Source organism: Melopsittacus undulatus, chromosome 7 (assembly GCF_012275295.1).
Source record: "Melopsittacus undulatus isolate bMelUnd1 chromosome 7, bMelUnd1.mat.Z, whole genome shotgun sequence".
In the NCBI taxonomy this organism is placed as follows: domain Eukaryota; kingdom Metazoa; phylum Chordata; class Aves; order Psittaciformes; family Psittaculidae; genus Melopsittacus; species Melopsittacus undulatus.
The window spans coordinates 10,788,161-10,860,249 of NC_047533.1; the positions used below are offsets into that span (position 1 = coordinate 10,788,161).

General features: G+C 41.6%; 2 protein-coding genes across 2 annotated transcripts; both read right to left on the reverse strand.

The window, feature by feature from the left end:
• Positions 1 to 2,583: 2,583 nt before the first annotated feature.
• Positions 2,584 to 36,817, reverse strand: CPZ (carboxypeptidase Z). Its single transcript, XM_005148511.3, has 11 exons — positions 36,486 to 36,817; positions 24,224 to 24,247; positions 22,976 to 23,350; positions 21,415 to 21,627; positions 18,464 to 18,660; positions 17,144 to 17,305; positions 12,517 to 12,675; positions 8,884 to 9,019; positions 7,671 to 7,810; positions 4,898 to 4,997; positions 2,584 to 3,150 (listed from the first exon to the last, which is right to left on the reverse strand). The coding sequence occupies exons 1-11, from the start codon at positions 36,571 to 36,573 to the stop codon at positions 2,795 to 2,797; spliced, it is 1,950 nt and encodes a 649-aa protein (XP_005148568.1). The 5' UTR covers positions 36,574 to 36,817; the 3' UTR covers positions 2,584 to 2,794.
• Positions 36,818 to 54,685: 17,868 nt separating this feature from the next.
• GPR78 (G protein-coupled receptor 78) lies at positions 54,686 to 60,067 on the reverse strand. The gene is made up of 3 exons (XM_005148510.1): positions 59,400 to 60,067; positions 58,838 to 58,951; positions 54,686 to 54,923 (listed from the first exon to the last, which is right to left on the reverse strand). Exons 1-3 carry the CDS (start codon positions 60,065 to 60,067, stop codon positions 54,686 to 54,688), a joined length of 1,020 nt encoding a protein of 339 aa, XP_005148567.1.
• Positions 60,068 to 72,089: the final 12,022 nt, after the last annotated feature.

Here is a 72,089-nt window from a genome sequence, read left to right on the forward strand (position 1 = left end):
CTGCACACAAGCATCTTCCAGAGGTGTGCATAAGAGAGCTATCACTTATTTTCATGTATTAATTACAGAGCTGCCTACAGCTGATTAAATTTTTACCAATTACAACTGTTTTAACCTTATTATAGTTATGGGGGGGGTTGTTTTAGGGGTTTTGGGTATTTTTTTTAAACAAAACTCTATGATCTCAAACACACATTCCTTGATTGAAATAAATATTAAAGAAGATTTATGTCATCTAGTCCAGTAAAAAAAATCAAGTCAATTCTTCCTTTTCCAGATAAATGTAGAACTGAATCTTTGTTAATCTCAAATGACAATGGAAGAGTGATGCTAATTTTGATTATGTTGATATTTTACTGGTTATGACCAATCCTTCCTTCCTTCCTTCTTTTCATTTCTTTCTTGCTTGCTTGTTTTCTTTCCTTAAAGTACCAATAAAGGTGTCCTGAAATCTAATGTAAACTCAGATAGAATTTTGAGAGCTACCCAAGAAATTCTGGCAGTCTTTTCCATCTTCAAGGAACTGAAAACTGGAGATTTTATCTCACACAAAAATGGAGTAGTACTAGAAGACTGGAGCATACTTTTTCTCAAGAGCTTCATCATTGCTCCAATGCACTTTAATATGTCCCATTTCTACAGGCTGTGGCGTGTGAACCAGTGGAATTCTGATCTTAACTTTCTCTCTGCTAGACCCCTGCTTTTGTGTATTAGATGGGGAGACACAGGGAAGCTACTATTGCACTATCATACAGATTTAACATTAATGGTATAAGAACACAGAATACTAGCTTTTCACACCTTTAATGAACTTCCCAGAAAATAATCTCTCCCAGATCTTGCTTGCCATAGGCTATTCCAACTTGGGTATCCAGGAAAGAAGTGGATTTTCTGCATTTTCATTCTGTTTTGCATTTCAGCAGTCTTGGGTTTACTATGATTACTGAAAAAAGGTCTAAATAGCCCTGTGAGAACCTAGGAAATACTTATGGAAAACATCTTTCTAAGTGTGCAAGGCATTATGTTCATAAAAAGAGCAGCTAAAAAGCCAGCAATTTGGCATATTGTTCTGCTTTTGTTAGCTGTACCACTGGTTGGTGGCTTTGAAAAAAGTAATCACAGAAAGTAGTAATACCTATTACTGGAAATAGAGTCTGGAGATGTATCACTTATCTGTGGTATATTTAGGATTCAGAGTTTCTCTAACTTGGCAGGCCTGGCCAAGGAACACTTATCCATGTGTATACAGTACATTCACTCCCACATAATTACTTTGTTAATGCTATGAAATTGTTCTTTAATTTTTACATAGTCTCCAGTCCTGGAGACAATCAAGCACATGAATAACAGACCCCTAACTTCAATCAGATTACAACTGGGAATAAGGTACTTAGGCATATGCAGCATCTGGTTGTAGAATTAAGATCATTCATCTCTTGGGTCTTCTTAGGCAATTATAGTATGAGATATGGGCACATGGATTATAGGATTCGTGCAATTTGGGATTCTTTAACTAATAGGAGCAAAAAAGCATTTAGAAATCAAAAGGCAATCCAGACAGCTAATCCAGCAGCTCCTGCAGTAAATACATCAGCTCCCAGCAATCACATTCACACACTGCGTCATTTAGATCAGGAAATACCCTTAGCATATAGAGTTCATTAACAACTTCAAGCGAAAAGGAAGTCTAGGCCTGTGTGTTTCATCAAAATTATGGATAATTTTTTGAATCACCCTAAAAGCACATTACATCTGATGTCTGAGAGAGGACAGCATCTTGTAAAACCACCATTCACCTAGCTTTACCCAACTATCTTGAAGGAAGTTTGTGATTTCTTTGGTGTCTACAAGTTTCACCAACAAGTATGTAGATTCAAGAAAGTGTGTGATTTTAACAAATTTAATGTAATATGTCAGATTTTAACTGCATTTCCTCACAAATTCTGTCCTGTATTTTCCTACATCATAGGATATGAGTATTTCCAGTAGTAAAAGTATTTGTCAGTACTTTGCTTAAATAGATTAAAAATCTATTTGCTTAACAGATTAAAACCTGTTCAAATTATGTTAAGACTTAAGCACCATAAAGATTGGATACTCTGACCCCCTGGAATAGAGTTTACTTCACAAGCCTTTTTCTTGGGCCTACTCATAATACAAGTTTCAAAGGAGGAAGAAACTTCTCGAAATTACCTGCAAAAATGTTGTTATTGATACTGACCTGCCCATAAGCAGCCCATCCTATTGAACATACTACTTATTCAGATGCATATTTATTTCCAAATTCCTAATTCCTAGTATCTGAATCCACATAATGGATTAAAAAGTCACCATGAGCTGTATTAGAAGAGTTAATGAATGGAATATGCCAAAATAAAGTAAAAAGAGGAAAGAAAAGAGTTTTCTGTATATTTCTGAAAGTTGCTTTTAGTATATAGTCATTACTATGTTAGGACATATACAAAAATCCCAGGAATATTTTCCTACAGGTACTTAGAACCTAATAAATAATGAATGTGATGACTAACTATATAGGCAGAAGTACAGAGCATTACCAAGGAAAAAACTGCATAAAACCTATCCTTTGAATGGGTGTGCACCATTGTTTTTAATATATAAAAACACTTGAATATATTCAGTTGTGTGTAAAGAGAAAACAAAAGAGGTAAGCAATGCTTGAGTGAGCTCTGTATTTTCCAGTTAAACAGATTTAAATATTGCCAAGAGCAGTGAAGGTATCTGGAGTTGGGTGGAAGGGCAGCAGAGCGAGGTGAGCAGAGCACCATGATGCTCTTCAGCGCTGCTTGAGAAGCCACAGAGGCTTGTGTAGGTCTAGGGAGCTGAAGTAAGACCACCACCAGGGCTTCTCCCTGCTTGGCGATGACCCACCTCGAGCTTCAGGCTGCCCATGTTGAGCATGAGGGTCATATAGTTCAAGTGGGTCATATGGGTCGTATATATCTTCCATTGAGCGACGGAGGAGTTTGTTGGGCCAAGTATCAATAGGTCGCAATACAAAATCTACTCGCCCAGCCCGTTTCATCTTGGTAGGCAGGGTGACCCTCTTCATCACCCGGCTGTATCCTGGTGCCTGGGCACTGATTACGTATGTCCCTGGAGGCAGGAGTCGCCAGTAGTCCCCATCAGCAGCTTAAGAAAGAGGAAGGCACAACAAAACTGAGTTTAGTTTTCAGTCCTACATCCCTTATAAATACTCACATGCACTTGCATGCACAGACAGCACAAGCATTTAGGGGGCATATTCTGAAAAGATCTCAGATTTTGATTTTGAAATAAGTTCAGATGAAGGCTTTTGAATAACAAGAGACTCAACCTGTGAAAACCTGGCCTTTGGGAGCTAACAGAGTAAAATTCACACACAAAATGTCAGTAACTGCTATGGCTGTATCATAGGGAAGGGAAGCTTTCCTTTGTCTGCTTTCCCAGGGGTACAAGTAATAACTCCAAAGAGATCAAATGAATTTAGAATTATGTGAAACTTAAGAAAGTGAAAGCAGAATCCAGGCTGCAAATATATATATGACATGTAAAGGAGCTAAGAAATCCCTGCTTTTATTATATTACATTCAATTACTTTGCAGACATTATAGCACATAAGACTATGAAGTTGGAGCTGCAGCTGGTATAAATTGCCATTAGTGTAAAATGGGTGTAAATTTCCTCCAGCTGAAGGTTAGAGCCTACAGCAAAAAACAAGGAGACTTAAAATGGAATATTTACTCTTCATTTTATATTTCCTTTATTTTGAATGTTAAGTTTCTTAACTCAGTTAATGTTGCAATAATGCTATTTTCTCATGGAACTTCTCAGTCTTTTTTAACACTGAAATTAAAAGACATTTTGATCATATGACATTCTTAACCCCATCTAACTCAAGAACAAATACTCCTTTTTCCTTCAATGTAAACACATTTTGTATTTAATTCTTAATTCTTTAAAGGTCCACTGCCAATGGAAAGCCATTGTCTGGGAAGAAGTTTGAAAAAGACCCTAATTCATGCCAGAGTCTCCCACCAGCCTCAAGAATCTGCATCATCTCCACTATTGTATCCCCTCTAATATTAGGTTTTTTTGAAAGCTGGAAGGCATCCACTACATTATAAACCATTCTGCCTTTCCGAATTGATTCAGCAACTATCATTAGAGCAAAATGTTACCATTCATGTATTCTATTTTACATTCCTACGGCCTACCCTGTTCTCACTGAAATCAATAATAAAATGAGAGCATTGATTTCACTAAAAGCTCAGAACTTTATGACTGTGAAAATTAACAGCTGTATATGTCTCAGTACATGTTTACCAGCTGGCGATAGGTATAAAGTGAACATAATTCAACATTCTAGTTTTTTACATTTGATATAACTGTTGTCCATGATCTGCATATATTTATGTTTTTCCTTATGAAATAAAAGGTTGCAGGCCTTCAATCACTGTGGTTATTCTTATTGTTAAAGTCCATGTGGATCCTACTCCAATGAATATACGTCATGCTTACAATATTGCAAGTAACTTTTTCTATCAGGGCTGTGCATAAACTCCGCATGCTGAGTTGCAGCCCCTGAGCAGGACTAGTCACATATTTGCCCAAACATGAAACATAAATGTGGATTTCTGACTCTCACTGAAGACACATTGGCTTTGATGGACAGTAGACAGTTCCAGGTGGAAGTTTTAATACAAGTACTATGTCGTCACAGGGACACACCAGACTCAACAACCAGTTTAACATGTCTTCTCTCTTGTTACTGTAGAAACAAACTCACAAGTGAGCCTTCAATTCTCTAATAATGTGCAATTTCTATCAGATATGACAAGGCTTTTGCAGGTTAAGCTCTCACCTTGTCCCACAATAAAGCTCAAACTAAAAATATTACCTGTTGTGACATCATGCTGGATGCCCCTGACGGAAATACGAGCATTTTTTATTGGGTTGCCAAACTTATCAGACACAATTCCTTTTATTCCCCGGTGAACCTGGCAAAACAAAGTGAAGTTAGATGGGAGTCATTTATTAAAGTACAACCTCCTCCCCTTCTACAAAGAAACCCCTGCAGAAAGGAAACAACTTTCAAGAGGTTCAACTCATTATAGAGGCTGTCAGGTGCTAATGCCCCTTTAGATTGCATCTTCTATTTTGGGAGCCCAAGAGAGCGGAGGGAAAGGGGTAATTGAGCAAGTGCTTTTTTTGGGCTAAGTGTGTGGCTCTGCATTGAGAGATCCTTCTCTGCACAGATCACTGTCACCTCATGATCTGCCCACAGTCTTTAAAGACAGTTTTGGAATGTCCACTAGACACAGAACAACAAAGAAATGAAAAGTTAAGGCTCTAAAAAATAGTCTGATGCTCTATACACAATGAGAAGGCATTATGTTAGCTACTTGAGCTTGGGACTCATCACTCTGCTGCCTACACTTCACTACATGTCAGAATGTCATGATAGCAGTGTGTATAATATCCTTTTTCCCTTCTCTACAAGCACAGAAGCGAGCTGATTGAGCTGATGGGAAATGTGGTTGGTGACAAACAAAAGAGTGATGTGAATTCTGACATACAAGGAGGTACACCAGCAGCTCACTATATTTGAAATTCAGTAAATCAAAACAAAAGAGGATAAAATCACAGTATTTAAACACTAAACCACTTGTTTGTTTTTTTTTTCCCCCCCAATCTTCTGAAATGAAAATGTTATCTATTGGAAACTCTATGTGACTTTTTTAAATGAAAAGTAATTTAATTCTAATTTTCCCCTGAACTGCTATGAACAGCTTGAGTTGTTCTTCAATTTACCCTTATTTCTTTCATTCTCTTCCTCTCATCTTTCCCTCCTTGTTATCCTTCGTCATAAAAGTAGAATAGAAAAAAGAACAAAGCATCAAAACAATGGAAAAAATATATTTTCTCTTTTGTAGGACTCTAGAGATGTTTAAAAATAATCATTAAAATATCCAACTTTACAGTAATTCTTCTCCTAATGACAGCAGGTTTTTATTTAAGATGAGGCTGTGTTTACACTGGTCTTGTTGAACAGCCATACTGTGTGGCACTATTCACTAGAGGGTTTAGGAAGAACTCAGTGTAAGGACTTGAAAACTGTCCCTTAAGAACTATTATGAAGCACTGCAATTTGTTTTTCAGCATGGACTTGAGGATTTATCATATGGATAGTGGATAAATCTGGTCATAAGAGTAATCTCAGACCCAAATTTAATTTACAGTGTAGACATACTCAAAGCAGTATGACCTCATCCAAGTTCAATAACAATTTTGCAATTACAACATGACGGGATAGAAATGACAAAATTGAAATTTCTTTAGCAATGTTGATCTGTTTTGCTTTGGTAAATACACTATTTTTCATTTAGCCTCAAGTCTGTGCCACATAAGTTTGGGAGAGTGTTTTGATATCACTTCTGACGGGGAGAAGACATTAGCGTTTATGAAAATGAATTTCACTTCTGTGTGTTAAGCCAAGTAGAATTGTGCACACACCAAACAGCCTGGTATATATCAGAATAAGAAAAGTTTGAATTGGTTATGGCAGACTTAATCCTTATCAGGAGTAATTCAGTCATCCTTATCTACAAAGTTGTTTTGCTTACTGTCCTGCGTTTACTCAAAAAGCTTTTCTGACATAGACTTCTACAGTATCTCACACTATAAAAATCTTTACATCTTGAAGACCTCAATTGCAGTATATATGGATTTAACCCAGCTCCATTTGGATTCACTAAAACTCATTTTCATCAGACAGCTGTAAAACGAAATGAGTTTGGTGGTCTGTACTATAGACTTTATTGAATGATAATACTTACCACAAGTAGCAAGAGGTTGCTTAGAAAGGCCATAAAAACACTCCTAACAATTTTAGATTACTGCATACTCTATCAAAATAAGGCATGACAGAAACCTAATTTACTAATGGCTGAGAGAAAGATGAGCAATTTCTGTTTCTGTGTTCACTTACTTATTGTCAATGAGGTATTTGTTTTTTTTGCTGAGCTTAAGCTTATTATTAAAAATGACTTTTAAGTGGCATGTTTTAATGCTCACAGAGAGTTGTTCCTTTAGAATATCAGGCTTTAGATCTTTTTTAACTGCTTTCATACAGAAATCAAGCTGAGGAGTGAAAATGGATTTTATAGAAAGATATTTAGAATCTTCCCATTTTAGTCTTCTCATTTTAGCTGAATCTAAATCTCCTGCTGCCACACAGTAGGGTTTGGGCCATAAACATGGAATATGGAACAGAAAAAAAAATCCAGAAAACTCTCTGGACAGCAGATCTTGCCGGTTTATTCTTCACAAGAAAGGTTGGTTCATATTTTTCTGAATATGTGGGGTTTTTCCTAGCAATAAATTTTGGACAGTTGATTTATAATGTTGCACAAAGCATTTACAGACAATTCCTCTTTACGCTTTTTCTTCAAGGCTTTTACAGTCTTCAGTCTCCATCTTTACTGCAATATAAGCAAAATATTATTCCTGTGTCCTGCTAGACAAACTGAGCCACTGGGGCCCCTAGCATAGTGTGATGATTGATTTGGTGCAATCTTAATAACTAACTGGGAAAACAGGAAAGAAACCAATATTGACTAAGAATGACGAATAAAAACTAAGCACAAAGGTCTATAAAAGCAGAGCTGTACCATTTCCATGTAATTCAGAAGAGCATCTCTGTTTTCATGCCAGATTGTAAACAGTTCTTCCTCCAAAGGAAACTTTTCACATCCTACCTCCACGGTAACTTCAAAGCAATTTGTGTGAAGGTAATTAAAATCTGCCATACCTATAGGTTTAAAAAGAAAAATGAGAGATCATGAGAAAGCCCTGTCACCCTTAACTGGAGCTTTGCTGTTGCAGCCAGCTGAACGCAGTCCCTGTGGGTATGGATTTATATATTGTAAAGAGTGTTTGCCAATATATGAAAATTATTCAACAAATTCAGAATCCTACAATTCATTTCAACTTGAGGTTAACTAATGACAATGATGCTTCTTTCAGGCCAAAAACCATAATTTGAAATTATTATTCACCTGACCAAGAATCAGAGATAGAGAGATAAGGATTGGTTAATCATGGTAATTGGATAATCGGCTCTATCAAAGGTGATTGCCAAGGGTCACCAGCAAAGAGATGACCTTTTGTCATTATGATGTTCAAAACTGTTTCTGTACAAAAGACATTGGATATAATTTTCAGAAGAATGTAAGCCAAAGATATTTAAACCCAATTCTCACTCATGCCCTAAAGCTTTCTAAATGCCTGGTTTCAACATAATTATTTGGGAATCCAGCTGAGTTCTATTTGAAAATGCAACTGCTGAAAATTGATGAACACTGATATTTCATCCATGTCAGTATTTCAGAAATCCTGAAGAAAACGAAATACTTTTATTGGGAAAATCAAATTAGCAACCTAAGCACAAATGAATGGGATGCTTGTCTCTGTTAGTGTTTTCCCGAAAAAGAGTTATTTTAAACTGACTGAAAAAACAGCACTTGCATAGTCTGCAAGATGGATTCAAATTCATGCCACTAAGGAATGAGAGCATAGCATTAAGCATTTATTTCTACATTTTGTATTTAAAAACTAGAATGGTATTATATGCATTAAACTTCCCCCTTGTATAACTTGTTCGCTTTCCTCAAGTTATATCAGGGCTGAACATGCCCCATGATATTTGAATAGAAATGTTACCAACATACATTTTGCTACTTAAATCAATTACAAGTTACATTTTGCATGGGGCTAACCTAAAGCAAAATGAAATTAATGTGATTATTTCTTTCAAACCCTTGTGTCTCATAAAGGTCATATAGAGGTTTTACCTCACTCAATATGACGGTAAAGTGGTTTTACCTCCAGTGAAGCTGTACCACTCAGCACCATTTATAATACCTCCCCGTCTGACAAAATTTCCACCGCAACGGATTTCGGATCGGTCCGAGATGACTGGATGTGCATCTGCATAGGCTTTTGCCAGCATTTTAAATGTCTGTAACAAAAGGGATTGAAGTACATTTGTTTTTACAAACCCTAAACACTATCATTGCCGTTAGTAACTAACTATTGCTGTTGCAAGCCCAGGCAATGGGCCACCCTGTGTCCTCGAGGCTGATGGAGTGGGTGAACCTCCATTGCAAGTATATGCTGCAAGGAAGTTTTAACTTTTCTTCAAGGTCCTCCTCTGCAATTCAATACATTTAGCCAGAGACCACATTAAATACCAGTGGATTTTGTGGTATTTGGCTTTAACCTGTCATCTGGGGCAGGAGTAGAAGGCTTGTTTGGTTGTACTTGAAGTCCCAGGTTTTAAAGCAGAAATTGGCTCTCCCAATTACGTTTAAGCTCTTGCTATTTTTGCCTCTTCAAAAATACCCCCATCAGCCTCAGCCCAATCAGATCTTCACATTGGCTGCTGCTGTTTTAAATAGACAGTGTCAATTTGCTTTGCACTTGTCACTCACACAGGACAACCTGCCAGTTTGATTTCAATGACAGTTGCTTCTTTGTGGGGGCAGAAACCATTCCTAAAAAATTAAGGATAAGATGTGGTGATGGAGGATGTCATCATTGGTTTCCTAAGAGTGTTGATACTGATGAAGTGCAGAGGAGTCACCACCCAGAAAGGAACAGTGACAGGTACATGTAGTGAAGACAGAAGAAGCAGCAGTGATCTGCAGAAAACATTTCTTTGAATCAGGCTCCTGCCATTTCCCTCTAATGCTTATTCTAACCTTGTACAGAAATCCCCCCTCTCCTTTTCATTTATTTGAACCTCTTCTACAAAGCTATAATTTCAGGTTTCAATATTGAAATGACACCAATTATCAGATTCTACTAGAGCCTGTTATTCAGCATCATGTGTTTCATTGCATATTGCTTAGGACAATGTGCACAAGAAACTGAGTGGCTACAAACCTAGTTTTAGGAGTGACCCTAAAACTTTATCCTTGATGTTGTCATCAAAGATGAAGCCCAAAATGACCAGGGACACAAATTTGATCTAATATTTAGAGCATGTTCCTCACTTTTCCCGAAGACATCTGCAGGTGTTTTATTTCCAGTAACCAAGTCTTTCTTCTCTTGTTTCACACCAAGAGGCATAAGACTTTTGCCTGGCTGCTAGTGCAAGTGAGAAGAGAAAGTGAGAGGTACAAAATCAAGTAAACTTGATTAAAAAAAGGAAGTTAATATGTCCTTGGATAGCAACACATTTATTATCACATAGCAACTAATGTATGACTACTCATGGATTTCAAAAAAGTTAGACATTTAGGTGTCATACAGTGGACAAAAAGGGAAAAAACACAGAGGAATTCTTGTGACTTTGGAAGCATGATGCTTCATTTGGTACAATGTGGTCAGTGCTGTTACCTTGGTCAGCACATTCACCCCACTGACTGTCACAGGTTGGGTTCCTCAGGGGAGGGAAGGGAGTGTTTCTGTTCACCAGAGGGAGAGAACTTGAGTAGGTGTGCACCTTCCTGCTTAAGTGAGTGCAAGCACCAGTACAGATTCTTGTGTAACACAAATCGAGAAAAGCCTGCTAAAACCACCCATCTCCACAAAAGCAAATACCTGGAAAGTTCTGGATCATGTGGGCTGAACCAGATGCAAGAATGTGAATGTAAGAACATGGTCCAGCAGTGAGACTCATTGGCCTCAGCAGGCACCAGACCAGACTAAAAATGCAGGTTAAAGAAGCTTGAAATCTGCAGTGTCATCGAGAAGGTGCCAAGAGGATCCTTGTGCTGCACCATGAGGGACATAGGAAGGTGGGAGCACCCAGATGCATTTTCAAACAGATCAACCTGTTTTGAATATACTTGCAGAACTTGACTCTTAAGTTCCAAGCCATTATCTGCACTGCAGCATTTCACACTGCACTGCAACCAAGGGTGCAAAAGGGTTATGGCTAACATATGGCAGCTAAAATAAGCTGCTATATTTCAGGATGGAGGTTCCCTGGCAGCAGCAGCTGCAGAGGACATTACTTAAGTGCGGGTCACTTCACAGGTACAAGTTTTATAACTTTCTGAGTAAAATCTAAAGTGGTTCTGATAACATTGTTAAGGTTCTTGTGCTGACTCATTTGAAAATTGGTTGTTACTGAGGACATCCCCAACCCTTCCCCATTGTTTTAAACTTCCAAGTTTGCAGATAACTTCCTAGGCTTTGTAGCCACTGACTGTGCAGCAGTCACTGATATCAGGTCTTACACTGTTTTACACTGTCACAAACCAGGGATGTCATTAGGGCTTCCCCAGCTGTTCACTGCATTGGGACAGAGAGCTTTGTCTGTATAACTTCATCATTTCACCCAAAACACACGTGCTGTCCCTGGCTGGAGACGATGGAGGGACTGCTGTCTTTCCATCCCACAGGTGAACTGCTTGATAAGGCACATGTGGTTATATTCCTCCACCATCTACACGTAAATCAGGATACTCTTAGCCCAGGCAATGGGATATAAGTGCACAGGTTTATGATTTCCCCTAGTCCTCACCAGTAGCTTCTGTAGCATTCATTACCATTGAAAAGGTATTTCTTACACGGGCTTTTTATTGTGCAGTGACTGGTTTATTTTACTGCCAAGCCTTTGTCATACATATGTAGTCAGTACCTATTGTACAGCTCAGAAGATATGGACTGATAAAGAACACATTTAACAGTCATAAATATTTAAATATTTAATATGTGCTGGTGAGAACTGTCACTCTGGGAGAAGTTAGCCCAGAGATGTGCTCAAAGATAACACATGCTTCAAGTGAAAGATCAACTTCGGGCTATTTTCAACTGCTGTTTGTCATATAAAGAACCGCTTTTTCTTAAGAGGCCAGGGATACCTTTAATGTATGCTAGAAGGCTGAAAAACTAGCTGTTCTCCTAGTGGGCATGTCGGCAATGAATACTAGATTGAAGAAACCAAAGGGAAACAGGAAAGATGGCAAAAAATTTCACAGAAGATTTACAGCGAGTCCCAAATGGGGAACTTTCTAGGGACAAGAGGGGAAAACCATTCCAGTTCATCTGATCTGGAATAAATGTTACAAGGCTGCCACCGTATGGCAGCCAGACTTTTTTTCTCCTATGGATTGCAACAGAAAGTAACTGCTGGTCAGGATTGTTCTTTTTTTGTCTGGAAATCAGTGGTAAAAATATCACAGCCTGCACCATTTAAATAGTAAAAGCCTGGTTTTTCCTAACCTGTGCCTTGTGAAACCATGTTTGTCCTCACAAAACATGGGTTGATCTTTACAGATGAAGCTGATAGTATGTAAAATGATCCTACATTTCAAAGCATGTTAACTGTATAGATCATGTATTATATATGTGTGTGATTTATTACATATTTAATACATACCTGCATGCATATACACACATATGTGCAATCTAAGTAAATCAGAGTTTGTTATTTGTTAAAAATGTAGATTTGTGGATTTTTGTGGATTTGTGGAAATCACAATGGTATTGTAAAAAAAATATTACCTTCTCGTCAGGTGTAGGGGAGAACATTTTTTCTTCCATAGGATGCCTGGAATAGTCGTAAGGATAGGTCACAACCAGCTCACCCCCATGGAGGCTGGCAGAAAGCACAAACGGGATAGACCTCAACCACTTCATAACTGCTTTTGTCTCAGGGGCCACCTGAAATCCAGAAGAAAACAAACCAGCTATGAGTAGTCATGAAGTTCAAATAGGATTTGATCCTGGGTAAGATGACACCCAGTGGAGAAGGGAGTGTGTCAGAGAGGAGAGTGCTCTTTGGCTCTTCCATAGAATCAGAGAATGGTTTGGGTTGGAAGGGACCTTAAGGATCACCCAGTTCCACACCCCTTGCCAAGGGCAGGGACACCTTCTGCTAGACCAGGTTACTCAAATCCCATCCCAAAGGTTAATGGAGGGAGAGCATCAGTTTACTCCAGGGAACAGATGAGACACACTGCTCACTCTGAAAAACTTGGTGGGCTGGGGAGACGGAAACAGGGGGAAAGTGGAGGGATAAAAGAAAAGGAAATTTGACAGAAGAATAACTTGTCAGTACAGTGCCATTTTCAGCAGTTCAAAGTGATGATGACAGCATTTTAGGCTTGAAAAATCATGGTGTTGTACCATTATTTGCAAACCAGCTCCTTATCTAATTTCATTTCTGAATCAGCAGAACTGACTTTGGATGGAGTGGAATATGAGGATCCATTTGTAACTCTCAGCACTCACTGGAATTGTCTAATTTGTTACCCTCTGGTCTGGGTTCATCTGCAGATAAATGAAAACTAATGTATGCGTAATGCACAGCAATGGCTGCAGTTTACCTGCAGAGAGCTGCTGCAGATAAGACACATCTGTCTTTCCAACAGTTGATGCTCAGTAACAGTAGCCAACGGAGTGGGCACCGGACTCCCAGAGATACTGGGGCACCCATGTCCCCCACGGCGTGCAGGAGGCTCCTCCGTCCCCTTTTCCTGAGGAGCAATTTCAGGGACCTGCTCTGGAGTTAGTTAATTCTTCAGGGTAACACTGTCATCTGGTGGCCAGCCCCTGCAAGCCAGGCCTGACACTATTCCCTCGGAGGCGGTGAGGTCTTTTCCTTGCAGCTTGTGAAACTAGCAGGGGAAACACTACATACCACCCCTTGCTTTGATTCTATCAGCTGTTAGAAAATCAGCCAGATAGGATGACGGAGTGACTAATGACCAGAAACAGCGAATCAAGTGAGCAATATGCAGGAAATAGTCACAAAACAAACAAAAAACTCTCAACCAATGAACAAGAAAACCCAAACCCCTGTACAACCCGTACACATTATGATTACAATAATATCTCTTGTAATGAGGGGCCCAGAACTAAATACAGTATTCAAAGTGTGGCCTCACCAGTGCCAAGTACATAATAGTAATGCTTGCTTTCTTTGGAACATTCCCTATTCTGCTATGGGTAAATCGCAGCGGGTAGGTAGCACAAACTTGGGTGTGGAGCAGAGGAAAACACTGTGAAGTAGAGGTGCACCATGGATGTATTACAGCTCCCAGCAATGAAGAAACCACGTCTAAATACAGTTTTACCTGGAATTATTTAAGAAGATATTACCCTGCCTATTCCTGACCTAGGCAAGGGGCTACCTCCCTTCAGGTGCCATAGCTATTAAATGAATCCTTCTAGTTCCCAGGTTTCCTTAAAAGGCAATTCTCTGAGCTGAACTAGTGCCTCCAGCCACTGCAGCTGTGATTTCTGAACAGGCTGTACCTTGCACATAGGAAGAAATAGCAACCTGAGGGTTCCCACTGCTGTTAAGGTAAATCATTAAATCAGTAGTCTGTGGTTAGCATATGGACATGTCAGATTGTGCCGCTTGTCCTCAGGAGAAACAGGTCAGGCCAATTTTGTCTATCAACCTACTGGAAGCCTCTGAATCTCTGTGTCACAGCCCTTTAAACTTTCAACCTTGGTATTTTAAAGAAGCAACTGAAATGTAAGTTGAGTTGTAACAGGTAAAGTCTGACCAGCTCAGGAACACACAAAATGCCCTTTGTACACCAGATTTTTTAGCGCAACAGGGAAGATTAGACACAGAGTTTCCATGAAGGACATGACCCAAACAACATCTTTAAAAAGGCAGATAAAGGGCACTTGAAAGCAAAGGACAAATGCTCTGCACTTTTTTCAGTCTCCCACACACTCTCACACAAGGGCTTGGAGAAGAAAACAGCCCATCAGGCTCCATAACAAGAAACCCGGCAGTGTTTGAAGAATGCTACCTACAGCAGTCAAAGTATTTGCTTTTCTGGTTTTTGTACAGTGCACTAGGATGGTCTGATACTGACCTTTATCCCAAGGGAATTTGGGACTGAACCAGCCACTCTCACCTGAACTCTGAAAGTGCTTTATTAATCTTTTAAACCCATCTATTTGAAGAGCAGAAAACCTTATAAGGTGGCTTGTATGGGGCTGTGAGTAGGTGAACAGGGTGGCTGAAGACCTGGCACCAAGCCCACACTCTCTAAGCCCCATAGCCTCAGCATTCCATAGGATGCTGCTGCCCCAGAATCTCAGCAGCTCTCTGTCCTGCCTGTGCTGCCCCAGCTCGCACTGCCTGATGCCAGAATCAGCCCTGCTTTCAAACAGCAGTCTCAGGGTGCAATTCAGAGGGCAAAGGAGATATACACAGTTTTACTTGAAGCACCCCTAAATTCAGCCCCTCATCCTGACTAGATACCTGCACAAGCCATGAAACACTGCTGTGTCACAGAGGCAACATCCTACTGAAGTAGATGTTGTGGAAAATCAGGAGTTTCAACATCACTATTTTTATCCTAATAGCACTTCAGTGACATCATGGATGATGATTAAAGGTTTGCAGTGTGCACATCCTGGTTCAGCTCCACTGGATGACAGCGGATACTATCTGTGTCACTCCAACCTTTGACTATTCACAGACTTTTCCTTCAATGTGGGTTTTGATTCACTATTTTTTCACCAGAGCTGTTGTCTTTTTCAGTCAGAAAAGATCAATTCTAAAGTGTTCATCTCACAAGAACACTGGGACACAATTAGAAAACAGATAAAATGTTTCTGCATAAGCACAAGGAATGGCCAACATCCTTTTAAACCTGCATCTCATTTCTGTCGATTATACTACAATTAGTCACTGTCTCCATGGCTTTCAAAGATTTCTTTTTTCCCTTTTAGAAGCAACCAGCCTCATTTTCCTCGAGACTATGCCAGCCAACACTGGCACAGACTTCCAAATTCTAGTTGAATCAAGCCAGTTTAACACAATTTCAAATAAAGCCTGAAGTCTCTCAGTCTGAGCCCTCAGACCACTTACTACAATAATTCATAACTGTGGGGAGCAAAATGTGCTGTACAGCAAGCGTTACGGGCAAGAAAGAGATCTCCTGAGTTTAAGGGATTGGCTGGGAGCTCGCTTTCATTTTCTGATCTTTATACAATCCCCTGCAATACTTGGATAATTACTTTAATAAGGCAGATAATAAACACTATTAAGTAAATGAAAACTCAGAGGCTGGTGCTGAAACATCTAATCTAATGTTTTTGCATGCTCAAAGATGACTATTGTAGGAGCCATGGGGTCATCTGCCTCACAAAGCTGAAGTTCATTACGGGAGAGCTGATTTGGCTGTCCCATGGTACCACTGGCGGAGAAGAGAGATGTGGGGCTGTGAGACTGTATACTACCAAGTTTCTGATCCATGTGAAGTTGCAGTTAAGACTGTGGTGCCATTCAGGTCACAGGCAAATTGCTTCCTCATCAAAGCATAAGGATTTGGAGATGCTTTAGGCTATATGCATAATATAAACTTCTTGAATTAGTTATGTTGAAAAAAATGGTCTAACACAGTGAGTGTCACTGAGCTTCTCACAGCCTTGCATCTTCATGTGTACATTATTGGGAGGAAGTGAGGTGATTTTATCTAGATTTCACTACTGTAAAATGGAGTACCAAAACACTGGGGCAGCATCAGAGATGCTGTGGGATTTAGATCTGGTCTCAGGAGCTTTGCATTCCTGGACAGCACATAATGCAAGCAAGGCCCTGTAGAGCTGCCTGTATCCTGCTCCCCACTACTGGAGGCAGCAGCAACTCTCCCTTCCAGTACCACTGCAGCTTCACAGGCTGTTGCCATTGCTCCAACTGGTTACAGTCATTTTACAACCATCCTTTTTGTGGAAGGTAATGCCACACAACTTCACGTGAAACCTTTTTACATTTTCCAAGGCAGAAATCACTGTTGCATCAAACCTGTGCAGAGCTTAGTGCAAAGACAACCAAATCGATAAAGTCTTTAACATGCTTCCAGAGCTTATATCACTAATGTTGAATCATTACACACTTGTGACCCTCTTCTAACAGTCCTAATTCTTGATCTAAAATAGCAAAATCCAAATTATCCACAAATTTTCCCAATTATTTGTGACACCTGCCTCTTTGGCCCAACCTACACCATGATTTTTCATGCCAATTCTGAGCCTGTCTAGCTTAGTCCTACTTATAAAATCTGATTACCGGAGAATAATTTCAGACCAACCAATCTCAGGTTCTCAGTTCATGAGTTGCTCTCTAGTATATGTGATTCATAAAATATGTAATTCATACCTTACCCCACCAGTAGGACTGTGGAATGGGGATGTGGTCTAGGCGGGCCCCACGAATCCCAGCTCTTCTGTAAGCCTCAGACGTCAAATCAGGGAAGTTTCTGTTCAGGTCCAAGTTCTGAGCAGTCTGCCGTCCGACAACCCATCCATTGTAACCAGCTCCCTAATTTATAATGTAGAAGCCAAGCTCAGAATAACTTCTTGTTTCAAAATATCATTTTCTGGGAATTATGTAAAATGCCATTTTAATTAAGGGGAAGTTTTAAAAGAAGTAAACTGAAAATGTCTATACTGTTACAAAAACACACTTACTAGTCTTTTTTTTTATCCCCATGAACACCAATGCAGTAGCTAGAATGCAGGAAGCATTTCACTCACCAGTGATGTGACTCATGAGAGGAACACAGCAACTTCTTACTCAGCACAGAGCAGCATGCAGAGTGGGTTAGAGGAGGAGAAAAATTAAAATATAGCTGATGGTCCAAGAGAGAATCATGCAGAATGCAATAACCTCAGCCTCATACAACAGACAGAAGTCATTATATGAGCAGTGAAGAAAAAGAATGGTCCTATTTTTCATGTTAATGGTGCTAGTGATAAAAGTGAGGTGAAAAGAAGAAGAATGTCAGGTAACACGTAATAGAACTTTTGCAGGTCTCCTTCAGAAACCAGCTAATCACAGAATCACAGAATCCCAAGGGTTGGAAGGGACCTCAAAAGATCATCTAGTCCAACCCCCCTGCAAGAGCAGGGTAACCTAGAGTACATCACAGAGGAACTTGTCCAGGCAAGCCTTGAGTATCTCCAACGTAGGAGACGCCACAACCCCCCTGGGCAACCTGTTCCAGTGCTCTGTCACTCTTACAGTAAAGAAGTTCTTCCTGATGTTAACGTGGAACCTCCTATGCTCCAGTTTACACCCATCTCTGAAAATTGCTATTCATTATGGAAGTGTGACAGTACAGAAGAACATCTATTCCACAGCTTTAAACTACATTTCCTTATAAAATAATTAACAGTGATAATAGTGAGTCAGTGGGCATTCTGTTCTAGAACTGAGAGCAGACCATGCTAAATGTGTGAAAAAATAACAGTCATTCCCACGTCATTGCATGCAGGCAGCAAAAATGAAAAACATGTCTCTTAGGTCTATTCACATCATCTTTGGAAAGAAACCTACAAACAAACCAGCCTTGGATTCTGGCTGCTGATTATTAACACTCCCTCCCATATGTGTTACTCCCTTCCCACTTTGTCCTTTCCCATGGCGACTTTTAGAAACATGAAGCTCTAAACATTTGCTTATAAAAAAATCTTTTACCTCTTCTGCAGCCAGTTCATACCCATCAGGGTTCAGGGAAGGTAGGAGATGAATTCTTGTGTTATTAATCAAGGTCTGGATGCGAGGGTTCCCGAGAAGATACTCTGAACACAGATACTGTGCGAGGTATATTAGTAGCTCTTTCCCCACAACTTCATTTCCATGCATATTGCCAATGTACTTAAATTCTGGCTTGACTGTGGAATATGAAGTAATGAGATACTTTAATTTGATTATACCTGGATGACTTCCAGAAGCAGAGTAACCCAGATAGCTTACTGATGAGTCAGAAAGTTTTATTTACACTAATTCAATGCATACATTTCTGTAAATAGCACACCAGTTCCAGTCAGTTCAACAATTGAAATAGGGTGAAATAAAGTAAGTCCATACTTCCAGGATCCCAAACTGTATGAGGCATTCATTGCTCTGAGCTTTTGCTGAGCTCATCATTAATTGTGAGCAAAGAATGCTGCAAACAAAAATGCCAAGACGTGGCTGGAAAGGAACAAAATACACTGCTGGCACTCTCATTTTCCTTGGGTAAATTGAATGTCTTATATTGTCACAGATCCCAGAAATGACCTGCAGATGCATAATATATTATATTATCCCTCTATTTGGAAAAGAAATTGGATCGTGCATAAAAAGTGTCGTTTAGGTTAAATAGCCTTGAAATAGGACTATTAGAAACATATAACTTCACTATTCCCCCCAGCTATTCTTTCAATCTCCATCCTTCCTTAAAGACTAATGGAAAGTGTAAAATAGATGCACTTTTGAGACACCTTCTCCTGTCTATCCCTTTATCTTCATCTTTGATCCTGGCCAGCCTCAAGCAATAAACACTGGACAAGGGCTGGCACAGAGCTATTATGGCAGCTTGTTCAGGCTGGCAAAACCTCCAGCTCTAAAGCTATTTCCAACCTCTTTTATGCTGTCCTAAGCTGCATGAAGCAATAGATTTAGAAGGAAATGCTAGATAATGTGTTAAACTACCACCTCTTATCATGCTATATCACAGTTTTAATTTAAAAGTCTGATTCATAGGCTTTGTGTTTTGCTGGCAAACGAAGTATCAAAAGTCTGATTCATAGGCTTGTGTTTTGTTTGCAAATGGAGTATCAGCTTAAAAAGACACCTATAACTTCTTTTCTTTACACAAGAGAGGAAGGATGATCAGAGAGGAAATAGTTAATGTAGATCTTTGCTCTGTGTAAGATGTGTAAGACTGGGACCTTGATGAAGTTTAAAGGCACCTCAAAATACCTCTACACCATGCAAGGCAACATGGCCAAGAGGAAAGAAAGTTAACACCAGTCTTCTCTGCCTCCCCTGCAGCATAGCACACAGAGGACACAATCACTTGACCTGAGATGATAATCATAGAATCATAGAACAGTTAAGACAGGAAAGAACCTTACGACCAACTCTCAATAAAGTATTAAGTCAGATGTGGCTCCATTCTGCTGCACTGCTGAGGTTGCTTTGGTGCTGGAGCTAGCCCAATGAAAAGCAGCCTGAGGCTTCTGGTATGCTGCAATAGCCATAGCAGTCACCAGATTCAGTTGGGTACTCTTTTTTAGCTGGGAGCTGGTAACTGGAAAATAATATCTAATACTCCCTAAGAAAATGATTGACATTTAAGGATTTAAAACATTTAAAAATCTGCCCCTTCTTGTCTCAATAATGAATATTGATGGCTTGGCTTTGTGAGAGAAGATTTGGGAAGGGCTTTAACCACGCTTACTACAAGCAAGATGACCGAGGGCATGTGGGATATGCAAATCTGGTTGGAAAAAGGGGTGCTTAGGCAATCAGAGAGTGTCCGACCAGGACTGTCATCTCCTGTGTAATCTCCAGCTACCCATACGCTGGTCTGCCCACATGTGATGCTGGATCTGCAGCTTCCCATGCACCTTGTCACCTACCATATTGACCCTCATCTGTCCACACCAACAAGTGGGAGCAAGCCCTTCCAGCCTGCACAGTGGATTTTTTAGGTGAGGGCAGCTTGAGCAGAGCTGTCCCCACCCTTTACACTTGAGGTTTAACTGCCAGGCCTAGCGAGCTAGGACGGTGACAGCAAAGTCCACAGGTCGTAGGTTTTGTAAGAGCGTCCTTCTCTTCAATGGAAGACCATACAAGGCTGGACGAGCTACATCAGCCCAGGTCTGAAGGTAGGAGTTTTCCTTCTCCTATGAGGAAGACCTGAAAATGATTGGCGTTCAAGGATGTAAAACATTTAAAAATCTGTCCCTCTTTGTCTCAATAATGAATATACAAAACAGAGATCAGCACTGGTCCCCATTGAAAAAAAGCTGTGAGGACTCATATACCAAAGGTATTCAGCTTCTATGAGAACATAAATTCCTGCTATCATTTACCAGCTACACTGATATGCGTTGCACTGATCTGAATCTCTGCTCAAAAAGACTGTTTTCTGTGCCGCTCTTGCTCTTTTTTGATGTCAGTGTCCTTCTGTGTCTGAGGCCTTCTCACAAGTTTTACATATTTTAGGATGTGAAGGACTAGAGAAGAGCAATACTTGTAGGAAGTGTGTAGGGTTTGATGGTACAGTGATAAATAAAAGGAGACTGAGAAAGTGGTACATGATGGAGAGGGCAGGCAGGTCAGTAACAGAAACCAATTCCAGCTTCTTTGAATGCTGGACACAAATAAATAATAGCCATATCACTGCAACCAAGTGCATGGTCATACATCTAGAAACAAGGAATGTCATCCACAACCATAAACGGAGGTCATAAAGATATGAAATTGAACCAGGACTGTAATTGCTACAATAAATCATTTCAAGAATGCAAAGGAGGAGAAAAGTTTTTGAATCAATGCTTTTCACAGTTTAAGTGATATCCCATTAAAAAGACCTGTTTTCACCCAGATAATCTGGACTCCCCTTAAGCAACCTGATCAACACTGATATAACTCACGCAGTTCATGGTGTCCAGGCTTGGTTGAAAACTCAATCACAAAAAGGTCCTTCCCTTCAAAACTGCGACCTATGCTGTAGGTTGTTGCAATATGGGAGCACTTAGAAGCAGTCTTCTTCAACATGCTCACCATTTGGGAATATGAATGGTGTTTGAACTGGATAAAAGTTCCTGGCAAGTCTGAAGGCTGATCTTCCTCAACAACTACTTCTCCTGTAAAGAAGAATTGTAACACAGTGTTTAAAAGCATGATGCACAGAGGACTGTACGGATGTCTGCACTTTTCTGCAAAACACTTTTTCAGCAGCAGTAAAAGTATAAAAAACCAGCTGCAATCAAAACCTTCAATCCATGCAGCACATCCCACACTGTTTATCGTGGCATACTTTGCAAAATCATACTAATGCATATGCACAGTGACAAATAATTTGTGCAACCTCCAGTTATAATTTGGACTTCAGCATGCTTAGTACATTTTAGTGACAAAATGTACAGATTTCTCCCTTTGAATCTAGTGGATTAAATGAATTTTTTATGAGATTCAGCTGTCTTCAGTTATTTGGATCTTTATTGAAGAAAAATCTGTGACAATTATTAATGAAATTATTTTAATGAGCTTGTCAAGCAGTCACGTATTTATGAGTGCATTAAAGTGCCAGTTTTTAAATAATATATTTCACATATATAGACAGCTGTCACACAGAGCAGGGCTTATTTAAATGCACATTGGCAGTCCAAACATCTAGCTCTTAGCTGCCTGTCTTGATGTTCTTTTTATATGAGGGACAGAAACAGATGCTTCTTGAGCACAGTTTTAGTGTTTAAAATATATGGAACAAAATGAATCGCACCTTACAGCTGAGATTACAAGCGGAAAAGTTTTGTGACATAGTGTTACAGTTTAACTCAGCTATCAAATAAGTACCGCACAGAAGTTTGCTCACCACCCCCAACTCCCCAGTGGGATGGAGAGGAGACTCAGAAAAAGATGAAAGCCATGGGCTGAGATATGAACAGTTTAATATTTGAAATAAAGTAAAATATACTACTAATCATAATAATAATTGTAATAATAAGGGAGACAACAAAAAGAGAAAAGGGAATAAAACCCAGTAAACAACAGTGATGCACAATACAATTGCTCACCACCAATACTGACTGATACCCAGCCCATGCCTGAGCAATGATCAGCCCCTTTCAGCCAGCTGCCACCACTTTATATACTGAGCATGATGTGCTGTGGTATGGAATACCCCTTTGGCCAGTTTGGGTCAGGTGTGCTGTCTCTGCTCGCTCCTGGCTTCTTGTTCTCCTTGCTGGCAGAGCATGAGACTGAAAAGCCCTTGATCAGGCTAAGCATCACTGAGCAACAACTAAAAACATCGGTGTGTTATCAGCATTGTTCTCAGACTAAAGCTGAAAACACAGCACTGCACCAGATACTGGGAAGAGAATTAACTCTATCCCAGCCAAAACCAGGACACAGACACATGAAGCTGAGTGAGATGAGACCCTTCCCATCTAGATGAGTAAAATGCATCAGCAGAGCTTCCTTCCTTACCTCGCAGCTTTGCCAATGGGTCAAAACAGCCCTCTTCTTCTCCAGCAAAAAAGCGGTCACAGTCTAAAAAGTAGGGCCAAGCCATGTCTATTGCATCAAAGGCATGGAGACAATTCTTTTTCAGTTTTTCACAGACATGCCTGCAAGGCTTTATTACTTTGTCCTTTTCGCACTGTGGGGCCAGCACTGAGCAGCCCAGGAGCCTCAGGTCTGGATTGCATTCTCCCTGGAGCAAGTTTTGCAGCACACTGATGAGGATGTACTCAGAGCTGTACTCAATCACTTCTCGAGATTTCTGATCCAGAAAATTAGGATATGACATTTGAGTATAGGCAACATCAGTACAAGAACTTAAGGCAATGTCCACGCATTTGGCTATGAAAAGGAGATTAACATAAGAAAAATAATTCACTTCACTGATACTCTGCACAGTTCAAAGACAGCATAACAAATAACATTGCAATGGACTTATTTTTTTGTTCACAGATAGACTGGAGGCAGTTTGCAATACTTTCAAATGAATTTGATGTCAAAAACCATCTATGAAAAGATGATGGAAAGTATGCTTGGTGTGGAGATTGATTGTGAACAGTTTGATGCAAGTAGATTTCATTCAGAATTCAAAAGGTACCTGACAATTTGATAGGGCATTAAAGGTTGTCTGATTGATAAAGATTGTTTCTAATATAAGATTTATGTTGTTAATTCAATACCTGAACAGCAATGAAAGGACAAATACCTGCCCAGAAAACACTGAAGTACTGGACCACACGAGAGATCATTTAACAAATATCTTTGAAAACATCAAAATCAATAAAGCCTGTTTTCCAGAAAAAAGGCTGTCTCATATGCATAGAATTATAGAATGGTTTGTGTTAGAAGGGACCTTAAAGATCATCTAGTTCCAACCCCCTGCCATGGGCAAGGGACAGCATCTTAAGAAGGATAAATGTCAGTAATATCGTCAACCCACTCGGAAGTGAAAAGGGAGTAGTAGAGAGATGTCTCTCCATAAAATGACTGGCTATTATGGTAATAGGCCTACATTCGAGACTCCTCTTGCTAATGTCTCTGGCTGGTAACAAATGCCATTGTCACAGCAGCAAAATCCTGCCTTGTGTGAAAGAGATCATCTCTCTAGGAACAAGACCTACTATAGCACCAACATTAGAAAACTTATCAGAAATAATTAAGAAATACTTAAGTATTTGAGATTCTCCAAGGACGGCAGGTGAAGTCACATCATACCTTTCTGTACAGTTTGGCATTGACCTGCAAATGAAGAGGAAAAAAACCCAAAAAATATTAATGGGCATGTGTCCATTGTACTTCCTTATGTTACAAATTGTCCAATCTGGTAGCCTCAAAAGGGTTGCTGCAGCTCTATGCCTTGAGGTCCAGGCATACCAGGAACAAACATGTATTGCCAACAGGGACATATTACATAGATACACAAAGAGAAAACACAGTACAGGCAGGTACACCAGCTAGTCAGGATGAAAGACCATTGGTAGAAACGAAGTATAGGTGGATCCCTCCAGTAGTTCATCCTGGACATACTGAGACCCCAGTTGCTGTCCCCTGAGGCTATTGATCTCCCAGCTGCCTCATGCACTGACACATATGCTGGTCTCTCTAACAGTTGTCCCAGATCCAGGGGTTTCACTGGTAGCCAAGCCCCAGGACTTGACAATATATCTAAAGTGTGGTTGTATAAGAAATCAGGCCTATATTTGAAAAAGACATTGAGCTGCCCAGCCCTGACAGCTTGATAATATTTCTAGGCGTACTTAAAAAACTGTAAATTGTGTGCCTAGGAAATGTCAGCAATGAAAATGTAGGTCTTTAGTAATCTGGTTTAATATAACAGTCTATATGAGTCCTTCCATACATGCTAAGATGCCTTATGGATCTTCCCCCATAACACTGTGCATACCTTTCTTGTAAAGCAATTAAGCCTTTGGTGGGTATGAGGGGATGTATTTCTTCCCCATCCCACTTCATCCTATCTCTAGCAATGTCATTTTTTATCCTTTTAATAACATCTTAAAACTAATTATTTTCCTGCCCAACTGCTCTCATGGGAAAGCTTTTCCAAAAGCTCTCTCCTCTAATGGCTAGAAATTGCCTTTTAATTTCCTGCCTAAAAGTATTTGTGGCCAGTTTATAACCATCTGTTGTTGTGCCAGCATTGTCCTTTAGCTTAAATAGCTCTCTGCACTCCCTGGTGCATGCCTTCATTATGCTATTGCAGAGAGCAACCAGATTCCCTTCCTTAGCTTTCTATTTGCTAAGTCAAATAAATGAAGCTCTCTGATTTTGATGGAACATGGTTTGATGGCCAAGGAGGGGTCTCTTTTGCTCATCTGGCCAATAACTCTATATTGCCCTTCTCTTATACCAGCAACTAAAGAAAAATATTGCTACCAAGGTATCACAGCTCGTTTTCACCATTGCCTCACAGGAGCTAAGCCACTATGCACAAGCTTTTTAAACACCAACAGGTCTGCTTTCCTTGTGATGTACTGGGGATCTAGCTATGTTGCTCTTTCCTATAGCTCTCACTGGGGGACAGGCACATAGCTTCTTGCTTAGTGAATCAAGCATTTGCCCTCATAAGACCAAATTCATTATATATTTTTTTCTACCAAGTTTAAACTTCTATTCCTGGCATGTTTGTTTAAACGTAATCATCAGCATATGTGTTGCTAACAAGCTGATCCTTCTTTAGCCAAAATAAAATCATTATAATAAGAACAAAATTAACCCTGGAATTTTATCTTGGAAGGAGACATTTAATTGGAAATTAGTCTGGTTCTATATTATGAATTGTCACTGATCCACATTACCTCATAAAACAAATGAGGGGTCAGAACTAGCAGAAACAGCCCATCTCTGACACCAGCAAGTTCTGGTAAGCAGTAAGCTGGAAAAAATTATATCCATGCAAAGTCCTTTCCTGACTTGGTACATAATGTTAACAGCAATAAACAATACCTGGTTCATCAACAGTGCCTTCTGTTATAGATTTCAGTGTTTCCCTTAGTTAGGCACAATCCCCTCAGTGAGTTAGTTATTAAGGTTAAGGCATTTCTAAAAAGCTTCATCTCAGCTGGATACTGCAAGTAGTTTTACATATGGGGACAATCAAGGAATAGCCTTTTGTACAGTGCTAGCTGAGAAAGAGGAAGGAGTGATCTCTTGCTGGTAAGAGCTCCAGCAATTATCCTGCTGATAAAATTGGATGTCACTACCTTTCTGAATCTGGGTAGTCTTATATCTTAATGCCATCATACCCACAACAGCTTGTGAGACTTTGGATGCAAGTGTGGAGCCAAACAAGCATTCCATCAGAGGGAAAACTTGGTGTGGATGGAATTGCCTTGAGCTCAGCCACGTCCCGATGAGATGAGTGACACTCTGGTTATCAACAGGGTTGTCAGCAATGAATCACCTTCCTTACCTTGAAGGGTGGCTTAAGAAACACTTGCTATTTTTTTCTCCTCAGCAGAAAATGACTGTATTGTAGCTATTAGTTTAGACTAAAGGCTCATGTGTAGTTTTTTGTGGGATTATCTGGGGAGTATGAATGGTGTTTCCACAGCTGCTCAGGTTTCCTCAAAGGTAAGAGGCATTTCGCCTCTGCTGGCTCCATGACCAAGCTACAAATGTCCTTTTTGTTTGTCCCTCCAGCATGCACTGATCAAATCACAAAAGCGAAGCACACACCATCTCCCAGACGGCTACTACTGTGCAGGAGTGCTATAGCCATCAGTCAGTCTGACACGTGGCACAAACCTGCTTTCAATGGTGTCTCAGTATTCTGCTAATTCAGCTGGAGCAAGAAAGGTATTTTAGCAACAAGCTGGAACAAGCAGAGGAAACCAAAGGGAAAATGCAGCAGGCAGGGTCTTGGCATGGTGCTGCTGCTTCCCTTTGCTCTGTCTCTCTGAGAAGCAGCAACAACCTTACTGTGTTTAGCAGATGCCTATTTCCGCTCAGCTGGCAGGGAGAGGTGTCGGGAAGAAACGGATAGCCATTGGAAGAGATACGTAAAATTTATCCAAGTCATACGCTGCAGCTGGGTTCACAAGAGGACCGGATCATTTTGTGAGCAGGAGTAGATGTTAGCATAGCAGAAGTAAAGGCAGCTCTGGTTTCAGACTGTCTGCTACCTGGCTTCTACAGTTTATTATTTTGATCAAATTAGGGAGAGAGGCAATCTATAAAGAACATGGCTATTATTAACAAAGATGCTGACTGAAGAGGATAGATACCTTTTTTGCATGAGGAACCCAAATTCGTATAAACCTTTCCCATGGCAACTAGTGTTATTCATCTCAGTATATGATAATCAGGGGTGGTTCTTCTGCACAAGATAAAGCTTTTCACTACTTTTGGCCCAGGATGTCCCTCACAACCTCAGAGCTACTAAGACTCATTCCTTAATTAGCAGCAAAACTGGTTCCTTCTTTCTGGTTCTTAAGCCTAGATCTAAGTTTAGGCTTAAACCTAAGTCTCACTGTTTTTTTTTTTTTTATCATACTGTGCTGTTTTCTCTCTGTTTCTCTGCTACAGACTTTTACACAGCTTCTTCTGCTTTCAGAGATCAGTTCTGCCCTAAATGTAACCCTTCTCCCCACCACAGCACAAGCTGCCATATGACCTATATGTCAGCCACAGCTCTGTCTGTGAACACCCATGATTGAAAATGCTTATCAGCAGATAATATGCATAAAAGCAAGAGAGAAAAGTTCTGTGTTTTCCAGACCTTGCTTTATAGCAAGTCTTAAATGTTGTGTGCTGATGTGGTGCTTGGACTTCTCCTATGTGTCCTATTGCCAATGCTTGCATATGTTTTGGAGGGTGCGGCTCTGCGAGGGCCAAAGATAACTGTCCAGTATGTGCACTTATATAAATAAGTGTGGATGCACGTAGCTGGGCCAGAGCCTGGAGAGCAGGCAGCAGGAAACCCTCCGAGGCCAGCTCCAGAGCCACAGCTGCGTGCTCTGTTCCTGAAGCTCTGCAACCATGGCTTTGTGTCTCTGCATACAGAAAGAACCAGCAAATCCCTGTCCCTACCCATTATAGCTCATTTTGTAAGAGGTCAGGCAATGCCAGAAGAGTTCAACCACTTACTGTCCCTTTTAAATAGTATACAGAGAGTTTCTCAGGTCTCCAGATTAGCTTGGCAGGCTTCAGTTGCTGCTGCTTCTGTGTTTGAAATAGCTTACATCTCCTTTTTTGAGCAGAGGCTTCTCTGGGCTTAGAGGGAGACAAGGCTGCCTCCTCTCACAGTCCCATCCACAGACAGGTTGGTACAAAGAGACCTTTTTCTTTCTGACCCAGAACAACCTTTTCCATTTTTTTGTGTTTATTTCTGTACTCTGTCTATTCCACCAGGGCTACAGAAGTGCTTTCAGTAGTACAGCTTCTATTTAAGATTATGGATAAAATACCTTATTGAAGGGGAGAAAAGCCATTTCAAGCTTTCTGAGCCCTCCCTTTAATATATGCTTCTGGTTTTAATTTGCAAAGGCAAGCTTGAAAATCTACAGTGCAGCACATACATATTTTACTGCCAAGCTTACATTTTTTCCCCTTGATGATTCAGCACTGAAAGAAGCAAGCCGCTGTGATTAACCCTAACCCAGACAATAGAGCTGAACAGCTACTTCTAGTGCCATGGCTTGGCCACTTGCCTTTTCAAGAGCAAAGCCAACAGGAGATTTGTGTGCTTGAGGATACGGAATAAGCCCAAGGGCCAGTCTTAAACCCAAATATATAAATCATTCAGTGAGGCTACACAGTTGCATTGTTATGACTGACAGATCAAACAAGATTAGATAATATATCTTGTACAGAGCAGCACACCCCCTACCAGTTTTCTGGGTTTTTTTACAATACTGTTTTAAACTGGAAGATATTTGTATTCATTTTAGAGTATCCATAGCCAAACCTTCTACTTTTATAAACTAAGCATTTTGGTTTCTGATCATATTAGTGTTACTCTCCTTGTGGGTTCTACATGCTTCACTGAGTCAATCTTTGCAACTACAATCTGCCTTGTAACACTAAAAGGACAAAACTTAATATCAGCAGTAACATGCAAACACTGCTGGGCTGTACCATTTTGCACAACATTGCACATGGCAAACCACATCCTCCCTTTGGAGCCAGCTCCCTGCTACAGCACGAGGACAAGAGCAGATCCAGTACAGAATACTGTAATAGATCAGAATTGCCAGGAGAAAGATGCAGAAGTAAAAAAGTAATGGAACTGGTAGCAGGGGAATGAGCCAGCCAAGTAGCTTGGCTAGGGGGAGAATGGTTAAGCAGAAAAAGCAGGAGAGACAACAGCTATGTATCTACATACATGCAGGGGCAGAAGTGAAGATCCCAAGCCACAGAGAGGAATTCCAGGAAAACTGGAGGAGAAGAGGAATGATTGCAAAAAGCAGACCACGTGGTTTCTTCTTTTTCTGGGTACATCAAAGGTTTTGTGAGCAGAGGACTAAATTCCTGTTACTAATCACCCACTCCAGCAATTGTTGAAACTGTCCCAGAGGAGTGATGTGGTTGCAAAGGGGCAGAAGCAGTATGCAGGGGCCCAATGGGCAGGAAGTGAGACAAGCCCTGCTTTAGCCCTGCTCCCTCACATGAAGAAGCCTGAAAGCACCTGAAAGAGATTAATGCCTAATCTGCCTTCACTTTGCAGAGCAAGATCACAGCAGGAAGACACAAGCCAGTGTTTGCTATTAATCATCCTTCTTTCTGACCTTCCTTCTGCCTGGCATTTAGTCAAACATCCATTTTTACTGAATTACTGAAGGTGTTCCCAGAGCAATGACACTGCAGTTGGCTCTCCTGGACTGTTCCTTTCACAAGGCTGGTCTGGAGCCTGTAAGAAGAGGTTGCAGCTTTCCCATAGGTGATGGGAGTTCATGCAACCACAGGTCAAAATCCCTGCAGATGCACACCAAGACATTGCTACTCAGCAAGGGCTCAAAGCCGGCCTCAGTGGTGATGAGTAATTCTTGTTTCTAATTGTCCAGATGAAATCCAAACAGGGCTGCAATTTTAGGAGCCTAAAACAACGGATGCAAAGTGGTTTTGTCTGCCAGTCTGTCATAGAATCATAGAAACATATAACAGTTAGGGTTGGAAAGGACCTTAAGATAATCTAGTTCCAACCCCCCTGCCATGGGCAGGGACATCTCAACTAAACCATGTCATCCAAGGCTCTGTCCAACCTGGTCTTGAACACTGCCAGGGATGGAGCATTCAGAACTTCCCTGGGTAACCCATTCCAGTACCTCACCACACTTACAGTAAAGAATTTCTTCCTTATATCCAATCTAAACTTCCCCTGCTTAAGTTTTAACCTGCTACCCCTTGTCCTATCACTACAGTCCCTAATGAATAGTCCCTCTCCAGCATCCTTGTAGGCCCCATTCAGATACTGGAAGGCTGCTATGAGGTCTCCACACAGTCTGTCCCCACTGCATGTCTTGGTACCTCTAATGACAAGATCCCTGGTGTCACCACATAGACTACATCTGTGTCTCTGGCCAGTAAGTGCTGCTCCAGGGAGTCCTGTGAGCTGAAAATCTTGGACAGAAACATGATTCCCCAAGCAAAAAACACTAAATGCCTTTTTTTGGCCTCAGCTGAGATATTTTCCAAGTTGTGAGGGAAAAATCACAGATTGGGCAAACAAAACACAGTAAAGACAATAACAATGAAATGTCCCAGCAGTTTCCAAGTTGTCTGAAGACTTGCTGGGCTGCACATGCAGCTGCTGCTGAACATGCATTTGCTGTGTGCCAAGATAACCTGGAGACATATTGAGACCATCTCCAACCATCTGATCAGTGAAGGAAAGAGAAAGCTGCTCAGACCTGGGTGATGCTGGTGTTAAACCAACAGCTGGGGAGGGAAGGTGGAACAGGTCAGGAAATCTCTACAGCTGCCATTTAAGGGATCAATTTTTTATCAGGGTGACTGGAGAAGGGTGAAAACATTCATTAGGCTTGGAGTTGTGATTGCCTCCATAGCTTTACTTGACGACTATATACTCTATAGATCAGTTCCCACCGCCTAAGGACACTGTACTCTACTAACTGTTGAGCTTTGGTCAGCAGCTTACCCCAGAGTCAAAAGCTTACCTTTGAGTAATGTTGAATGCCGTGGGACAGGGGATCATATCTGAAAAATTGTGGCTTTTATCTTTCATGCTACAGCCCTTACAAAATGTTTGCCAAAACATCATTCCATCCTTTATGCACATAGCCTATATAGCCCACTAGCATAACTTCTTTTCATTAGTTCAGATGTATGAGAACTGTTGTAGTTAACATTGCATCTGGTTCTTCTGCAGCTAGTTGAGTTTTAGCCAAATGCGGTATTTTTACGTTATGAAAGATTGACAGTTAATTCAATAGCCTTGACTTAAATCCGTGCCTTGGTCTCGTGCTGTCTCCTGGATAAGGGTGTCCTGTTATAACCCTGTAAAACTGGGGTGCCAAGTAAATCAATGGAGTCACAACAGGATAAACAAAGGGATTGAAATTCCAGTTTTATTTCTGAAATAGGTTGAGCAATCTCAAGTCCTTGAACTCCATTGACCTGTGGCAGCTGCATCCAACTGAGGGAGGTGACTTTGTCCAAACAAGATTCAGTACTCATGAAAGCCCTGGATCATAAAAGCCCAGCAAACAGTCCAGGATGTGGCCCACCAGTCTTAAACACCATGTTCACAACATGACAGGCAACTTCTTCATGCTGCCTCTGTGCTTACACCTCCTCAGACAATGGCACCTTTGACATTTATCCAACATTTGGTCCAGTCTTGAGGAGGGGATGGCCCTCATATGGCCTAGGCAACCCAAAAGGGGCCACAGTAGCCATCAGCCAGCCAGCACCCCCAGACAACCACCTCTTGACTGTGTGAAGGGAAAGGTAATGTCTACAAATGTTAAAGGGGAACAACCGTCAGTGTCACTAAGTCTTGCTAAAAGTCTAGCTGTCCCTAAGAGGTTTTGCTCAAGTTTTGACTTCTATGTATTTACATCTTAAAAATGTCTGAACAAGTACTCTGAAGAAAACTTTGCCTTCAGATTAAAACCATGCATAAACTGCTTCAGCAGTAAAAGGATATACCTGTGTGCTGTATTTTCAATATAAACTTCCCCACAAAAGTGGCTGTTTCTCTGATCCCATTTCCCATGTTAAATGTAGCAGAAGATCATTGTTAAAATAATAACTGTGTAGAAATACTAGAGTCAGCGGCAGGAATCCAGAGCAGCTCACATGACTGGGTGATGACAGCTGGGTTTACAAGAGCTGGAATTTCTCATCTTGTGATGATGTAGATGCTAGTTCTGCATATTTTGCTTTGTTTTGAAGAGACCGGGAAAAACCCATCTTGGGTGCAGCAGGAGATATTCCTACAGCTACGGCTTTCCCACATGTGGTCGCACAGCACTGTGGCTATACTTGATGTCTATGCCTGCCCATGCTGGCCATAGCACGATGAGGGACCCACTGACAGTGATGGTCCTGGGGCAGAGGAGTACACCGCTCCTCAGGCACCCAGTGTAGTCACCCAGGTGAGAGCAGCAGCCGCTCTGTGTGCACACAGCCATGGCTTTCACTAGGAAACAAGCATTAGAAATGTCCTCAGCAGGTGAATTAACATGCTCAGGTCCCATGAAGCTGGGGCCAGTGTGAAGCTTGTAGAAGGAAACAATTTGCTTAGCAAAAAGCATGGCATGCTATGGAGACAGGAATGGCAGAGAAGAGGGGGGGAAATGTATAGCATCTACAAGCAAAAGGCTTCACAGTTATATATGAAGCCATTTTTCTGTCAGTGTGACTTTCCAGAAGTCTTACTCAGTGTCACAGCTTAGAGAGGAGCCAGTGCCACAAAATCTGGGCATTTTCTCTGGCATTATTTCTGTGTTATTATGGCAATCCAGAAGAAATACAGCACCTGTCCCCTGCTTGGTGGATTTTCCCTCCCTGTCTCTCTCCCTTATCACAGAATCAACTAGGTTGGAAAAGACCTTTAAGATCACCAAGTCCCCAGGGAGGTAGTGAATGCTCCATCCCTGGCAGTGTTCAAGTCCAGGTTGGATGAAGCCTTGGGTGATATGATTTAGTGTGAGGTGTCCCTGCTCATGGCGGAAGGGGGGGGGTGGGGTGGAACTAGATGATCTTAAGGTCCTTTCCAACACTAACTATTCTATGATTCTGAGTCCAGCTGTTACCCTGGAACTGCCAAGACCACCACTAAACCATGTCACTAAAGGCCTCATCTACATTCTTGAACACTTCCAGGAATGGTGATTCCACCACTGCCCTGGGCAGCCCTGACCACCCTCTCAGCTAAGTTTTTCCTCATATCCAATCTAAACCTCCCTGTAGCACAGCTTGAGGCAGTTTCCTCTTGTCTTATCACTTGTTACATCACTTGTTACGTGGGCAAAGTAACACCACCCCACTGCCTACCATCTCCTCCCGGTTAAATTTAAACTCGGAGACCCTAAGGGATGGGCAAGCTCAGTAGCAGAGTGAGCCAGGAAGATGGGGAATACCAAGGTGCTTGGGCGAGGAGTAGACTCACAGGTGATAAGCGTGCCGGCCCGTGCTACTTCCCTCCTCCACAGCCTCAGCTCCGACAGCTCCGCTCCTCACCAGCGGCATCCGACCGTTCGCGTACCCGAAACACCCTTTAACTGCTCGCACAGGGAGAACGAGAAGCTGAGGCACACCCTTGCTGCTCAGAGCTCCGGTGTCCCCCCCCCGGCTGCTGCTCGAGCCGAGGAGCCCACACGGTGGCACTGCAGACGGTGGCCGCGCTGCGGCAGGGCCCGTCGGGAGCTGCTTGCACTGTGTCACCTCCCCGCTCACCTTGCGCACACCAGCCTGAGCACAGCCCACCCCTGCACCAGTGGTCGCCAGGAAAGCGTTCTCTGCTCATGAATGTTCAGGGGAGGTTTTATTGCTGTTATATTACAGCCCCAGACTGACCCCCGACAGCATCTCAGTGCTAGAGTTGGCCCTGGCTGCCAGGGAGTCACCTGCTTTTAGCATTCTGAGGCATGCGACTTCAGCCTGCTTCTACTTTGTTGTTTGTTGTCAGTGCTGCATTTAACTTATTGCTGCTGGAATACATCAGTCTGCAGCAGAGACCAGCACCGCTCAAAACAAGAACCTGTGCTATTACCTCCTGCCACCAAAGGCTGCCCATCTTTCAGGAAAAAAGTGCTAAGTTGTACTTTTCTCTCCCAGACTGGACACTTAATGCTGAGAGGCCAGTAAAACTCATCAGGGTCCGGAAGTGCTGCCTCACAATGTGGCAATGTAGCATCTTATCACTGGGGGAGCAGTGGCTTACTGGCTCCCCAGGGATACAGGACACAGCTGGGGAGAGAGGATCTGCCCTCTCTCAGTGGCATGGTTCCCAACCACTGCTCTAAAAGCTCCCTGCAGCATGTGATGCCTGTGTCATATTGTGGACCTAGATGACAGTAATAATTTCCTTATTTTTCTAAAGAGAAGAGCACAAAGCATTCTGTAAGGATGTTGATATTGTAAACCATCTTTCATTTTAGTTTCTTATTGAAAAAAGCAAAATGAGTCACAGCAGAACGAATATCATTGAGAAGTCCAGGCAGTCTGCAGAAACCGGCTCCAACCCTGCTGGGAGTCAGGCAGTGGCACTGGTTCCTGCTGCCCTTCTCTCTGGCATAAGCAGCTCCAGGCTGGTCTCCTGCAGAGCACCACAGGTCTGGCCACTGAGGTCTGCACAGGGGATCCCAAAGCGGGAGAAAATCCCACTGCTACAACTACATAACCTACTGCCCTGGATGCTGAGAGGAGACCTCTGCAAGGCCTGTTTGTGAGCATGTGCAGCACCACAGTCCCCTTTCTTTTCATGTGGCCTGACATGACCTTATCTCCCCTTTAGAAAAGGAAGACCCTTCAGAAATCTTGCAAGTTTCTCAATGTCCAAGTTGCTGCTTAATTCCATGGTCCAACATCCCTCCAAGTGTAAACTGTGCCCCATCCTCATGCTGCACACAATGTAGTGACATTAACAGCTCACTTTCTCTACAACTAGACATTCCTCCAGGGCTTATTCAGTAGACATCCCTCTATTCAGCAGTCTGGTCCCACTGCATGCAAGGTGTTTCCATCTCCTGCCCTTCCTCAAGTTCTCCCCCAAAGACAGCACAGTTCCAGATACACACAAAACATTCTGCTACAGGAGTTACCACTCAATATCCATACATTTGTGGTTGCTAGGTTTAATACCCCATGGTAAAACTTTGATCAGCTGGAACTGGAGCAGAATCATACCTCACAGAGAAAGGGCATGCTGCAAATTACAACCTGTAATTGGCTGTAAATAGTTTACAACACTTCTCTTTGTGCAGCTCTATCCAAAAATAAAATCCCTTTATGCTGTGGTAGACCTCAATTTGATGTTCATGGGAACAGCACTCTCAAATTATATGCAGTATAAGGCACATGGACTGCACTGTGTAGCAGTTCAATGCCAGTACAGTCTATAGCTTATATTTAAGCACTGAAATAAAGCTGAATTTCCTGGTGTAACATTAAGGTCATTTTCAGGTTAATTTATCCCTTCCTGTGTGCCCATAAAATAAAGATTTTCTGAATCATTTTGAGTCTGAATGCTCTGAAAATAGTTTTCCTGGAAGAGACCTTGTCATTACACAGGAATTCACCTCTCCACTATTCCCATATAAATGAAATTTGAATTAAGCCCTTCCACTTGATAAAAAATACCATGTATTTTTAAAATATAGTTTTAGTGTTTTTTATTATTCAATTGGTTACTGAACCAAAAAGTTTTCAACTCACTTGGCAGCATGTTCCTATCTAACCTTTATTTGAATGGGTAAATCTGCCTTTCCAGCCAATCAACTCATACAAATTCCATATTGCTTATAGCAAACTAAAACACACCCTACTGCTGTCAGATTGCAGTAAATCTTCTCATACTTTGGACTCGAAATAAGTGACCTAAAGCTAAATGTAAGGAGAAGATGTTTTTCTTCAGCAGAAAAGCATACAGAAGGTCAAAAGTTCACCTTCCTGCAATCTGACTACCACATTCCTAGAAGGCAAGGCCAGAGATGGGGGAATCCTTTGTATTCCCCAAAACAGCAAGGGGGATCCTACCTACTAGGAACTCCATAAATTGACAGAAAGACTCTTCTACACATGGCCTTCCATCACAGACTTGCTTTTCTGTTGCAAGGCCATGTCACCTCTTACCTTCCCATCCACACTTCCCAAGCACAACCCCAGTTTCATCACTGGCACTCTGCAGAGTTCCAAAGAACTGATCCCCTTGTCTCCAGGGGAGAGTGACAACTCCCACCTCCCTCATCTCGGAGCTAGACCCTTTGAATCTGCTCGCCTCCAAGAGGAGGATGGAGAGAAGAAGGGGTACTTTTGGGGTGGTTAGCCTTACCTAGGGTCTCCTGGCCGGTTTCACAGCGGGGCGCCGGCTTGGTGGCCCTAAGCAGCCCACCGAGGAGGAGCAGGAGCTTCAGGACCATGCTGGAGCTGCTTGCGCAGGCAGCACAATGATGTGGCACTCACTGCCTGATGGAGCGGCTCCTCGCTGGGAGCCTCAGCTCCGGCTATCCAAGCTGCAGAGGAAATCAGTGCGCTGCAAGGGCATGCCCACGTCTCACAGTATAAGCAGTCCAGGCGTCAGATTTCAAATAGCATTTGAGCTTGGAAAGCTAAAAGCTTTGAGGCAGAGAGGGAGGAGGAAGGAGCTCCCCCTCCCCTCTGCCTCCCGACCTTCCCTCTCTTCCAGCCTGGTTTACAGTTTCATAAACAGTTTGAGCTAAGGGAGGTCCCGCAAGGATGCGCCTGCTCCTCCCCGGCGGGTCTGATGCCTCTGGTCTTCATGAAGTTTTCCTATGGGACACGGGAGCTTCTTTAAACTGTGTCTTGAGCAAGAGCAACTGTCAGGAAAGAGCAGGGGGGAAAGAGACAGGGAAAGCAAACAATCTAAAGCAGCTTTCCTCCCAGATAATGGTATTTCATAACCCACTTAACTGCAAGTTTAAGACACAACAACAAAGGGGCTTTAAGCTGCATCCTCTCCAGCACAGCCAGGATGGCAACCCACAAAATAGTCACCAGGATCCCCCTTCCAAGTGCTCCTCCTGTGCATTTTACTTAAGACCCAGTTTACAGAACCAAACTTGGAGGGATACCAGTATTTTCTTAACAAAAATCTTCACAAAAACATAGATGAGATTCCAGAACTGCAGGCTTTAAGTGGATGGCAAATCTACATTAAGTTAATCTTAAATTGATCGTTTTTTAGGTTGGGTTTTTCTTTTTTGATTTTTCAGAGAAATATGTGTTTTATGTTTTCATCTCTATGCAACAGGTATGGTGAAGTTCACCTTAGGTTGGATGTGAACTTCCCATTTCTTACCTACACATAAAAAAATATCCTGTATGACAGGGAAATCAATTTTTCTTCAAAAATCTAGACCAAAACAGACCAAAGTGTCCTATCTTTGCAAGCAGTGCCTATTCCTTTGAGGAGAGATACCTGCTTACACATGAGGGCAGAGAATCTGTCCTTGCAGTTGGAGCACATTGACTCCTGCTGATCACTCTCAGAGAGATAAGAGCTATGTTCCTGTGTGATAATGTAAATAACCCCCTCTATTGGGAAACACACTGAAGAGGCTGACAGGACAGGATGTCTGAAAGCAGCAGGGTGTCTAAAAGCATGGTCTCCAAGGACAGAGGTACTTCACCTTCTGCCTAACCCCCTGCAGCCTGCGGTCAGATGCTCTGCTACATTCGTACCTGGTGTTCAGGTACAGCTGAGGGCACATCTAAGCCCAGTTCTTGCTGCATGCCTGGGCTGTGCATTTTGTGTTAAAGGAAAAGAATGAGGCTGCCCAGTGATGTGGCTGAATTCTTTACAGCAAAAAAGGCTGCAGAGATTATACAAACAGAAGCTGACTCTGTCCTTGGAAAAGCTGATGTTTTACTGTAAGTTTCTGCAGCCTTTAAGAGTAAGGAGTGACATTTTTCCCATGCATCCCAACACTTTTGAGGTGAGCTCTGCTGCAGAACAAATCCTTCACTAGTTGTAATCCCAACGTTTTCCCCTTCTGTCTTTTGGTTGTTGATGTTTTTTTGTTTGTGCATGCAATTTATCATTTGATTTCCCACCCTTCAGCCTGTCCTATCCTCATGAATATCTCCTCCCTTTCTCCACATTTCAAACCTCCAGCCCCAGTTTAGATGCTGCATACTTTAGGGCCACACATTTTAAAATAACAGCAACCATAAGTTTTCTTTACAAGGATCCCACAAAACATTGTAAACCACTGGCACGTGCTTTCAACAGTGTTATTTAGCATCACTGTTGAATGCTAATATTGTGCTCTATACTTTGTCTCAAGAACTTAATTAGTTAAATGACTGTGATTCACATTATATCATTTCTTGTTCTCAGGATTATTGTGTCCATCTAATATTATTTGTAGCTTGTGTATGCATTGATTTCTATACACACACACACCCCAGTTCAACCATCCTTTGGGCCATTATATGTTACTCATCAGAATCAAATTGAGACTATTTTCTCTGCCTTGCATAAGGCAGTACAAAGTAGTGATTAGCTTGGATAAACTCTGGAACAAAAACAGCCTTGTGTTTCATCATCACAGCAATATGCTCAGCATAATTAGCCTTGCCAAGAGACAGGACTCCTTGGACTCAGTGCAGGCCTTCCAGGATCAGAACTACTGCCTTTACACATAGCTGCAGTGTGCTATGCTGACTCCTGTGAGTCACCCTGGGTTTCCTTATGACATTGTCTAGAGCTACAGCAGGGCTTTAAGGGACTACCACCTCAGATGACAGGAGCAGACCTCTACCCATTCTTTGTGCTTCCAAGGCTATACCCTGCCCCATCGGCATCACAGTCAGAGATTACCCATACCCAAGTTTGCACATCCAGGTTTGTTCCAAACAGGAGAATAGAAGAACTGGCCTGGCTCAGCTTTAGCTCATCCCCTGCAGCACCTGGGGTATATTGGGCTGTATGACTCCTGTGCACACAAGTCAAGTAAGCTCTGCACAGGTATGCACAATGAAGGAGCACTCAGTTCCTTAAGTTGTCTGGTTAAGGATTATTCAGTATAACAGGATAAACAAGTACCAAGGAAAGATATATCAAGGATAAGGAAAGATAAGAAAAGTTAAAGACAAGAAAAGGCAAATAAACACTCAGGAATTAATAACCAGGTGATGAACTTTAACAGGAATCAGAACATGTTGGTCTCTGATGGGCTGTTAAAGCAACGATTTGGGCACAGCCTTGAAGAGGTCAGCCTTAATATTGTTCCTGATATGAAACATGAAAAGTGATTATCATTAATATTATGGGATATTAAAAGTGACTCCTGGGACCTGAAGACAGGTGGGGAAACTTATGCAAAACTTATTACAGCCTGCTTAGGGGAAGGAGCAAAGGGAAGGACCAGAGTGGATCAGGGAGCACAAGAGTAGGAAAGTCAGAAAGGATGGGTATAGGGGGAATAGCTACATGCAGGCAGGCTGCTGGGCACTATGTTTATCTGACTAAGTCCTGTACCTGGCCCCTGCAACTTAATCTATTTTCATATTAAATCTTTTCTTATCCTTTTTTTCTCCCTATGTATTTACTGTCTCTGACCTAAGTCTGAGTGCTGAAAGGTCAAAGTACCAGCAACTGGAAAGAGCTCGATGTGTTCATGGTTCCCGAGTGAATATAATCCTAAATCCCCTGTGTGTGCAATCTGTGGTTTACTGGCTAGCTCCAGTCTGGATTAGCAGGTACATAGAAAATGACTTGCATCTGAGAAGACTCAAAGTCTGAGTCAGTGGCTGGGTAAGGAGCCAAGGATGCAGATGTGCCTTGAGAGCCTGCGCTGATAGAGGGCTCTGTGAAGAAGAGAGTATATGTGAATCCAGGAAGTGGGAGCAGTTGTGCTTTTGCTAATGAACCTCAGTCCTGAGCAACCAGAGAGGGGCAACAGGACTGGGCTCTCTGTACTTACATTTATATAATCACTGTTGGTAAAGGTAGGACTCTTCTGGAATCATGCATGTGTTCACATGTGTGTGCATGCCACTGTGGAACTCGTCCTCACTGGTGGCTGAGCTTGCAGTTGGGAACAGCAGTAGTTGCACCCACAGGTCTGGAACAGGGAGACCTCTGGGTGTCAGGGCACACCAAGGAAGGGGGAATTCCAGGTACCAATTGCCTGGAACTGGCACTCAGAAACATCACATCCTTAACAAGCTTCACTGTGTCAACTAGATAAAACCCTTAACAGCTGACATCCAAAAAGCTCCATACTTCTTTGTTTCTCAGCTTCCACAGAACTTCTATGTTTAAGCAGGATACAGCATAAGTAGGGTAGATGGGTGGCCTACAAATGACATCATGGTAATTAGCAGCAAAGGTAAACTTATCAGTTTGTCACCACCATCAATGAATGTTTCAATTCAGCATGGAGAACAGAAGGTCTAGAAGGGTTATTTCAGTTACTCTTACCTTAGATTGCCTGTTCTATTCCTCCTTTCCAACGTATTTGATTCCAGGTTTTACTGTCTTTCTGTGAAGCTTCATCCATTCACCTCTTCATGGTTGCCACCTCTGGATTCTCCTGTAGATCCTCACCTTTCTGAGGGGACAGTAGATCATCTTTTGCTCCTCCCACCCATAAAATATTTTAAGCCATCCAATCTTGCTTGGCTATCTCTCAGCCTATTTTCAGTACTCTGTATATATCATTTACCTTTCTTAGATGTTTGTTGTGTGTTAATGCTGACTGTATCAAATAGGACTACTCGTAAGTACTGCACAGGGCAGTTGCACCAAAACCTAAAAGCACTAAAAGCAGCTAGGAAAGGGATGATTTGGAATAGAGGGATTTCACCTCCTTTGTCTTTTCATTTCTGCGTTTTAGTAAATCCTGTAGTCTTTCCAGGGGGTTAGCATTAAGTTCTGGCTTAGGCTTAAATACGATATATTCACCCCAGTTCTAAAAGAATCTTAAAAATTAATAAATCCCAGAGTGATGAGCAGATGTAGCAGCATCAGCTGGGTTTAATCATCGGCACTTGAATCACTGCAATAAAATTAATTTCACTAGACCTTATTACTGACTACCTCTTTCCTGCTCAGACCTTTTTGTCAGCCTACAGTCCACAGCTCAGCAGCAATCCAGAAATCCTTAGACAAGACTAAATACCAAAACGGGTTTGTGTCTTTGGCACGCACTCAAAGCAGAATTAAATACAGTACATTTAACTTGTTCGCTTCTTATGATTCCTACTATTGTCAGGGAAATTTAGCAGAGGGATCTACCAGACTCGGGCTGCTTTTCATTACTTGGTTCTTTTTATTCTGACTCTGCTGATAGGAGGCTGAACAATAAACAGAAGCAGTGCTATCCAGATAACTTTTCTGAAGGACAAACAAACAGGGAACAGATCAAAATGCTACCTCATGGGCCGTTATTCTCTCCTGCACTTGGTGCTAGTGAAGCTGGCACAACAGTGCCAGCAGCACATCACACTGCTCCAGTACAAAGTCAGCAGGCACAGTTTCAGGATTTTGCAGTCATTTACATTAATTCAGGAGATATTTTCATTTGCACAGCAGAAACTGGTTTTTAGCTCTTTTCAGTTTCTTCACAGGGCAGGGAAGAGGAGCTGCTCTCAGGACAGACAGGGGGTGAATTAGCAACTTCCTGCAAAGCAATAGCAATTTTCTTTCCAGAAAATCTCCATATTTTACCTACCTTTGAAAGAACTTCCCCTCCTATGCTCTGATTGTTCTCCATGCAACAGCAGAGATCTGAGAAAGACTCACGAGGGGTTTCTCTTCCAGATTCTAGGAGCTAAGTTAAGAGAGAAAAACATCTGTTCTCTAGACAAATATTTTTAATTCAAATTAACATGCATGTAGATAAGAGAAACGGATGTCTCATATAGATACACAGATACACAAGCTATGCTAAGATCTGCATTTGTGAAGGGGAACAGATATTTTGGGATGTTTCCCTGTGCCTTTTGTGACCATCTATCTTATGCTTGGGGAGCTTTTAACTTTCTCACAGAGAATTTTCTCAGCAGTACCTTTTATCTCGGCTTTCAATTTGTTCCCCTTATGACCCGAAAGATGAAACCAGCTTTAGAAACTACCACACAAACTCTGAGTGCCAGAAATTTGATGGGGAGAATAAGAGTAGAAAGTAAAGACCACAGAAACAAGAATTTTCCTGTTTTCCTACACTGTACCCAATGAGTTTAACCTAAAATGGATCATGGAATGCAATTTTCTACATGTCTCAAATACTTCACAAATTCCTTGTAGTCTCTAGCAGTTATTTGTGATTGTTATTGACCAAGTCTGTACTTGCACCAGCTCAATAGGGGAGGAGGAGTAATGTTCTGGTAGCTCTCCCCAGAGCAAACCAATCCAGCCATACTTCAAAGTTAATTTTCCTGTATTGGCTCCAATATTTAATTTAATTTTATTTTTTTTTGTCATTTTGGCATGTTTTGCCTATTTCTTTTCTGTTCTTTCCTTTTACACTGGAAACAAAAGAAGCAATGAGTGGGTAGAATATTTTCCCACTATTAGCATTAGAGTCATAGATATTTCTTTCCTTCCTGGTTAAATATCATAAATGTGAACAGAAAAAAATAAATTGCAGCTCTTGAAAATATTTAAATCATTGAAATTCAATACAAGTACTGCCAGTGGTAATTAAATTCTGTTTTCATCTTCTGACTTGTCATAGATTAACTAAGACAGTGACCCACATAATTAGTTCCTTACACCACTTCCAGGTGATCCACTGAACTGATCCTATCATAATGCAGAGGAATGCAGAGAAGGCCTTACTATCTCAGAAAAATTCAACTGAATATATGTCTTTCTTTTAGCATTCATGTTTTCTCTGTGCTTGCTTGGGCTAATCAGTAAGAAATGAAGCCACTCAGAATACTTTTCATCACAGGAGAAAATGATATCTATTTAAAATTGAGCCATGATCTAAAGAACAAGTGATACGAAAAACTGGAAGGCAACCTGGCACCAGATGAGAGAACAAGAGCACAAAGGGACGACGGTAATAAATATGGTTCTACATCCAGAAGAATTTTTGCAAAGTACCATACACCAATCATAAGCACACAGTATTATTTAAATTGCATCTTAAAAAGGTAGAACTGACATGAGGACCTTGTTTTCCTCTCAAAGGCTGGCTCATATTACTCCCACATGTAAAGTAGCAAAGCAGGATTACTGCTAAAGGGTTACCAGTAATGCATTTTGAGGTTTTTAGTTCAAGATGAGGCCTAAAGGTGACTCTTTCTGACTCCCATAAAGCAAGAAAAATAATAAATAAGTCTATGAATCATAGAACTGAATGTATAATGGCTACAAGGAAAAACAAAATGTGCTCAAAAAAGATCTGTGTGGAGAACTAAAGGTCTTTCTTTTCTTCTGATCACAGATGGAGTATTAAAAATTAATGTAAGGTCTACCAGAAAAGAACTTGACAGTCCTATTTTAAGACTCGTTTTGCTTCATCTCTTCTCCCTGTCTCATAGAACATTAATGCCAAAACATTCAGAAGTCCTCCTCTAGGACCTGCTTTGCACATTCACAGAGGTGCTGGGAAACATTTGGAAAAAGTGACTTAGAATGCCTTAGTTTGTAGACACCCAATGGGGGAAACGCTTTGGGCCCCCATTCCTTGGAAGCAGATCCTTGGCACTTCCCAAAAAATAAAAATCAGTCCTTCCAAGGTTGATGCTCCCCAGAAAACTGGGTTAAACCCAGAGAGCAAGGACCAGTAGCTATTTTGGATGATACTGGCATGAGAACTCTGAGGATTTCAGCTTCAGAAATAAACTTCCAAGTCAAATCAAGACCCAAGCCTCACTGAAAAAGCTGTCAAAAATAGGATGTTCAACTACTTAGTTAAAACTGTATATGTTTAAAGGTATCTAGGCACTTTAAAATTGCATATTAGTATGCTGACAGTCTATGTCAAACTAAATCTGGTCTGTGATAACTTTAAAGTGTCTTAAGATTTGTTTTCAAGGTTCCAAGGTGGCACAACCTAATTTCTCCCTAAATAATGGGGTCTTTTAACAGATGAGGAATTTTAGTTCAGTTTTTATTTTCTTCTTTAATTCAAACGATTTACAAACCATGAGTGAAAACTGCAGAGACTGAACAGAAAACAATTGTAAGGTCCATTTTTTCCGGACAATCTTTGGAAGACATTATCTCTCGTCTGTGGTATTCACACAAGCTCCACTTGCCATGCTTGGACTGACATGCTGAATTGCCCACAGAGGACAAATACCAAAGGTGGTGGATAGGGTTAGCAAAGGTGGAGAGACCAGGTTGGAGGCCATCCTTGGGATCATGCAGGATTCAAGTAGCCAGTATATTCAGCAGCATGATGCCTGGCTCCTCCAAGCTATTGCAAACATCCTGCCTGCTCTATAGACAGCAAGCTGACCTCAAGGCTGTTCTCTCAGTTTTAACAAAGTCTATATATATGCATGCCCCATATACAGCATCTCAGCTTCCTAAGTTATTGTAAAGTCATTAGTTCCTAGATATGGATATATATTTCAAATGTAGTTAGTAGCAATATCTGGGGGGTTGTCACTGGTTCAGGGCTGCCTCATGGAATTTGTTCCAGGGTTCATCTATAGACCTGAAGTTCCACACAACACTACTACATACCACCTTTCTGTCACATTATTGTACATCCAATGACATAGCAGCCTTCCAGTATCTGAAGGGGGCCTACAGGGATGCTGGGGAGGGACTCTTCATTAAGGACTGTAGTGACAGGACAAGGGGTAACAGATTCAAATTTAAACAGGGGAAGTTCAGATTAGACAGAAGGAAGAAGTTCTTTACTGTGAGGGCACTAGAACAGGTTGCCCAAAGCAGTGGTAAATGCCCCATCCCTGGCAGTGTTCAAGGCCAGGTTGGACAGAGCCCTGAGTGACATGGTTTATTGTGAGATGTCCCTGCCCATGGCAGGGGGGTTCGAATCGGATGATCTTAAGGTCCTTCCCAAGCCTTAATACTCTATGATTCCATGAGTGTCTTTCCCTCAGGAAAAACATTAACAAGTTGGAAGGGATTTGGAGCGAGGCAACAAATAAGATGGAGGCTTCATCATTGACTTACCATGACAAATGATTTGAGCTGCTTTTTTTGTAGGCCAAATAATGACTAATTGGATATTCAGGATTCTTTAAAAAACAACCCAAGCAAGTTATACAGGACAGTCCAAGGCACAGCTATGAGGGGTCAGGAGAACAAGAACAGGGCATTCAAGAAGAGTAAAAAAATAGGCTGTAGGGTCTTAATTATCAGCCACAGGCTAAGCTCAGGGAACAGGTCCATCAGTTAGTCAAATCTTTGTTCCTTGTTTACAAAAAAAGCCATAATTTTGGATTAAATTTTGATTATAAAATCATCTCATGCTACTGGTAACATGACGTTGCTCTGTTTAAAGAGCTGATCCAGAACTGCTAAATTTTGTACAGATATAAGAAACACCTTATCATTCACATATCAAACTAATCTCTATGGGAGAGGTTTCATCAGCACATAAGGTTTCAGCTCAAGGCCTTTAGCAGCTCAAAAGGTGTCATTGGTTGTCCTAGCTATTAGCTCCCTGAGTTACTAGGACAGTGAGCTCCTTACTTCAATGGGGGATTTGTGTTTTTCTAATTTCCCTGAATTGTTCTTTTCCCCAAATTATCCTGTACTCTTCTACTACGATTAGGGAACACAAAAGACACAGTGGGTCATCAAAAAGATTAACTTTACTTGTCAAAATTCTGATTAATCAGGGCCTTCCTTTAAACCACTGCTAAGCAGGACACTTTAGGAGCACAGCTATGGAGAGAAATACCTGCAGGAGCTGAATGTTTTCTATTTTCCTACAGATTCTCATGCTACACACAGCTCTCAATAGCTCCTTCTTTCTCCTTGAAGTAAGCAACATTGCACCAGGAGGCAAGGCCAACCTCCAGTTTTCCTCTATAAGGAAGTGAGGATGTCAAGAAGCCTTGATAGCTCAGAGCAAGGCATTTACATACTCCATCTTATGTTGGACCTGTTTAGCTTCAAGTTGCCAAGCAACAGCTACCCTCAAGACTCAATCAATGCAGCAGCAGTATGGGAAATTACAAGGCAAAAGGTCCTGTGATGCATTTATCTGTTCATATCATGTACAACTGAAAGTCAAAAAGTGACTGACACTTTAAAGGCTGAGCCTAAGAGCATCAGCATTGGAGACAGAGGCTATGAGCTGTCAGGGCAATAACAGGCATCCAGCCATTGCAGAACAAGCCTAGAGAAATTCACTATGCATTCCCATTGGGGAAGTTGCATTTTCATCCAATCTTCCCTTCATAAGGCTTATTGGGACAGTATGTGGGAAGAATTTTATGAGGAATTCACGCTCAACACCTGTATTTAGCCGTAAATGGATATTTGGTAATTTTACCTGAAAGTGAAAATGTGACAGTTCTCATATTATTACTGTGTACCACCAACTACAGAAATTTGTAGGCTATAATCCCAAAGGACAAAATAGATTCAGTAATAGTCTTGGTTTGATTCCTTTTCCTGCTTCCTTTGTCAAGCACAAAAAAGTGAGTGGCATGGTTTGCTTTCTGCATCTTACAATCCTGCTCAGCTGCACAGAATTGAAAACTGGAAAGGCTGTCTCTGGAAAACTAATGAAAACCAACTAAAAAAATCCATTGAAAACCAAAACCAGAGAAAAAAAAACAGTGAGAATGCCACAACAATAGCCTGAGGGAAAGCATTGGGAAAGAAGGGGTCTGAATAGCCAAGCTTCCAGGGGACATGAGAAACCAGGGTAGGCAGAGACTTCAAGAGGTGATAAAAGTGGAGGATATATGGGGATTGACTGAGCTTTCAGCAGTTGCAAAGGGAGGGCAGGGTAGCAGTGGTGCAAGAGAAAATGCTTCTGTTCCTGTGTCTGTTCAGCTCTAAGCTACTGAAAGACATGAGAAAGCTTAGGAAAAAACAAGGCTCAGAGGTGTGAGTGTCAGAGGGCTGCAGTGCAGCTTTGTCTATAGCCATACCATCTGCTTTTTCAGTATGCTTAATATCTTTATGTTGTCATTTGAAGAAAAACCCTTCTTACATTACATTTCCATTCAGTGCCATTAACATGCTTTGTTGGCATATACAAGAATCCAAGGACTGGTTTGCCTTTATTCTTATTCTTATTTAATTCAGTGTTTAGACCTCTTAATTGAGCTGGTCTCAAATGGTCTTTTGGAAAGATTTCTGCAAATTCAGACTTGGACTCTACTGATTAAAACCTTCAACTAAAATCTTGGCTTGTCTCTACCTGAAGTCAGTGAAGTCAGAATCTTACCCTTAAGGTATTTTCTCCTTCAGTTATGCCTCTGTCCACTAAACAAATGAGTGTGATGTAAAACATAGATCAAACAACACTCAGAAGAGAAGCAAGAGCATCATCTCCCTGTTTGTTAGTAAGTACCCTACCCACAAAACTTCACCATCACATACATGGAGTCCATGTACTCTCATTCATACACATCATCTCACATTCTTGATTGTACAGAGGAAGAGCAGGAGGCTTTTCTACCTAACTTCCAGCCTTGCCAAAGTGACTTTCTTCAAGGAGAAGTGAGATCCTAAACTGAACTCTCACACCCAGAGAAGACCATTAAAGCTCTGCCTAGAAAAGCATGAAAAGGAGCTGTGGCTTCAACACGTGCAACTCTGTTTTATGAGTTGTTGCTTTTATGGGTGTTGCTTTTTACCTGGTACTGGTAAGCTCCTCAGGATGGGCAGAGGAATATCTTGTTATTGTATCCTGGATAACTTTCTCCAAGAAATTCAGCTTCACTGTCAACTCTGAGGTATCTCCAGCCATCATGGGATGCATATTTTGAAATGCCTGAGAAACTCATCAAAAGACAAATTCAGGATGAAAGTCTTTGTCTTCCATTCCTGGGTATCTTCTATAAACTGCATTTCACATTATTTGATCCTTTCTTGGTTGTGTGGTATTTCATCTGCCTTTGGCTCAGGTCTCCTGAGAAAAACGGTTCTAGTGCTTCCTTGGCTTCCAGCAAGGTAGTGAGAATAAAAAGGTAATGAAGTATTCAGACGACTGGTGGGGAGCCAAAAAGGTATTTTAAATGCCTAAAGTAGGCTTTATCCCAAACAACAACAATAGAGTCTGATTAACTGCAAAGCCAGATTTCAAGCTGAAAGCCAGTCTAAGCACCCATAAGGAGTGATCAGAAGTCGTTTGTAAAACAGCAGTCCTACATCATCAATCTACATTTTTTTTGCCACGTATAATGACAAATTGAAACAGAAAACCTGAAAGATGTTTAAATATTCTCATGAAGATGCATACACAAACCCAATCTCCAGATCCATGCCATGGAGCAAGGGCGCTGAGCTATGTACTGGATTTCAATAAAACATCCTGAAAACACGCACTATTGTTGATGTCTGCAAGCAAAGAGATCAGAGTGATTGGATATGTAAAGATAGGAATTATAAAAGCAAGAAGACGATGGTAATGAGTCTGCCACTTAAGATCTGGCTTCACTGAAGTGCAGTTAGAATGCCAAGCCTTCGGTTACAAAAAATCAAATTGAGAAAGTGAATTAAGTACAGCTGCTCTAGGGTTAGGAGCATGAGGAGCAGGAGTCTTCTTGGAAAGCATCTCAAGATTTCAATCCATTTGGTTTAGGAAAGGAAACTTGGAAGATTAAACAGATGCTGGGTAATTTACTCCAAGTTTGCTGCATAATTTACTCCAGGTTTGCTGGATACAAACCTGTATCTGCCACATGCAAACAGAAGGATGCAGTGAAATGGATGAAATGCACAACAGCTTGGGTAATGTCACAAAAGGGATGCTCTTGAGTTTTGTTTGGAGAGCCTCTACTGCCTACATTGGACTGGCATGCTTGTGATAGTGGATTGGGCTGAGAAATGAAGATGCTTCAGTTATAGTTTGTAACATTTCTCAAGGCATCTGGTTAAAAAAGTGGTGTGAGTACACTGGAACTATCTGCAGTTCCCAACACTTAAAAATACTTTTAACCATATGTAACCTATGACGTATAACATACATGTTTTGCAATATGTTTCACTGGCATACGGAATGTATGAGAAGCCTGGCTGGGAGCAACTTATGGTTCCTGCATTGCTCACTTACGGAAAAGAGCAGAAGCACCTAGTCTGCACCACAAACCCTCATGTCCTGGGAAGGAAAACATGCTGATAAAAGGAAACAAAATTATATGCAGAAATGGGACCAGCCATTTGGCCTGTATCGCATTCATAAGCCACAGGGAAAAGCAGCTTCAGCTCAGAGAAGGAGCTGGTTGCATATACTGTGCCAGGTGACATTTTGTTCTCCCAGGCTTCTGGCACTGAAAGATATTCCTCTATTTACAACCTTTCTTAAGGTCATCTCTGCTGTGTCTCCAGCTGAGCCATTAAATATTAATTGAACCTGTTTACCAAAAATAAAAAGCAAAACCTCTAATTTACTTGTGTAATTAACACCTCCCACAAACCAGGTGTCCCCCTGAACCAGACTGAACAAGCAGTTGCTCTTCACAGTCCTGAAATATGCTATGTGCTTTTGAGACAGACACACACAGTTACTAGTTCATTCTGCATGCACAAGTGCATGTGTTTATTTGTGGAGAAAAAAAAAGCTGTAAATACAACAGAAAATACGCATTCCAGGTGATGTAGTCAAACCTTCCCACTCACACAAGACAGTTCTCTTTTTGTTTTTTTCTCTTCTTTTTCTGTTCTTTTTAAGCACTATGCCTAGATGAGTTTGAACATCTTGTCACTGGTCATTTTATTCACCAAGATTCAATAGTGCTAAATTTCTCAAAGAGCTCAAATTTTAACCCATGGTTGTAAAAATCACAATCCTACTCTGGTTGTACAAGAACACAGGCATTAAAGAAATTTGGTTCCCACATGCTTAACCATGGAATACTACAGACATTCCAATTAGCTCTGAAATTGAAGTACCAACATTACTCATGTGAAGACAAGGTAAATATGTGTTCAGTAATCACTCAGCTGCATAGATTGTTTGCACAAGTTTATTAGGTGCTGATTTACCCAGATGAATAACATGCCTGTTCTTCAGCAGGGCTAAAGGATTTGTGAAGTGAAACTTCACAGAACACAAGGTTCTGGCTCAGCTGCCATCTAAGCTCAGAGACACATAAGTTCCCAGTATTGCACAACCCAAGAAAACTGGTTTTGGTTTTGCACTTGAACTGAAGCACATCCATCTTGTCAGAATTTAGCAGGCTGGGATACAGCTCGTATCTAAACCTTTTGGGAATATCCAGTCTAAGCCTGCTTCACCTTTATTACCTCAGAAACTCAGTCTGTCAGTCTCAGAGTTTATCTGCAATATAGGTGCTAGGAAAAAAAAAGGGATTTATTTCCTTTGAAGAGGTGCTACTCTTTGTGATAAAAACAATCATCAGAGCACTCACCTAGGAAATAGGGCACACAGATTCACTTCTTGCCTCTGAAAAAGCAGATTCAGAACTCCAACCTGGATCTCACCAGACAGTATCCAAGTCATCAGGTTTGGAAACACTTTGGTAGAGGTGTGTTAAAGAAAAAGAGTTGAATACCTCCTCATTTGCATAGACTAATTAAAGGTTTGTTGTGTTGCAGAGTTTATAATCTTACTGCAGTTAGGAGGAGGATGTCTCCCAGATATAGTGCAGTTCTCAACTCCAATCTCTATTGCCAAAATACAAGTTTGAAGAAGGGAAGAAGAAATGGTGCTTCTCTCACACACATCTCACAATCATTTTACCTAAGCTGTCACAGGTGGGTGACAGCTCCTATTCCTAGAGAAGTGGTGGTATCGGGTAGTCCTGCTGATCCCCATGGCATTTCCAACTCCACAACTCACCTGCCAGGTATTTGCCAGTCTCTTATCTCCCATCAGAAGCCATTCCAGGCCATTGGGAAGGAAAACCAGATAAAGTCAAGAGTCTGTGTCAATGGCAAGATGCTGTTTTGGATATCACACTTTAGCCTTGTTGGAAATCTGCTGACTAAACCAAACTCTACAGACAGGATTTTGTATCTGTCCTGTGTTTAGCAGTAGCAGTCAATTTTTCTCCTTCTTAGTAGCTGGTGCAGTGCTGTGTTTTTGACTTTCAGCCTGGGAACAGTGCTGATAACACCGATGTTTTTAGTTGTTGCTAAGTAATGTTTACTCTGACCAAGGACTTTGTGAGTCTCATGTTCTGCCAGGGAGGAAGGGAGGCCGGGAGGAAGCAGAGACAGGACACTTGATCCAAGCTAGCCAAGGAGGTATTCCATACCACAGCATGTCATGCCCGGGGAGGTAACTGGGGTTACCCAGAAGGGTTCGGTCTCTTCTGGGTTGGGCTTGTTTCAGTGGGTGGTATCGTATTCTCTTCCCTTGTTATTTCTCTTATAATTATTATTTTCTGTGGTAGCAGTAGTGATTTGTGTTATATCTTAGTTACTGGACTGTTGGGTTTAAACCACGACAGTATCCAATATTTGTTTTATCTAAAATGTCAATAAGAGGGAATCCACAACCTTGCCACCTCTGGTGGATGCTCCCATCATGTAAGATGTATGTTCTCACTTCCAGTATAGCACTAAATCATTTGATCCTTTTTGCAGCATCCCCGAAAATGGGGGCAAAGTGTGGTTTCCCCCTACCTCCTCCTATCCCCGAATAACCCAGAGCATGGTGAATGAAGCAGCAAGCTAACAAGTTTTGTCTACATCAGGAACCTGGGAGAATGAAACTGAAACTTCTCACTAAATGCTTCCCGCTTGGTTAGAAAAGTGGAGCAAACCCTTCTCTGGTGGGGAGTGAGAAAATGGGAGAAAGAAAAATTTACCTGCAGAACTGGCTGTGCATATTGAGCAGAGGACGATGTCTTTTGGTAGGCTAAGCAGGGCAGTTAAACTTCATTGCAAATGGATACAGATAGGACTACAGCTCTCCTTGCCCTTCCTTAGATTCTGGTCTGCAGCATACTGCAGATCTTAGCTTCCTAATTCTCTATGAAATCAAATCTAAAGGATGTTCTGCTACACACAGCATAGGCTTAGAATATTTTATTTTCTTTTGGTTCTTTGTTCCCATCTAGACCTGAGCACCTCCAGAAATGTTCAATGCTTTGTGAGGTTGAGCAGTATTGTAAAGTATTTGCATGAAAACCATTTTAACTGGCATGAATAAGATTTGTTAATTAATAGCAGATGTAGCAGTTTAACTATGTTCTATGCTTTCATATTATGTTTTATACCTTTAAAATGTAGCTTATAGTTTAATAGCTATAAAATGATTTTTTTTCTTTACTATTTTATTGATTCTAGAATAGAAATAAATCAAAGTAAAGCTTTATTTCATTTGTATATGTTGGAGGTGACAATTTAATACACTTAACTATGTGTAACATATTCTTTTTGTACAGTGAGCACCATTTGTTTAGGCAACCAAAGCTAACAATTGTAGGTATCATTAAACTCATTCACAGATAAATGCTCTAGTCTATCAAAACCTTTTGGCACAAAAATGACTAAAAAATGACTGAAAATTTAGCATCCACCCCACACAGACGTATGTGGTTCTTGTGTTGCAACTGAAATGAAAACTGAAGCACTGGGGTTTTGTAGCAGGAGGCATGTGGAGGCAGACAGGAAGACAGTAAAACTGGAAAGATTCCATAGACAACTTTTTTTTTTTTTTCTGAAATACTGTATTTACACAAAATTGGAGAGAGTACAAATACTGTTACTAAGAAGACAAAACCATTATAGTACATTCAATTTAAACACAGGCAGAACTATAGATGCAAAACACAGAGGCCTAAGGTACTTGCAAGAGGGGAAAAAAGCTCCAGAAGGGCCTCAGAGATTAAAAGCAGGAGGTAAGAGAACAAAGTACTTGTCACGCAGCATCACCTTTCCTTGACTTCACTGGGCTTGCAATAAGATGCTCTCCTTCCTCATTGTGGGTGGTGAGGAAAACCCTCTTGATGTGTGGACTGCTCAACACTGATTTTACAACACAGTTAATTGTGTACTTAATTTTTAGCATGGGAATAGAGCTGTTAAATTCAAATGAAATTAGATTTGTGCCTAATCACATACTTATATGCTTAGTTTGACCAGGAATAGCCTTCTCAACGCTTCAAAAGGTCAAGTCCATTGTTACAGAAAAAATAAGTGTTCTTTACTATCTTCTTTTTTTTCCCCTTAAAATATACTTTAGAATTTCTTTAATTTTACCCTTATGTAATCAATTAGAAAATAGTAGTTTACTGAAAGCCATAGAATATTTTGGTTCATGTCATATAATCAAAGGAATATAGTTAAAAATAATTCTCACATTTTTCCAAAGCCTGTTTAGATTTCAAAAGAAATAAAAGAGAAAAATACATGTAATAATAAAGCAGCTTTGTGTTTCTGAGCATTTGGCAGGAGGTCTGTTATAATATTTCTCAGACATCTCTTGGTATCAGTTAAAATCACCAGATTAATTGATCATTACAAAAGAAAAGATTGTACAATATTATTACAATCCACCAAATATAGCCAATGCATGAAATATTTTACATATTATTTATCCCTTAAAAAGAATTAACATATTTTAGCCTGTTCTTTGAAAACACATAGCTTCTGAAGTAATATATCTTAAACACAGTGGTATCTGGCATTTCTACTGTCTAGCTGTTTTTTTTTTTTTTCTGAATAAAAGCTTGTTTGAATAGGACTACTAGCTCAGTGATGGAACTACAGTGCTATTTAACTAAATTCCTTATACATCTTTGTTACTGTTGCTGTTATTGTAATCACATACCACTGAAGTGCTAAATATTAGTAACTCAGATATGTGGACTTTGGTTACGCTTGATAGAATACCAGCATATCAAATATATGTACCACTTCCTAAAGGCTATGTTACAATCATGATGCTTAGTAATAAATAATAGTAACAACAATCTCAGATTCAAAGTGCTGACTCACTTGAGGCACCAATACAATAAATCAATCAATTAAAAGACTTATTTGTAATGTTCAAAGCTAACAGAGCAGATCCTGGGCTGCTGAGTTACGCGCACAACAAGTCGGACTCTGAACCTCTCCTTCCACCCTGGGGATTCCTGTGGTCCCAGAAGACACTGGAATGTCACGTCTGATGTGGAGTGCTCCAAGACATACCAAATCTTCAGACATGAAGCATTAAAAGCTCTCTAAGCTTCTCTAAAGGCTCTCTTTAAACCCCTCAAACCTACTCCATTCACACAGGGACATAACTTTGCCAGATATTGTACTTAGCTGCAGACCAGGGCAGAGCCTTTTGTGAAAGTCCACAATTAAATGCAATGCATTAATGCAGCTTTCATACCCTGGAGACACTGTCACCACTGTTGGCTTGAGAGAGGAAAGGCAGCTTTGCAGCAGCAGCAAACACCTGTCTCACTTGAGGGGGAATGTTTTTCATGTCACTAGTTTGTTCTGTGCAAGCAGTAATCGTTTTCGGTGTCGAGAGAGCTGTTGTACCCCGAGGACGGATACAGGTCCCTCTTAAGTATCCTATTGACGATGTTGATCAGAACTTTTTTGTACTGTTGACGTAAAAGTGAGTAAACAAATGGATCTGATGCAGCCTTACTGTAGGTGAGGCACTTGCTTATAATTCCCCAGTAGTAATTTATGGTAACAAAAGGAAGGAGCTCTATCAACCTGTTAAACATTAAAGAGAGATGGAAACACTTGAGTGTTATATTCACACTGGGAATAGTGCTCAACTAATGCCTCATGAAACATTAAGTTAGCACTTATTTTCTTACAGTACACAGTCCCTGAAGAAGAAGGGCCCTGTACTTATTCTTTGTATTCAATAAAGTCAAAGGCAATTTTCCTAGCAAGGCCACCTGGAGACAAGGATCATTCCCTCTATGGAAAGAGAAAGAAAAGCGTGTTTTCAATGTTAATGCTTCTATGCATCAGAGATAAGAAAGTGTTGCAGTTTATTTCTCACTTTCTGAATTTCGAGAGTTGTGCTGACAAATGGTGAAAATTTCAGTGACTTAATTAATTAAGTGACTTTCCTATGGCAAGCCTGAGATAGACAAATATGACTTGTGGTATCCAGGCTCACTCAACTCAGTTGCCTAAGTATAGCTGTCTATTGACACTTGAGACATCTGAGTATAACACCCTTGGCATCAGGATGCTGCTCCTGGAAGTTGCGGGTCTCCTCTAGGTCCTGTGTCATACCTGCCAACCTACATAGAGGTTTTGAATATTATGCAGCATCTCAAATGACACCAGGAACCTGATCTAGGTCATAGAATCCACCCCCTCAGGTACAGAACAGTGAATTACACCACTGCTGTGAATTATCATGCATGCAAAGAGGACTCCTGGTGGACCACTGTATTAGGGAGAACACGGCAGTATCTCAGAGAGATTTCTTGGCACCTACAATCCCACAGTATGCATAGGAGCATGACTGCATCTACTTACCTGTGAAAGTTTCTGAGTGCACTTGGCTGACCGCTAGTTTGGCCAAAGAAAACAGGGAGACAACAGTTTGATCATCATTATATGAACAGCCAGATGTCTCCAGACCTGTGTCTCCTAGTCTGTGCTTCATGGTTGATTTAGTGGCCTCAGCACCTCGGTTGAGATGGGTGTATTAATAAAGGGGGAAGAAACTGCAACTATGTTATACAATTTTTACACAGAAGTGAGAGAAAACCTTCAGATTGTTTCAGCAAACATCTGGCACACAGCTTATCTGCAGCAGGCAAACTCTCCAAGAGGGTGGAAAGAACAGGGTGAGAAGTTTTTATTATCTGTACGCCTTTGGTGATGTACAGTGAAACCTTTTGCAGGAGCAAGAATATATTGTTTTGTTATATTCATTCAAGAAGTGAAAAAAAGTACCATGAGATAAAATAGCCCTTTTCTGTAGCCTAAAACCATCACTGCTTGAAGATGTTAGATCAGAAGCTTTCTCAAGGCTTGAAGAACCTTCTGGCCTCTTTCCAAAGTGCAGAGCTTCCAATGTGCAGAGTGTTGACTTTTGAAGCTGCTCCAATCCTTCTGCATGGAAAAACTGACTTACTACCTCTAGATCTGAACACTGCAACAAGGGGTTGAACTGTGACAGAAAAAATTCTCATTTTTATGTGTAAAAGTGAAATAATTCTTATGGCAAGTGCATTTAAAACCTGACGACTTTTGTTTAAAGCTGCTTGAAAAAAAATCCAGTCAATTAAAAACAGAGATAACAGGAAGACACAAAATGTGAGAAATAAATAATTGTATAATAAGTGACAGTTGGTTGCTTAGGTTTATCCCATCCTGCATATTGTCCCAGTACAAGAAATACACATTTGATAGTTACACAATTGATGTTTTTATAACGACAATAAACAAGAAGAGTAAGATATCTTTCAGCCATGGAAATAGATGTATTACTATGTGTTCCCTTTAATGTATTATGGGCCGAAACATAATTGCACTGAAGCCAAGAGAAGAAAAATTACACAGATTTTAATAAGATAAGGGGCCCGGCCAAATCAAGTCATCCTGAGAAATATCCATCTGAATGCATCTTAGTATCATATTCTTGTTTTCAGTGCTGTTACAAAAAAGATGAAATTCATCTGTCAGCTTTTAGTGAACAGATGAATATATTGCTAATGATCCTAATCTCATTCACGTTTCTGAAATGAGGAGCAAATACTGAGCACAAAAAGCAACTTGAGTTGTGAGGCCAAAGAGCAAGAAAACAGGGAGGTGTATCTTTTACATTGCCTCCATTGAGATTGCTTCAGCGCCAACCCCCTGGAAACCAGAAGTGGGGAAGGGAGGAGAAACGGGCATGGCAGCAAGTCCTCCAGCCTCACCTACACCACCACCTTTTATCTGCTGCTGCCTGGACACTCTCTTGCCACTGGGGCAAAGAGCCTTTTAGGATGTCCTCCCCAGACCCTTGCCCATTTTGCTGTCACTGACCAACTTGGTCTTTGTTGCTGAGATAGAAGCTGCGCGTTGACACACACATTTACGCAAACCAACCCTCAGCCTTCTCTCTAGTGACACATAAGGAACCAGTTTGTCACACATAGAAAATACACCATCTCACATTTGCCAAATGCAAAGTCTGAAGAAGGAAGTCTCTTTTATTTTAGAAGTCTATGAAAAGTATCTTCACCCTGAAAAATGTGGCACTGCTGGAATTTGCTGAGCTTGGTAATGTTCAGATGGAAAGAAGATGTCAAAATCCACTTTGCTCAATATAATTATACCCTGATTATGGCAAAAGTGAATAGAAAATGACTCAGAATGTACTGAACAGTGATCAATTAACCTTTTTACTCTGTGATGTAATGTTAATATTTGTAATAATCCTTTCAACTGCAGAAAAAAAAAGAAAAAAAGCAGTCATCCAGGCAATCAGTCAAGCATCCCTTCAATGTATAAATGGGAACTGAAATACATGTCATCCTAAAGGTTAAAAAATGTAGTCATTTTTGAGCACAGGCCTAAATCTGTGGAAGAAAAGGGCAAAGGCAATAATCATAAATGACACGTGTGTATGTGGCTGTGTAGGATCAGCACACTAAAGCTGGCTGACTTCTATAAGCTGTGGTGGCTGCAGACCCTGGCAGCTTTGTAGCAACCTTGAGAATCCCTCATGAGGGTTGGTTTGCTGACTAGTGCACCTTCCTCAACAGAAGGAAGTGTTTGAAGGTATCTTGGACACACTGTTAAGTGGGAAATAGTTTAAAAAATCGCTTGTGAAAGAAGATGCAGCCCATTTTAGTCCAGAGATGAAAGGCTAAATCCTGCGGTGCTGCAATTCAGTGTAGTTACATTAGCTTCCAGCTCACTGGTGTATGTTATGAACATAATAGCCATATGCTCTATAAAGACTATACAAGTATGGAACAAGAACAATGCATGACTACTTAAAAAGGTGCAGACCACCAGGGTGGACTCCAGTAACTCTGGCCAGTTGAGGTGCATGTTGTTTCCTATACATTTTAAAAACCTAATGATTGGTTTCCCTGGGAGATAACTCTTACACCTCATCACAAGGCCATGCTGCATCACTGGCAATGCATTCACAGACATTAATGTTTCCAGACACAGAGTTTATCTGACAAGTTATCAGCCTGGATAAATGTAAATTATGTCACCTCAGCTTCCAATAATAGCAAGCTTGGCCTTATGCCTTGAAAGAGCAAAAAAGACCTGAGCTAATCAGGAAAGCTGTCTGCTTTCCTCTCCATTGCTCAGGTTGTGCTAATAAGAAAGGGTGGTGAGTCTTTTCAACTACCTTCATCTCCCACTGGCATGTAATTAATTCCTGGTACTTGTCCTAAAAGCCTCTTGCTCTTGGCAGGGGTGCCCAGACCTGGCTGGAATAGGGAAAGGAAAGCTAGAGGCTGGGTGTGCAGGCGGAGTCAGTGTGTGTAAGCTTGTGTGAGTGTATGTCAGTGTGCTCTGCCACTCAGAACCAGCCCCAGGTCTCCACTAGGTTCTGGTACCCCAAAACTAGCTGCAGCCTCCCTCCTTCCCCCAGGTACCCTGCACATCAGAGGGCATATTAGTCCCCCACCCCAACAGACGATACTAACCTGGTGATTATGTAAGGACCAAAACAGATCACAAACGACCCTATAAAAATACTGATTTTCTTGGTAGCCCGCTGCCTCCTCCGTTTCTGCTCATTAAGACAGCGCTGCTTCACACTGCGAAGGGAAAAGAGCAGTTGGTGGGTTAAGGCAAGAATCGGGGAGGCGAGAGAGGAGCCCAGGGGAGAAGGGAAGGACTCGCTCCCGGACCGAGAGCATGTGCCTCCGGAGAGCGAAAGGCAGTGTAGCCCCTGAGCCGGTAAAGAAGGGAGGGCAGCCCCAGCCCCGCCGAGGCTGGGGACTATCGCACTCACCAAAGCAGCGGTTTCCGGTTAAAGGGGAGCACCCATCGGAGCGGGATTAGCATTTAAATAAAGCAGGTTACAAATGCACAACCCACCTTTTTCTGGCACTATGAACAGCGTCTGAAAGTAGAGGCAGAAGCGCTGCCCTGTGGCTGGGGCAGGGGAGGGTAGGACGGGCTGGGGGAGGCAGGGCATCCTCACCGCTCTGGGTACCTACAGCGGGTGCCCCGGGACTATGCATACGAACACATACGCGTTACCTGGGGTGGATATCCACCAGCAAAACCAGAGTCTGCATGGTAATAATGTCTATCCGCTTGCAGTGGAACCGTGCAACTTTCAGCACCTTTAAATAGGTGAAACACAAGATCACCAGTGATAGCATGAAACTGGTGGAGTGAAAGACGATGGTGAACACTGTAAATCTTCTTCTCTCCGTCTCTTCTTTCAGGTGCAAGGTGCAAGAGGCATAAACGCTGCTGTAGTCTACCCATGAGTAAAACAAGGATACCAAGGGGAACGTGAGGGAGTGGAGCCACGAGTAGCCCATCAGTATCACAGCGTCCTTATACCGCATCTTGCTAGTGTAGCTTAAGGGGAACACCACAGCAATCCATTTGTCGATGCTGAGCGCTGCCATACTCAGCATCGTGTTGGAAGTCAGGAAAGTTTCCAGGAAACCCACCGCTTTGCAGACGCAGCCCCCGAGGGGTTGCTGGCTCCTCAGGATTCCCAGCAGGGTAAAAGGCATGTTCAGGACTGTGAGGAGCAAGTTGCAAAAGGATAAGTTCACCAGGAAAACCCCGGCGACCTGCTTGCGGATCTCCGTACTGTAGACGAAGCATAGCAGCACCAGGAGGTTGGAGAGCAGGGAGACAACCAGCACCAGCACGAGGAGCAACGCCAGCAGCACGCCTGCCAAGTCCATCTCTCAGCGGGTCGCCGGGAGCGGGCGAGGGCAGGAGGAAGGGGGCACCCGAACCGGCACCGCAGCCTCGCCTGCCACCGCCCGCGGCCGCCCGCGCATGTTGCCGGCGGCGCGGACGGGGAGCAAGGGCCGGGGCAGCGGGGTATAGGGAGGGCAGCAGCGGGCGGGAGGCAGAGCCGAAGTTGCAGAGAGAGGGGCGAGGTGAGCGGGGCTGGCAGAGCGGAGAGGACCTGTGGGGGAGCGGGGTTCCCCGACAGCGGTGCCAGGTGGCGGGGGAGGGGGGTCCGGATGAGCGGCGTCCGGAGGAGCGGCGTCGAGGCACCCGGCTGCCGGATCCGGAGGTAAGGGGGAGATCGGGGTACCCAGGAATGGGAGCCGGACGTAGCAGGGACGGGGCACCCGGAAACCGGGGCTAGCGGGGCTGGAGTGGTGCGGCCCGGGGCCGGGCTGGGGCTGGGGGGAGCCGGGGCGCGGTGCTCGCTGCGCGCTGTCCTCGGTGCTGAAGCGGGCGCTGCTCCGACGGCCGCGCCGCCCTGGCCTGAGGCCGCGGTCCGCCTTGCCCCTCACGCCAGCCCTCGCTCCATGCCCCACAGCGGCTGCCCCTCCGCCGGGCGCACGGCCTCCTTCAGGCACTGAGCATCTTCCCTCGGTGCCCAGCCCCTGAAATACTCGAGCCTCCGAGCCTCCCGCGGCGGCTCATGCGCAGACGAGCGGCTGCGAGGCACAGGCTCAGCCAGGGATCGCGGATCTGTCTGATCCACTCCTGGACCGCAGGAGAGCGCAACAGGAAGCCCAACTTTCCGCTAATGCGCAGACCAGGATCAGACCTGGCTGACAACGAGTTGCTACTAGTTTAACCCGTGCGTGGGGCTCAGGCACACCCTGAGCGCACCGCTGCTTCCAGCATTCCTGGCTCCTGGCGAAAAGCCAGCGCCTGTGTCCCCGCTACGGCTGGGGATTACTTGCCCTTTCTCCTCCTTTTGTCTCTTAGCACCTAGAGGAACTATGGTTGCCCACCCCCTGCGTATTAACACTCTTTCCCCAGCAGCCAGCAGTGAGGGATTTTGCTTGCTTAGAGACTTTGGCCACATGAACTCACACTATTAAAGCCCCAGCTGATTGAACAGATGCCCACATTAGGGTGATGCCGGAATACTTTGTGGAAAACTAAAGTATCTCTCTTACCATTCTCCATTTACATTGTTAACACGAGAGTGTGATGGTAAGCAAGGTTCCTTTAGTTATCACATTGTGGCAAAGGCTGAAAAGACAGAAATGAAAGAGTCCAGAAATTCTCCCTCAGAATTTGTAGGGAAAATGGATTACACAGCTAATTCCAAAAAAACACCATAAATCTTTGACTTTGATTAAAAATAAAAGAAAAAGAAAAAAAAGAGAGGGAGTAAGTTTTAGTGCATCAAAACACTGGTACAGAAAAAAGCTGCCATGTCTAATCACTATCACATTTTACAGTTGATCGCCAGAACTGACATGAAGAAAAAGGAGAAAAAAGGTAGCTTTCCCACTATCCCAAATGATTATTAATATCCTAAGGAAATGCTGTATTCTATGTCTTGTCCCTACAATGTAGTCTTGTCACGCAAGTGTGACCACTGTGTAAATAACTGCACACAAAACTACTTGAAAGAGCCTGAAGGCAGTGTTTGTATTTTGTTTGTGTTTTCCAATAGCAGTTACAAGTTTTGGATCAGGCCCTAATTGAAAAGCTTGCTATGGTAAGTTTTGTGTCTTAAGGAAAGAGCAAAACAGCAAGACACAAGATGTGTTATTTGGAAGAGAACCAGTACTGTATTATTCCTCAGGATGAAAAGAAAATTAAGGTTTTCTTTGATCAGAAAGCTGTCATTTCCAGAGTTATAAAGGAGCAGATACAGTTGGCTTGATGAACAAAAACCCAATACATATCTGTGTAAGCACTGAAGAAAAAAATAGTCTATAATAGCCTGACAAGACCAGTTCTCTCAGAGTTCAGTTGTTGCATTTATATCATCAGAGAGTCAACACTGCAGAGCCAGACACTGCACAGAGGGTTGGGAAGAACTGAATTGTCATGGGAGAAGCTGGCTGTATCTATGTGGAGCAGAGGTTTTGCAATTACTCCTTGTCTCACATCAGCAATTCTTAAGGTTCCTATTAGTCAGAACCCATCTATGGCTTACCTTTCATTTAATAGTACCACAAGGTTACGGAGCTTTTATGTTAGCCATCTGGGATTAGAGGCTGTCTGTGTAGTGATGTCAGGTGGGATAGATGCTATTTTATAGCATCGCAGAGACAACCTAGATGTGCTGTTCTCTTACTATGATAGCTACTTGAGAAGCTATTTCCGGTTGCATGCAGATGGAGGGCACATACACACATAATTTGTCTTGTACAACCATTTCAAATGAAGAATGTTTTGTTTCTGAAAGCTAATGGGGAAAGAACACATCAAAATAAGACAAGGGGAAAAAAAAAAAGGTGACCAGTGGCAGAATGCTATAAAAGGAATTACACTGCTTTTTCACATGTACAGTGAATTGTATTTTCCTCTGCAACAATATGCAGGGCTCAAAGAACCCAGTGGGGATGACAATGTTATATTTTCCCATTTGTTTTCAGTGAACCATTGCCAAGGTGATAAGCTAAGCATATACATAACTTCCTGTGGGATGTGGGTCTTCTGCTGATCCTTTCCCATTTACAGGCAGCAACCCACAGCACTTCATACTGGCCACCTTTCAGTCTGATGTTCAAATGCCCATTTACATCTTATGAGGCTGCAAAACAGTCACTTATGTGAGACTAGAAGTCTTGAACTTGCCACTGTGGGTTTGCAAAAGCAGGTATCTGCCACCTTATCCCCTGAAAACACAGGTACTCCTGCTACCTTTTGCAGGTAAGCAAACATCTATAAATCACTGCAAATAACTCATTAAACACACATATTTTAAGATCTTACAGTGTTTACTTTCATAATCAAGGATGCTGTCTTGATTGAAAGTGGGGACTGTGGAGATTGCTGCATTACAAGTAAGAAAAGGAAAAGAAAGAGGCGCTTGTCATTAATTATCCTTTAATAGACACAGACTATTAGTTAACACAGATTAGGTAAGTACTCGAGACTCTTATTCTAAGATCTGCATCATTCATTAAATCTACACATTCATCTATTCTAAATATTGACTGCAAGTTATTGGGTTTAATGGTTAATGGACTGTATTCTTTGGAAAGGAACAGGGGATAATTTAAATTCCCTTTTAGTTTCACTCCAGGAGAGATGTGTCATGCAAATTTCAATCTAGATCACAACTGAGCATAATTCATCCCTAATCAATGTATTCTGCAATGACTAGAAAAACATTTTATTTGGTTCTAATTTTAAGAAAGCACTATGAAAGAAGGAGATCTCAAACAAATTATATCAAATAATTTGTAAGTACAGAGAAAAGCAACCCTTTCCCCCAGATTCTCATATGATAAGTGAAGAGAGGGAAATGAAACTTTATTAACCAATATGGGGAGAAGTGGAATGACTCATAGAACTGAGGTTAAAAACAAAGCTTTTAACTACTAGGCCACTTGCTAAAAAGGGACCTATTTCAAAACTGAGCAAGAATGAAAATATCCATGAGATTTTTCAGCATGCTCTGTAAACAGCTCTGGTAATCATAGTTCCCAACAACCACATGGAAATGTCTTCTCACCCCCACAATGGCAGTGGGCATGTTGTTGTTGCATTAGTTTTAGTTAACGAAGCTTTAGTGAAGCTAGAGCCCCCGAGTCCATTAAGACTCCACAGCAACTTATTTTCTTTTTTAATTCCTTCATTTATTTTTTATTCCCTTTTTCTTTTCAGAGTCCTGCCTTATTATGCTTTGAACTATGGGGTCTTTGAGCAAGCAGGACATCCTTACCTGCATACTAATACGGCTTTTATTCTTTCTGGAACTTTAAGACAAATAAGCAAGCAGATAGTAGTAATGTGATAACTAACACGCTGTTAGTCTCTTCAGAAAAGATGCAAAGCCTGCCTCAGTCTAATACAATCCTTCAACACTGTTCCTGTGGCAGAATTCCAGTGGGCACATTTACCACCTGTGGAATAGCTTTGTCATAAAGATCTTCCTAAAATGGAGCAAAGCCAAACTGAAAGGTCTGCACATTCCTCCTGTAGAACCTCAATTTGCAGGGAAAAAAAAATGGAGTAGTAAAAAGCATGTGTATTTGTCATAACTACAACTACATAACTACACAACTTCCTGAGAAGGGAGAAGAAAAATGAAATTCAATCATGCAACAGTTCTGCAGATTTAAATTACTTTGAATTGCTTAAATATTGTTATAAGGAGCCTCATAATTCAACAGAATCTTGAAATTATATAACAAAGCTTGCAAAACTCTTTTGGCTTGTACTTGTGTTTATGCAAACTACACGTATTCCTATAGTCTACAAAAACTGATCTCAGAGTAATTCTAGCAGAAATATTTGATTTTGGAGGATGGAGCTGAGGTTTGAAGAAACAGGTAAAACCACCACAAGAATAGCTGGTGAGGTCATTTTTTGAATCCTGTGCTCAGCTTTGGACCCCTCACTGCAAGGCAGACAATGAGGTGTTGGAGTGTGTCCAAAGAAGAGCAAGAAAGAAGTGTCTAAAGAATAAGTCTCATGAAGAGTAGCTGAGGGAACTGGGGTTGTTAAGGCTGGAGAAAAGGAGGTTCAGGGGGGACCTTATCAATATCTACAACTATTTGAAAGAAGGTTGTATCGAGATGGGTGTTGGTCTCTTCTCCCAAGTAACAAGTGATAGGACAAGAGGAAATGGCCTCAAGTTGTGTCAATGAAGGTTTTGATTAGATATTAAGGAAAATTTCTTCACCATAAAGGTTATCAAGCATTGGAACAGACTGCCCAGGGAAGTGATAGAATCACCACCCTTGGAGGTATTCAAAAGATGTGTAGATGTGGCACTTAGGGACATGGTTTAGTGGTGAACTTGGCAGTGCTGGGTTAACGGCTGGACTCAATGACCTTAAGGATCTCTTTCAACCTAAATTATTCTATTATTCACTTATTCTGTTTTTGATATTTCTTAACAGAAATGGAAATATACAAATATTGGAGTATGAAAGGAAAAGAACAAAATACTCAGAATTCAAAACAGTTTCAGCTGTGATACAATTCTGAAAATGGATATGTATGAATATGTGTCAATGCTTTCTCTTTCTCCCACTAGTTCATTTTGTCTTCAGACAGAAATACTATTTCCTTAAGAAAATGGCACAGGAACTTGAATCTCTATCTATCTTCCATAACTCAGGGTCAAGTTAGTCAAAATACCTAGACTATGCCAGTTCTTTGGCTCAGACTGGTTCTACAGCAGGGTTACTCCTGACTTAATGGAATATTTAGGAATTGGGCCATAACTGGAATTTTTCATTTTACAATGGTATAATTCTTCCGCAGTCTGGAATAAAAATAAAATGATTAGTGGATTCCTATTGAATCTCAGTGTAAAAGAACATGTAGCCTCCTTCCATGTTCATCTATTTTGTTCACTTCTTAAGGATTTGGTATATCAATATATTTCTAACCTGACAGGAATAAAGATTAAAGTGCATTTTCCCTGCTATTTTTCCTCAGTGCTTCACATACACAGTGGTTCATACTGGCAGTGCTGTACCACACCAGCTTGTTATAAAACTTATCAAAGCTGCAGACATGGGGATGGAATTCCTGGGAATCTTTTACTGGCATTTTCAACAAATGTGAGGATGCTTAACACTTCCAGGGGCCACCAAACATTAAATGGCATTTCCCAGAAACTGCTGAGGCAATTTATTTATTGTTGCAGTGAAGTTCCTAAACCAGAATATGAAAAAAACAGCATGTGTTCTGCTGTTCTATAGAAACTCTCCTTTTCCTACCTTACATGCTTGAATTCCCTCCTCTTTCTCTCATCTTGCACAGTTTGATTCTGCTTTCCTTGAGTCAGTGCAAACCCAAGACGCGTCCCTTAAAGCCCCTGGGAAAACCAATGCAATGGAAATAGAAGGCTGTTGAAGTAATATGAAGCTTCTATGATGGGGGCCATTTTGGTTATTTATTACACAGACTACTCTCAGTAAGCACACAACCCAACCCCTTTGTGCAGTAGAAAGGCTGATCTGACAGATCATTGCTGAGGTGCTCAGGGACAGAGATGCGCAAAGCCCTTTGGATAGCTGTAGAGGAAGGAGTGCATGCACACAGACAGGAGCTCTTTTCTAAGCTGTTTGCTCAGGAGCAGTTTAAACAGCTGCTGAATCAAAGGAACAGAGAGCATTGGGCTTGTGGGATGGAAAAGCCACTGTGGGTTGAACTCAGACGTGACCAGAGCAGCCACAGCAAGTCAAATTGCTCTGACATTATGGCACAGTGCCACTTGGGTCTGCAAATCCCCTCCTAAGGGACAGGCACAACTTATCTCCTCATGGACATGCAGCACACCAGTCCCCATAATTCAGAAGCAACAGCCATGTGCTGTACTAAGCTGACCCTGCCCCATTCCTTTAACCTTCATGTGTTAATCTTTCTGTGCAGGTTGTTGTTTGAATACCCTAAGCAATAGTTTGTGTTTCCCTCAGCAGTCACTGCAGAGAGGTTTCTTCACACCCCTGCTAACAGGTACAGTTTCTATTGGCGAAGGTAATCAACTGGCACCATCTGTTTCGAGGAATAAATAGCAGGATATTTTCTACAGCAATTCTGTAATATCTAGGTACTGTCCTCCCATCACACCCATCCCTTTCTCCTGCCTACCCACCCATCCACCCGCCTCCACATCCATCCGCAGGAACATGTTCTTGCAGAATAAAACACTCTGGCTCAGAAGATATTCACTCTAAGAAATGGAGTTGGCAGGTAATAAATAGGCCTGTGCTATGCAGCTTTCACAAAAACACTCTCTGGGGTTAAGGCTTTTAAATGTGAACACAGGTTATTGTGAGTGCCCAGCTATCTCGGGTTTCTGTTATCATGCACCTTTTACTGCATGTTTCACTGAGTGTATTAAAAAAAGCCCAATACCAAGAGCCCCCCCCCACCTTCATTAAAGTAAAGAAATAAAATCAAGGAACTGCCAGGACAAAATCGACACTGTATAATACAAACTCTGCACACTAGCACAACGGGGGTTCCCACAGTAAGCAATGTTGCTTAGGAACAATAATAGCATGTAGCCCCAAATCATCTCCTCTGATTAAGCAGGAAGAGACCCAGTCTCCCACCAGAAGCATAGAAGTGAAGAATAAATATCACACACCTCCTTGGGCCTTGCTTTTATCCTTACCTGGGATGGGTTTTCATGACGGGTATGCCCTCAACATGAAAAAGACATGGAACTCTTGGAACAAGTCCAGAGGAGGGCCACGAGGATGATCAGGGGACTGGAGTAGCTCCCGTATGAAGACAGGCTGAGAAAGTTGGGGGTGTTCAGCCTGGAGAAGAGAAGGCTGCGTGGAGACCTCATAGCAGCCTTCCAGTATCTGAAGGGGGCCTAAAGGGATGTTGGAGAGGGACTCTTCATTAGGGACTGTAGTGATAGGACAAGGGGTAATGGGTTGAAACGTAAACAACAGAGGTTTAGATTGGATATAAGGAAGAAGTTCTTTGCTGTTAGGGTGGTGAGGCACTGGAATGGGTTGCCCAGGGAGGTTGTGAATGCTTCATCCCTGGCAGTGTTCAAGGCCAGGTTGGATGAAGCCTTGGGTGCCATGGTTTAGTGTGAGGTGTCCCTGCCCATGGCAGTGGGGTTGGAACTAGATGATCTTAAGGTCCTTTCCAACCCTAACTATTCTATGATTCTATGGGACAAGTTGGCCCCCAGTCCTGCCAGGACCCCCTCCACAAACAAATGCTATCAAAGCCCGTAAGATGATCAGAAACACACAGGAATGGAGAACCAAAGCGCAAGGTGGGGATGATGGCTGTCTAAAGCCATTCCTTCTACACCTACCTTTGCCCACCTATGCAGAAGGCCACAAGAAGGGCCCTCTTCCCAAAGCACTGTGCTTGGAATAACCTTGCCCTGACCTCTTCCATGTTTGTGGCAGCAGGGGCTGAGGGACCCTTGGACTGGATGCTTGTTTGACACATCACATTTTTCGTGTTGCTTCCTTAAACCTTGGTCCGAAGGGCAGATGATGGGCATGTAGGTCTTTCACAAGCAGGGAAAGAGATTATTTACACCTGCAGCTATCTGTTGTGTCTGGCCAGGCGCAGCTCCTCAAAAGTACCAGAAAACTTACCCTGTGCTCTATCTGACCTTCACTTAGAAGCCCAGTGCAAATCAATTATTCCTAGAATAACAGTTTTTCCTCCTTATGCTGATGAGGTCCCTTGAGTTTTGTAACCTCTGCAATTTCTTTGGAGTTGCGTGACAAATTATTAATTTATTCTGAATAGTAATATTAGTAACCATATTCATTTTTGTGCCTCTTTAGGTCGTTTAGGGTATTGTCTCTTTCCTTGATAATTGTTTTCATTAACATAAGAGTAGTCTTGGAAACAGTTGAGCAGAGCTTTAAACCCATCACTTAGCTTCATGCAATGAATTGAGCAAATAAAAATGTGCTGTTCTGTTGCCATACACAGAGCAATTGTGGGCAACTGCTGTCTATATCTGCCATGAGTACTTTATTTCCTGCAAAAAAAAAATATCCCAGGAGCTGGCAAAACCTTTCACTAGCCAGGCTAATTCAGTTGCAAGTCTAGGATGGGAAAACCTTGGGTTTAGTTCTCTAATCTGCCTGAATAGTGTGCAGTAAAAATTCTACCTTGTTTTAACCCAAAGAGGGTGTTAAGCCAGCAGAGGCCAGTAATCAAATTGCTGGGTAACAACCATTTCTTGTCTACGGTGGAACATTTGGAAAGCTTTCATTTTGTTTTGATGTTGTAAAGAAACAAATGTAATGCCTTGAAATGTCTCACAAAATTGTACCTTCTATACTCTGTGTTTTTCTCTCCATTCTTTCCCCCAACTCCCACTTCTCCTACCTCCTTGCACAATTTGCTGTGCCCCAACTCATATTTACATTGTCCTGTATGTGCAGGAGAGGTTAACATCACTGCCTATGAGCTGCCACCCTGGCAGAGGGCCCTGTACATTCCCTTTGTGGAAATAGCAAATAATTCTACCTCTCAGTGTTCTTTAAGCAATGTCCGAAATGCATAGATGCCTTTAAAATAATCTCTATAGCATGAGATATTGTCATCTTTGCTAATGTGCCTGAACATTCTAGGTCAGTGATGGGAAGGAGGTATTGTACCAGGTGAGAAATGTACCAGGTCAGTGGGACAGCTTTTCCTTGGAGCAGTAGTAGATGGCACCTCACTTGCTGGAGCTCAGTGATTAGCCTTTGAGTGCTGCACTGGATGGAAGGAAGGGATGGGTCTGAAACACAAGTCAGTATTGAATGCAAGTAAGCTACCTGGAGTACAAGCTCTGCTGCAGAAGAGTAATCTCCAACCATGATAATGACAGAATCATAGAACAGTTTAGATTAAAGGGAACTCCAAAGGTCATCTAGTCCAACTTGCTACAATGAGCAGGGTCATAACATGTCGACTAAACAGATTGCTGGTCTCAGTAACCAAGACACTTATAAGCAGAAGTTCTCATTGTTTGAGATGAGAGGATATATCTAGTAAAAATGTGCCAGAAACAGCTCTTTAAGTTATACTCCATTTTCTTTGAGATTATATATCTGCTATTTCTTTCCAACTGTATTGCATAATTGTATTTGAAAACAAAGTGCTAACTTTAAATGGTTTATGCATAACAGCTTAAAAGACAGTATTGCCTTGAAAATTGTGGAGGTTTTCTTTAAATTAGCTAAAGTTAAAAATCAATAATCAAGGTATATTAAGAGGATTTATGGATCATAAAACCAAATAAAGTGAAAAGTTGTGATCATTTACTCTGACTTGATATCAAAAATGGCTATGGTATTATCTTGCTTGGACTACAGCATAAGGAAAATAATCAGAAAATTCAGTCCTGAGAACAAAAAAAAACTTATGCAAGGAATCTATTGCAGGGAATCTATCAAATTTGTCCTGGTTATTTGCTTTCACTGCTGAAAAAGGTATGACTCACTTCTGAGCACATTTCTTGTATTCAGCTTCAGCTTCACCAAGGGGAGGGGATTGCTTACACATTTCTTCATCAGATAAAAGAGTCAATTACCTAAATTCTACTACTGTAAACTGTCAGATTAAGTCCACCAATTTCCAGTCCTTAATGTGAGCCCTTTCCAGTTCAACATGTGTTTCTTACTGTTAATTTGCCTTCCAGATGTGCTCACAAGTAATACCCACCACACTGATTATGGACAATATGCTGAAGGCTTATATTAAACATCACACTGTGGCATCAGATACAGCTGATTTCGAAGTTACCTGAAAATCCTTGTTACAAGACTTTCTTCCCAAGTTCAGAGGGCTCCTTCTTATCAATATAAGCTAAATTAAGTGGCCCTATGGGTATGATATTACACTGGCTGTTTTAAAGGATACACTGTAAAGTACTTTTTATTTAGCTGATCTGGACTGCTCTAGGATATAGATCTCTCTTCTTCATTGTTACTTATCTCCATTCTCTTTTTGAGATGAAGTTTTTATCAGTGATCTTATATTATCTCCCAAGTCCCTGATCAAAGTATTAAATATTGCAGACCAAAACCAATTTCCCATGGTATTCTCTAAGAAACAGCAATTTGATGATATTTCTCAACTTAAACTGACTTTTATGTAAATTGATTTTTATAATAACTAGCTCACGAATAAAAACTGACAACTTTATTCTGTTGCTGGAGAAAAAAAACAACTTTTGTGAAAATAATGATTGAAATCCTGCCATTTCTACACTCAGAATCTTCAGGTGATGTTTTTGAATATAAAGTGACACACAGGATGATTCTGCAGGCTGAGGAGCAATATTAAAACAAAAATAAGAGTTGCAATCTCATAAAACAATGCGCTCTGTTTTATAAGACTAGCATTTTTTCAGATGATATTGGTGTCTGCTGGAGGCATGGGGAGGTTTCCTGATCTGAGAGCTTGATTCCTGTCCCTTTCTGAATTTGGTGCAAAACTGGTTTTTGCATATTTGAATCTGATGAAATTCCTGATGACTCCAGGTAACAGCAAAACAATATGCAGATCTGAGAACAGTGTTTCCCCTTCTCCAATAGACAGGTGATCGGCTCATACTCATTCCATCTTCTTATTCCAGGCTCAGCTGGCAGTGCAGCTTTCCAGCAACGCTTAGGCCAGCAGCTCTGCTGAAGTCTCAGTTTCCTGATTCCCAAAGGCACTCAGTAAGATTAAACTGGAGTGACTAAGCATGTACCTTACTTTTCCGAGCAGGTCTAACAGACAAGCATTTCTGCTTAAACTGCTAGCGCTTTCTTCTGGCTTAAGTAGAAAAAAAATGAAGAAAACAAAATAATGAAAAAATACATTTATAATCAAAATGCTGAATGCGGGAAAAGAATCTGAGTTAACCAGGAGAAATAATGTCCAAGTGATACAATTTAAGGTATCTTCTTCAGTTGTTTATTTGCATTTTACTTATATTTCTGCAGTTTTGTTTATACTTCTTTTTGCTAACCTTGTCCTCTGTCCTTGATGGTATGAGTAATAGGAACAAAAAAAAATCAGAATTTAAGTCTTTTTTTCCTCTCTGGGAGTGCGTATATTTGGCCACACTAAGAATAAACTGCAGCATCCCAACATCTACTGCTATAATTGATTACCTTTAATTATTCTCAATTTATAGCATTAGTGCTGCGGAACAAGAGGTGTTATATTCATAGTTCTTTTCAGCTGGCTAAGCATTAATGGATGTTGATTAACAAGAAAACCCCTCTCCCTTGCCAGGCCAGGCTGAAGGCAAATTGGTTGTTTGGCCAATGCATGTGTTTATTGTCCACATACCTGGAAAAATGGATACAAGTAGTAATGTAGCTATATAAACAT

Bases quoted from the DNA above. Each gene is read 5' to 3' on its own strand.
- CPZ (XM_005148511.3), bottom strand. From the start codon at position 36,573: ATGGTCCTGAAGCTCCTGCTCCTCCTCGGTGGGCTGCTTAGGGCCACC. The intron at 21,628-22,975 runs GTAAGGAAGGAA...TCTTCTTTACAG, and splicing joins CCCATTGGCAAAGCTGCGAG to GAGAAGTAGTTGTTGAGGAA. The intron at 12,676-17,143 runs GTATGAATTACA...TCTGGATTTCAG, and splicing joins AGTCCTACTGGTGGGGTAAG to GTGGCCCCTGAGACAAAAGC.
- GPR78 (XM_005148510.1), bottom strand. From the start codon at position 60,067: ATGGACTTGGCAGGCGTGCTGCTGGCGTTGCTCCTCGTGCTGGTGCTG. The intron at 58,952-59,399 runs GTAACGCGTATG...TTCCCTTCGCAG, and splicing joins CTGGTGGATATCCACCCCAG to TGTGAAGCAGCGCTGTCTTA. The intron at 54,924-58,837 runs GTTAGTATCGTC...AATGTTTAACAG, and splicing joins GGTCCTTACATAATCACCAG to GTTGATAGAGCTCCTTCCTT.